The following is a 64684-nucleotide window of genomic DNA, read 5'->3' on the forward strand; positions in this document are numbered from 1 at the left end:
AATACGAGGACCCCCAAGGGAAATACAAGGACCACAATGGAAATACAAGGACCCCCAAGGGAAATACAAAGACCCCAGTGGAAATACAAGGACCGCAGTGTGAATACAAGGACCACAGTGGAAATACAAGGACCCCAGTGGAGATACAAGGACCCCAGTGGAAATACAAGGACCCCTGTGGAAATACAAGGACCAGAAATAACGCCCACAGGATAGGTATGGGATGCATAATGAACACATTGAACATTCCTAATGAAAATATAAAGACCACAACTGGGAATAAGTCACTTCGACTTTTTTTGGGGTTATCCTAGTTAATTTACACCATATATATAATAATTGTAGTTACGTGCACCTAAATAAAGTTATGAAGTATGAGAGGAGAAGTGGCAACAGTGTGAGTGTTATGGTGGCTCAGGCAAGATGGACTCTAACACACCCAAAAATGCATTTAATTCCTTCGTGGACGCTCTTGTTAATCTAGTGGATGCTCCTACAACATGGTTCAGAGGTTGGTAGTATTATTATGTTAATGTGACTTTGATTGACTTGGTTGATCGGTCAAGTGGTAGTTCCCTGGGCTGACATCTGTAGGAGCCGGGTTCTGGGGGCCAGGATAACCTGGGGTAGGGGAGGGTTAGCCAGCCAGGATAACCTGGGGTAGGGAGGGTTAGCTAGCCAGGATAACCCAGGGTAGGGAGGGTTAGCTAGCCAGGATAACCTGGGGTAGGGAGGGTTAGCTAGCCAGGATAACCTGGGGTAGGGAGGGTTAGCTAGCCAGGATAACCTGGGGTAGGGGAGGGTTAGCCACCCAGGATAACCTGGGGTAGGGGAGGGTTAGCTAGCCAGGATAACCTGGGGTAGGGAGGGTTAGCTAGCCAGGATAACCTGGGGTAGGGAGGGTTAGCGAGCCAGGATACTTGGGGTAGGGAGGGTTAGCCAGCCAGTATAACCTGGGGTAGGGAGGGTTAGCCAACCAGTATAACCTGGGGTAGGAAGGGTTAGCCAGCCAGGATAACCTGGGGTAGGGGAGGTTAGCCTGCCAGGATAACCTGGGGTAGGGGAGGTTAGCCAGCCAGGATAACCTGGGGTAGGGGAGGGTTAGTCAGCCAGGATAACCTGGGGTAGGGGAGGTTAGCCTGCCAGGATAACCTGGGGTAGGGGAGGTTAGCCTGCCAGGATAACCTAAGTAAGTTGGTGGTTCATCGTCTTATTTCCATTGTGGTCTTCAATCTTGTCCCACAGGATGCGACCCACACCAGTCACCTGTGCAAAGTAGGTATACAATACCAAAAAGATGAAAGTTAAGACACACATGCAACATCTGGTTATCTTTATTGTAGACATTTTGCCATCCAGTGGCTTTATCAGCACAGATTCTAGAATTTGTATTGATAAAGCCACTGGATGGCAAAACGTCTACAATAAAGATAACCAGATGTTGCGTATGTGTCTTAACTTTCACCCAGGTACCTACTTACTGCTAAATGAACAGGGACATCAGGTGTAAGGTGACTTTTTTTTGGGTTATCCTTGGTAATTTGTAGTATGTATGATAATTGTATTTGTGCCTAAATAAACTTATTTACACTTGTTATTTGCACTTATCAGAGCCAACAACAACATAACTATCTTTAACTACAATATCAGATCTTTAAGCAAGCATTATGATGACCTCCTAGCATTACTAAATTCCTTGCATGCCAATATGTCCATCATTACACTAACTGAAACCTGGCTAAAGCCTGATTCTACAATGTCTATGCCATTCCTGGTTACACAGCCATACACAACTGTAGGCCAGACCAACAAGGGGGTGGCACAGCTATATACTACTCAGACCAACTAGAATGTATCACTAATACTTGCACAAGGGATGAACATGGGGAATATATAATAGCTAAATTCAAATCCAAATACCTACAAAAACCTCTCACAGTGATAAACATTTATTTATTTATTTATTTATTTAAAAATTTGTGCACACATACAGAGGTACAAAAAATACAGAAAAGAGCAGTATGCCAAAGCCACTTATACTATGCATAGCATTACGGGCTGGCTTAAAATTAACTTAAGATGAACTAAGCAATGATGACATCGGTGATAAAACTTTAATGTAAACAGATTACTATAAAGCACAAGTGAGTATTACAAAGACAGGTCATATGGTTGTATGCATTGTTGTACATTCAGTAGAATGGAGTATTCTGTTAGGTAGTGTATTTAAAAAATAATAAAGTTAGATTGGGTTTTAGGTTTAACATTTATGTGATATAATTGTGAGAAACATTTAAGATATACAATTTATAAGGTTCAGTTATTCAGTATTTATTTGGTTTTGGGTGAGTAAGTGATCTTTGAGAAGAGACTTGAATTTATAAACAGGTAGTGTTTCTTTTATATTTACAGGTAATGAGTTCCAGATTTTAGGGCCTTTTATGTGCATTGAGTTTTTGCAAAGTGTGAGATGGACACGAGGAACATCAAAGAGTGATCTGTGCCTTGTGTTATGGTCATGTGTTCTGTTGAGGTTGGCAAGGAGATGTTTGAGGGGAGGGTTAATATCAGAGTTAAGTGTTCTATGTATGTAATAGGTGCAGTAATAAGTATGAATGTTTTGTATGGTGAATAGGTTTAGTGTATTGAATATTGGTGGAGTGTGCTGCCTATAGTGAGAATTTGTTATCATTCTAACTGCAGCCTTTTGTTGGGTAATTAGTGGTCTGAGATGGTTACTTGTTGTTGAGCCCCATGCACAAATTCCATAGGTGAGATAGGGGTAAATAAGAGAGTGATATAGGGCCAGGAGGGCTGACTGTGGAGCATAGTACCGTATCTTCGATAGTATGCCTACAGTCTTGGAAATTTTCTTAGAAATTTGTTGTATATGTGTATGAAATTTGAGTCTATTATCAAGGTGGATTCCTAAGAATTTTCCCTCTGTTAGCTTTGTGATAGGTGATCCGTTTATCATTATGTTAAGAGGGACATCTGTAGCTCTGTTACCAAACTGAATGAAGTAGGTTTTGTCAATGTTTAGTGTAAGTTTGTTAGTCCTCATCCAGGTAGATATTTTCTGTAATTCTGTATTTACAGTATTGGCTAGCGTGACTGGGCTCGGGTGGGAGAAGACGTATGTAGTGTCATCTGCAAATAGTGTGGGTTTGAGTAATTGCGAAGCATTTGGTAGGTCATTTATGTATAGGAGAAAGAGAAGAGGGCCAAGGACACTTCCCTGTGGGACACCAACTGTAATTGGTTGTGCAGAAGAGTTTGCCCCATTTGCATACACATATTGGCTTCTGTTGCTGAGGTATGACTTGAGGTAGTTGAGGGAGTGCCCTCTTATACCATAGTGTGACAATTTTACGTGGAGCAAGTCATGGTTAACTGTATCAAAAGCTTTACGTAAGTCAATGAAGATCCCCAGTGGGACTTCTTTTTTCTCTATTGCAGTGTATATATGTTCTAGCATGTGTATAATAGCATCATTAGTATTTTTATTTGGCCTGAATCCAAATTGGCAGGGGTTGAGTATGTTTTGGGAGATAAGGTAGGAGTAGATTCGTTTATGAATTAATTTTTCGAAGATTTTTGAGAGAGGGTGTAAGTTGGATATTGGCCTATAGTTATTCAACTCTGTTTGGTCTCCTCCTTTGTGGATCGGGGTGACCCTTGCTATTTTGAGTACTGTGGGGAAGGTGGAGGATTCAATGGATTTGTTAAAGAGTGTTGCAATGATTGGTGATAGCACTTGTGACACTTTTTTGTATATAAAGGGTGGTAAGGTATTTAAATCTCCTGCCTTGTTTTTTAGCGTGTTGATAATAAGGGAGACTTCGTATGGGTTAGTCGGAGCTAGGAACAGTGTGTTCGGGTAGTTGCCAGTGAGGTAGTCATTTGGTGGGGTATCTGAGCTTGGGATTTTATTGGCAAGGTTTTGTCCTATAGTGGAGAAGAAGTCATTGAGTCTGTTTGCTGTTTCTGTTGGTGGGAGTTGGGGTTCATCTGATTTTGCTAATTTTATTTCGCTATTTCGTGATATCTTTTTTGTTCCTAGAATTTCTGATAGGGTTTTCCAGGTCTTTTTTATATCACCTCGTAAGTTGGATAATCTGTTCTCATAATACAATTTTTTTGCCCTTCTTATCAGGCTGGTTAGGATTGACGAGTAACGTTTTGTTTGGTCTCTGGTTATGTGACCCATTCTGTACTGTTTTTCATATTGGTGTTTTGTATTTATGGATTTGAGAATGCTGGGTGTTAACCAGGGACTGTTCAGTCTCTTAGCTGTCATCTGTTTAGTTTTTTTAGGGCAGTGCTTGTTATAGAGGTATTGGGTCTTTTTTAGAAAATTATTAATACATTCGTCAATATCTGTATTGATTTCTAGCTCAGTGTGCCAGTCAATGTTTGCTACTGCTGTTGTGAAGTTATTAATGGCTGCCTCATTGTGAAGTCTGAAGGTGACTTTAGTAGTGTCTTGGGGTAATTTACCAAGAGTTGTTATGAGAAAAGTAGGGTAGTGGTCTGTGGTATTATCTGTAATTATGCCTGATTTTAAAGGGGATATGGTGTTGGTCCAGATGTGGTCAAGTAGGGAAACACTAGTCTCTGTAACTCTTGTAGGTTTTGTTACTGTTGGTAGCAACATACAGTTACTCATTGTGTTTGTGAATTCAGTAACGTGTGGGTCCTGGTCTTGCAGGAGATTTATATTGAAGTCACCTGAGAGTAGTAAGTGATCTTTGTTCATGCGTGCATCAGTTATCATACTTCCTAGGTTTTGACTAAATTGGCTAATGTTTGACTGTGGAACTCTGTAAATGTTTATCAATGTGAGAGGTTTTTGTAGGTATTTGGATTTGAATTTGGCTATTATATATTCCCCATGTTCATCCCTTGTGCAAGTATTAGTGATACATTCTAGTTGGTCTGAGTAGTATATGGCTGTGCCACCCCCTTGTTGGTCTGGCCTACAGTTGTGTATGGCTGTGTAACCAGGAATGGCATAGACTTCTGTACTATCAGGCTTTAGCCAGGTTTCAGTTAGTGTAATGATGGACATGTTGGCATGTAAGGAATTTAGTAATGCTATGAGGTCATCGTAATGCTTACTTAAAGATCTGATATTGTAGTTAAAGATAGTTATGTTGTTGTTGGCACTGAGAAGTGCCTTTGATTGTTCTGCAGTGTAGTAATTACAGTAACTGTTTGAATCATTTAAGTCGTTAAATAAGAGGTTGGTATCAGGATCAATGCTTGTAATCATAAGATTTGTAGTGAATCTATAGTTAGAATTAAGTATAAAACAAAGTAAATAGTCTTAAGCTAAAAAATAGCACCTGAATTATTTAACAAATGTAAAATAATGAGCTAAGGTAGTTTTGGAATATAATGGCAAAGTTGTGAATTATTCTACTTTAGCACCTGAGAATAGCACCTTGATTATTTTAACAATTGTGAATGTATAAACTAGGGTAGTTGTATAAAGCTAAAATAAAGGAGAAAATATATGAGGGACTAAAATTAAGTAATGGTAAACAAAGTTAAATGGACAGGTGGTCACTATGAAATAATATTGGTTAAGGAGTAAGATCTGATTTGTAATATTAAATAAATTGAGCAGTTTATTGCACAATAAAAGTAAAAAAAATGAGGTAGTTGGTACTAGCTAGCAAAAGATAGTTTTGGTACTTGCAAAAAAGTAATTGGAATATACACTAATTGCATACACAATAAAAAGTGACTAAAAAACAAGTAGTGATAAACAAAATTAAATGGACAGGTAAGAATAATGAATATTATTAATTTGGAGTAAGATTTGACTTGTAATTTAAAATTATGAGCAATTTATAGTGGTAAGAAAGAAGTATAGAGTATTGGAGGTATTTCATTAGCTAGTGATGAAAAATAATAAAAATAATAATGTACAATATAATAGTAACGTACACTATACAGGAAGGCCCCGCTTTACGGCGTTTCACTTTACGGCGTTCCGCTAATACGGACATTTCAAATTATGACCAAAACTCACTATACGGCTCCCCCCACCTGACTTTCTAATACGGTCACCGTGCCCCACCCTGTTTGTTTACATTCTCCATGAGCTCAGTAAGCACTAAGTCTCTCCATTTTGTCTGGAAACTCCAAAATTTCAAATGTTTTTAAAAGTTATTTCATATTTTATATATACTCTGATAATTATACTTATGTATACCTGTACCTAAATAAACTTACATACATCGAGTCATTTAAATGTCGTATATTACGTTAATATACACATTTTCATTAATCCATCCATGATATTTTTTTCAAAATTATATAATAAACACGATGCATAACATATAAATAAGATAAATACACCCCATAGTAGAATAAATAAACATAAATGTGAGATGTGAGCAGACGACTTCCACAAGTGACGCCATAATAACAATACTCACCGAGTCTCATTAAATGTCGTATATTACGGTAATATACACATTTTCATTAATCCATCCATGATATTTTTTTCAAAATTATATAATAAACACGATACATAACATAAAAAGATGATAAATACACCCCACAATAGAATAAATAAACATAAATATAAGATGTGGGAGCCACATAACTTGTACAAGTGACGCCAAGAATAACATTTTCTCTAATCTAACATAAGAGTAAATGTGTTACTGGGGGTAACTGTAGAAAATTATTCCTTTCGTATGTATGTAAGTAAGTTTATTCAGGTATACACAAATACAGTTACATAGATTATCATACATAACAACATACGTGTAGAGAACCTAGGATAACCCAAAAAAGTCAGTGTGACTTATTTCCATTGCCTTCACTCAGAGCTTCATTTCTTCTCAAAATGATGTTACATGAGAATGGGAGTGTTCTTCTTTATTAATTCTACTGTATCAATGTAGAGACAACCTGTACACAATGTAACTTGTACACAAACCAGACGTGTACACTTCGTTTGTTTACAAAACTTACCTTCGCCTGGTTTGTTTACATAACTGCGCCTGCCCCCTCTCATGTATTCATTCTTTCTCTCTCTCATTTATTCGTTTTATCTCATTTACTTACTCCTGACCCTACATTAAGACTACAAATATTTTAAGGTAAGTAATGAGTGAACTGTATATACATTTTATCGCTCTGGGATGCTTAAATATCATAGAATAGTATGTGTGGGTGGGGTGGCCTGGTGAGGCTATTACAATACATACCACACTTGATTTCTTACAATAAATACTACTTGTCTCACCCTAGATTAAGACTATAAATATTTTAAGGTAAGTAATGAGTGCACTATGTGTGTATTGTACTTTTTTATTGTTTTTTGATGCCTGGTTCTATTGCTAACTTAATATATGTTAGTGTAAACTTGTTATCTAGTGTTTGTATGCATTTTTAAGTGGAAAAAAAGGGTGTTCCACTTTACGGCGGTTTCCGCTTTACGGCGGTAGCCTGGAACCTAACCCGCCGTATAAGTGGGGCCTTCCTGTATGCACCACACGTATATATGTATTAAGGGCACTTATCTAATCTGTTACAAAAATGTCAGCTTTTCTAAGGAAGGTAGAGAAATCGTGTTCCACAATCAAACATTAGCCAATTTAGTCAAAACCTAGGAAGTATGATAACTGATGCACGCATGAACAAAGATCACTTACTACTCTCAGGTGACTTCAATATAAATCTCCTGCAAGACCAGGACCCACACGTTACTGAATTCACAAACACAATGAGTAACTGCATGTTGCTACCAACAGTAACAACACCTACAAGAGTTACAGAGACTAGTGTTTCCCTACTTGACCACATCTGGACCAACACCATATCCCCTTTAAAATCAGGCATAATTACAGATAATACCACAGACCACTACCCTACTTTCCTCATAACAACTCTTGGTAAAATACCCCAAGACACTACTAAAGTCACCTTCAGACTTCACAATGAGGCAGCCATTAATAACTTCACAACAGCAGTAACAAACATTGACTGGCACACTGAGCTAGAAATCTATACAGATATTGACGAATGTTTTAATAATTTTCTAAAAAATACCCAATACCTTTATAACAAGCACTGCCCTAAAAAAACTAAACAGATGACAGCTAAGAGACTGAACAGTCCCTGGCTAATTAGTTAGTTTAATATGTTTATTATGCACCCCATACCCATCCTGTGGGCGGTTTACAGAGGTACATAATTGGTCCAGGGACTGGACTCCAAAGTTTTGATAGCTGAGCAAGTTACAAAGGTAATGAACTAGATCTGGTCATAATCATGACCAAGTTACAAAGGTAATGAGCTCCAGGTAGAGCTGGTCACACTCATGAATAATTGCAAAGGTAATGAATCATAAACACATTAATCATGAGAATTTACAAAGGTAATGAGCTCCAGGTAGAGCTGGTCACAATCATGACAAGTTTCAAAGGTAATGAATGATAAACATGTTATGACATGATTACAATCATAGACAAATTACAGAGTAATGAGCAGTTAACAAACATAGTAGGGAATTCATCCATTGCCCCAACAACAGATGTTGCTAGGTGCCTGTCTCTCCTCGGCAGACAGCCATTGCAAACAGCAGCAAGTTGCCCAGGGATCTGCTGCTTGCACGAGCACCATCGACCCTCCCCAAGAGGCCCAAGAAGCCAGTGACTCCGTTAGCAGCCCGACGGAGAGCTGCCCTAGGGACATGTCAGCGTCCTGGTGGACGCCAAGTTGACTGAAGATCCCAGGCCCTCGTGTGCACGGATGTTGAAGCTTGAGGAACTGAGTACACACTGCCTGTGGCACACCTGGCAGCTGCCTCGCGGTCGAACTCCACGATGCTGTCCCTGTAGTGGAAGTTCCTGTGAGCCCGGCACTCCCTGCAGTGCCATCGCTGACATCATGGGTTGGGGGAGAAGTACCCTCTACAGATGGGGTGGTGCTGGGAGTTGGGTGGGTGAGGCGGGGGAGTCGGGCAGGTGTGAGGCGTTGTGAGAGGGTCACTGTTTACTACACACGCCCTCCCCCTCCCCCCAGCGGAGAGGGGGGGGAGGCGCTGACTGGTCCTGACTCTACAACATCAAACCCCATTAAAACTGCACAACACTTCAACTATTTATGCTGAAACGATGCACTGGGATGTCCGTTCGCTGCTCTGGTATCTTCTCAAAGCATTCACACTGAGTTCTGTTAAGTAGGGACCTGGTCAGCCTCTTTGACCAGGAGCTATCCTTGAAAATCCCGCAGCTAGCCCGCTACACTACCTGCCGCGTCGGCCATGCCAACGGATCTGGCTAACACCCAGCATTCTCAAATCCATAAATACAAAACACCGATATGAAAAACAGTACAGAATGGGTCACATAACCAGAGACCAAACAAAACGTTACTCGTCAATCCTAACCAGCCTGATAAGAAGGGCAAAAAAATTGTATTATGAGAACAGATTATCCAACTTACAAGGTGATATAAAAAAGACCTGGAAGACCCTATCAGAAATTCTGGGAACAAAAAAGATATCACGAAATAGCGAAATAAAATTAGCAAAATCAGATGAACCCCAACTCCCACCAACAGAAACAGCAAACAGACTCAATGATTTCTTCTCCACTATAGGTCAAAACCTTGCCAATAATATCCCAAGCTCAGATACCCCACCAAATGACTACCTCACTGGCAACTACCCGAACACACTGTTCCTAGCTCCGACTAACCCATACGAAGTCTCCCTTATTATCAATGCACTGAAAAACAAGGCAGGAGATTTAAATACCTTACCACCCTTTATATACAAAAAAGCATCACAAGTACTATCACCAATCATTGCAACACTCTTTAATAAATCCATTGAATCCTCCACCTTCCCTACAGTTCTCAAAATAGCAAGGGTCACCCCGATCCATAAAGGAGGAGACCAAACAGAGTTGAATAACTATAGGCCAATATCCAATTTACACCCTCTCTCAAAAATCTTCGAAAAATTAATTCATAAACGAATCTACTCCTACCTCATCTCCCATAACATTCTCAACCCCTGCCAATTTGGATTCAGGCCTAATAAAAATACTAATGATGCTATTATACACATGCTAGAACATATATACACTGCAATAGAGAAAAAAGAAGTCCCACTGGGGATCTTCATTGACTTACGTAAAGCTTTTGATACAGTTGACCATGACTTGCTCCACGTAAAATTGTCACACTATGGTATTAGAGGGCACTCCCTCAACTACCTCAAGTCTTACCTCAGCAACAAAAGCCAATATGTGTACGCAAATGGGGAAAACTCTTCCGCACAACCAATTACAGTTGGTGTCCCACAGGGAAGTGTCCTTGGCCCTCTTCTCTTTCTCCTATACATAAATGACCTACCAAATGCTTCGCAATTACTCAAACCCACACTTTTTGCAGATGACACCACATACGTCTTCTCTCACCTGAGCCCAGTCACGCTAGCCAATACTGTAAACACCGAATTACAGAAAATATCTACCTGGATGAGGACTAACAAACTTACACTAAACATTGACAAAACCTACTTCATTCAGTTTGGTAGCAGAGCTACAGATGTACCTCTTAACATAACGATAAACGGATCACCCATCACAAAGCTAACAGAGGGAAAATTCTTAGGAATCCACCTCGATAATAGACTCAAATTTCATACACATATACAACAAATTTCTAAGAAAATTTCCAAGACTGTAGGCATACGTACTATCGAAGATACGGTACTATGTTCCACAGTCAGCCCTCCTGGCCCTTTATCACTCTCTTATTTACCCCTATCTCACCTATGGAATTTGTCCATGGGGCTCAACAACAACTAACCATCTCAGACCACTAATTACCCAACAAAAGGCTGCAGTTAGAATGATAACAAATTCTCACTACAGGCAGCACACTCCACCAATATTCAAAACACTCAACCTACTCACCATACAAAACATCCATACTTATTATTGCACTTATTACATACATAGAACACTTAACTCTGATATTAACCCTCCCCTCAAACATCTCCTTGTCAACCTCAACAGAACACATGACCATAATACAAGGCACAGATCACTCTTTGATGTTCCTCATGTCCATCTCACACTATGCAAAAACTCAATGCACATAAAAGGCCCTAAAATCTGGAATTCATTACCTCTAAATATAAAAGAAACACTACCTGTCTATAAATTCAAGTCTCTTCTCAAAGTTCACTTACTCACTCAAAACCAAATAAATACTGAATAACTGAACCATATAAATTGTATATCCTAAATGTTACTCACAATTATATCACACAAATGTTAAACCTAACTTTGTTATTTTTTTTAAATACACTACCTAACACAATACTCCATTCTACTGAATGAACAGCAATGCATGCAACCATATGACCTGTCTTTGTAATACTCATTTGTATTTTATAGTTATCTGTTTACAATAATGTCTTATCACTGATTTCATCATTGCTTAGTTAATCTTTAGTTAATTTTAAGCCAGCCCGTAATGCTATGCATATAAGTGGCTTTGGCATGCTGCTCTTACCTGTATTTTTTGTACCTCTGTTTGTATGCTAAAATTTCTAAATAAATAAATAAATAAATTGTAAACACTTGGTCTACACATCCTCTTCCCTTCAAGAACCCCAATGTAAATAAGTCACTTTCTTTTTTTTCTTTTTTTTTGGGGGGGACTACCCTAGGTAATCTACACACATGCTATTATGTATGATGATTTATGTAACTGTATTTGTGTGTACCTGTACCTGAAGAAACTTATTTTCTAAATCCTCCTTGTTCCTCTGCAATCCTACTTTCTCTTTTTTAGTAAGTTTATTTAGGCACAGGTCCACATAAGTAAAATTAACATACATAGTAACATGTGTGTAAATTACTTTGGATAACCCCTTTTAACTCTTTCAATAATTCTACTGTACATTTTATTCAGCAGGCTTATGTTCCTATAATTCTTACTTTTTTTCTCATGCAGAGTACTGTAATTATACATTCTCTCTGCTAATCCTTAAGCAATTTCTTTTTTCATTCATGCATTTAATAAATTCACTGATCACTTAATGACTGTAGTCAGGTCTGCATTCAGCATCTGACTTAATCTTGACTGAAACTTATTCTTTGAAAAGTTGTAGCAGAGCTCATAGGCATAATACAAGAAAGAAATGCCACTATGATACTCCCTGAAATTTGGAACACACTGCCAAGAGATTTCCAAGGTTCCCTATCTGCCATTCACCTCCAAGATATTGTTAAAAAGCACTTCCTTACCTTATTGGGATTCGAGTTTCCAGCTGTTATTCATCCTCTTGTTCTTATTTCTACTATTTGTCTTTCATATATTGTGCCATATGTTACAATCCCTTCACTTTAACATAGCTTGTATATTCTCATTGTCATCGTATTCATGTTCCATCATTTTTACATTGCTGTTTAATAAGAATTGTTCTTGCTTAGAATTATCATTGTCCTTAATAATATTCATACATAACTTAACTCTTTACAAATTGTGAATTATTGTTTTTTTTTATTCTTCAGTGAATATTCTTGTAACCTGTATGTTAACCTTGGTAGTTTTTAACTCATAACTATGTTGTACCACACCCATTAGAAAAACTGTGTAGTTATAATTTTAGTCTTGGTTTTTCCCAAAATGCTGTGAATACTATGGGCTTTTAAATTATTGTTTATGTTTACACATTGATTTGAAATAGTTATTATTATTATCTGTCCCAACAACCTTATCCCCTTTAATTCTTCTCTTTTATTCACTTCTGGCTTCTACCAGATCTTATTACTCTTTTGCACTGCATTTTTAAATTCTTATCATGTACCCCATTATTGGTTAATCCTGCAACTTTTGTGAATTCATATTCCTGCCTGTTTGATTTACTTTTGCCTTGTGCTAATAATTGCTCCTGGTGTCTGCGTTAGCTAATGAAATACTGTATTTTATCAGTCATCCAGAGTTCAGTGCTTTTTTCTTTATTTATGCTGTTATTACACAACATAATAAAATTTGTATGTTGTACATATTTGTAGAATTGATGAAGGAAAAAAAAGTGAGTTGTGCATTGAGGTATTGTGGAGACAAAAAAAAGTTATCCATGGAAGCGAAGAAGGGAATATGTAAGAGTATAGTGGTACCATCACTCTTATATGGGTGTGAAGCACGGGTTATAAATGCTGCAGCAAGGAGGCAGCTGAGGCAGTGGCGATGTCGTATCTAAGGCCAATGTGTGGTGCAAATATTATGCAGAGAATTTGTAGTATGGAAATTAGGAGGAGGTGTGGAGTTACTAAAAGTATTAGTCAGAGGGCTGAAGAGGGGTTGTTGAGGTAGTTCGGTCATTTAGAGAGAATGGAACAAAGTAGAATGACTTGGAGAGCGTATAAATCTGTAGGGGAAGGAAGGCGGGGTAGGGGTCTTCCTTGAAAAGGTTGGAGGGAGGGGGTAAAGGAGATTTTGTGGGCAAGGGACTTGGACTTCCAGCAAGCGTGCATGAGTGTGTTAGATAGGAATTAATGGAGTTGAATGGTTTTTTGGACCTGACGAGCTGTTGGGGTGTGAGTAGGGTAATATTTTGTGAAGGGATTCAGGGAAACCGGTTAGCTGGACTCAAGTCTTGGAAATGGGAAGTACAATGCCTGCACCTTAAAGGAGGGGTTTGGGATATTGGCAGTTTGGAGGGACATCTAAACTGTCATATCTGTGCGCCTCTGCAAAGACAGTGATATGTATGAGTGATGGTGAAAGTGTTGAATGATAATGAAAGTTTTTTCTTTCTTTTTGGGCACCCTGCCTCAGTGGGAAATGGCCGATGTGTTAAAAAAAAAAATGTATCATTCAGTACATATTATGTAGACAATATAGATACATGTATATACAGTATGCAAATATATGTTGTAAAGATTTAATGTAGGATATCAGTACATGTAATGTAGTAAATCTAAAGCATTTATTTTTTTCATTAGTCACTTGTATATCTCACATAATTTAAAAAACTGCCTGATGTATCTACAAACATGTGTGTTATAAACTATACAAGTAAAACTTCATTCCATTTTTTAGGGTTTCTGTAATCTTAAATAATTATAGTACATATCTGTTTCAATAATTTTAAAAAATGTTGCTACAGTACAGTCCACTAGCATATTACAGGTCAGCCGTCACTAATCTTGCAATTAGTTATCCGGTTCCATCAGTAATCTGGCACTAATTTTGGATAGTATAATCTCAGATTTCATCATTATACTGACTCAGAAATTGTGCAGATGGTTCTAAATCCACAGCAGCAAGCCAGTGGAGGAGAAAGCAGTGATGAAAGTGAGGAAGAGGTAGCAGAAAGAGTCTCTATTGATAGGGTAATTAAGTGTATTCTAACCTAACCACTCTGTAATCCAGCAAACTCACTAATCTGGCACACTACAGGTCCCAGTGATGCCTGATTAGTGATGGCCGACCTGTACTTACACATGCATGTACCCTCGTATGTTACTTATTGTATGCTCATATGCACTCGTATATTACTTACACATGCTCATATACACTTCTGTATTGCTTACACATGTGCATATTTCACAATAATTGTGCATAATACATGTGTAGAATTGTTAATTATGTTTTTTTTAACAGAAACGATAGTAGCAAAAAATCGCCCTGAGTACTACTGGTATCACCGCCAGTTTCGCAGAGTCCCTACAATAGATGAATGCTATACTGATGACTATGTCTGTTATATTGAAGCAAATGAGCAGTTCAAACGTGACAAGTAAGTGAACAAATATATGTTAGCATTAGAGTAGGGGTTGAGGCAAGATGAAAATATAGTGAATTCTTGATTAATTGGGAAAGGGGTGTATATTGTTGCCTTTTGTCTATAGATTCTAAATTATGAAATTTACTTTTCATGATCATAACATAAATGAGCTTGAACAAAGTTTGGAATATGTGGACATGTTCTGTTGGTTTAGAAGACTACTGGGCACTTAAGAATACTGTAACCTGTAAAACAGTACAGCACCACATACCGTATAATACAGTACAATACACTCTTTATTTCTTTATTCAGTACAAATAATGTAGTTTTCATGTAATAAAACAATGGTAGAAACAAGAAAGCCACTAATTTTGCAATGCATTTTGGACAACTAATCATAAGACTTAAATGTACTTAAGAGCTAGACACAGACTATTAACTAGGATTTCTTATGCAGTTAACTACAGTCATATGTACAATGATGAAGGTAACTAATGACAAATGGTCAATTACAAAAGAATTACATATTATTTCAAACTGATTCAGTGAGATGAAGATACAGCAAGTTACTTAGTTAAAATAGAAATGCAATGGGACAAGATATGTTACCATTTATATATGGGAGTGGAACGAAGGCTGGAAGAACAGGGACAGAATTGGATGAAATCTGGTTTTATTAGTTACGCTAAGGAGATGAGGTGTTTTTTAACAATGTAGGTATTGTAAATAAAAATGAATCAGAAAGTACTGTACACTAGTATTGGATATATACAGTGTATATATCCAATACATACTTTGAATTTTCTTGATCAGAATTCTTCCAAATATCCAAAATGATTTTTTATTTTTCTTATCTGAATAAAAGAGATGTCCAGTTTTTTTTTTTTTACAAGTTGGACATCTCTGTGCATGTACGTATTCATTTATTAAATAAATAAATAACAAAAAGGCACAATACCGTGACTGGAACGATACACAAATAACCCGCACATTAAAGAAAGAAGCTTACGACGACGTTTCGGTCCGACTTGGACCATTGACAAAGTCACACTAACAGAGGTGGAGCAGGACGGCTATATATAGGCAGGAAGAGGTGGAGGTAGTAGTAGTAGTAGTAGTAGTACAAGAATTGTATATAATACCGACAAGATGAAATTAAGACACATGCACAACACCCGGGCATCACCATCGTAGACGTTTCGCCATCCAGCCAGCCACTGGATGGCGAAACGTCCACAACAAAGACAACCAGACGCCGCACATGTGTCTTAATATCATCAGTAGTTGTAGTAGTAGTAGAAGAAGAAGAGGTAGTAGTAGTGGTAGTGGTAGAAGTGGGAAATAAGGATGACGAGCCAGTCAAAAACAAAGGAAGGGGAGCACTGCAAGAGAGCTAGATGCCCACAGAGGGAGAGCAAGCGCACAGAGGTGCGTGAAAGGGGAAGTGGTGAAATAAAATAAATGAAGGAACAGAAACACGAGACAGGAGAGAGAGAGACAACCCAGAGGAGAAAAGGAAAGAGGAAAGGGGAAGAGGAAGAAGAAAAAGAAAGAAAAAATGAGGATTCAGGTTAAGTCACGGGTGTTCTGAAGTTTGGAGCATTTTACAATGTAGTGGGAGAGGAAGGCATCTACAGAGACAAAGCCAGGGCTAAGGTTCATACAAGGAAAGTTGTGTATTAGAGATGATTCAACTAGACGGCGACTATTCGAGTTGGAAGTAGGGAAGACAGTTTTAGCAGAAGACCAGTCAATAGGATGGCTATGATCTCTGACGTGACAGAAAAGAGCATTGTTAGTGTCGGCAAGCCTAACACTATTTTTGTGCTCCCTAAGTCCGTCAGAAAGAGATCGACCAGTTTCTCCGAAGTATTGAAGAGGACAGGAGGAGCAAGAAATAGAGTAGACACCAGGAACATCTGTAGAGGGAGGAGAGGTATGAACGAGATTAGTGCGAAGAGTGTTAGTCTGGCGGAAGGTAAGCTTGATGTCTAAGTAGTAGTAGTTGAAGATGCCTTCTTTACTTTCCGTCAACGTCAACGTGCTCTCTTTGCGGCTCTACCACAGGATCTCTGTAACCTTCTCTCTACCATTGCCTTTGACACTGCTCGCCTGAATGCACAAGTTCATTCTTCCAAACTACAAAATAAACTTCAACGTCTCATCTCAGCTAGCCCTTGGTCTAAATTCTCCCTCACTGACTGTGTTACTAATCTGTCTTCTGTCTCACTCTCTCAATATGAGCTTGAACTTCTTGGTTTTGGTCTTTCCTTTGCCACTTCGCCTACTCCTCGCGCTGGTATTTCCCTGATTAGCTCTTTTGATTCCTTTCGTCAATCTCGCTTCCATAATCTTCCTGACTTGTCCACTTTTCGTGGTGCTCTCCTTCCTGCTCTTGTTAGTCTGTTTTCCAAGACTCACCACCTTCCACGCCGTTACCAACTTGCCCTTTCTTCTCTTAAATCCAACACTAACCTTGTCATACTATCTTCTGACAAAGGTAATTCGGTAGTTATCCTTGATCGCGAGGATTACCTCAGTAAAGCTGATGTCTTGCTCTCTGACTCACGCACCTACACTCCTCTCGTTTCCAACCCTCTTGATCGCATCAAGAGAACTTTCAACAAAAAACTAAGGACTCTCTCCGACCTCTGTCCTCCTGACTTTGACCTTGTTCAACGGTTTCGTGTCATCTGTCCCTCTCTTCCCTATTTCTATGGCCTTCCCAAAACTCATAAACCTGATATTCCTCTTCGTCCTATCATATCCTCTAGAGGTTCTGTCTCTTATTCTCTTGCTTCTTGGCTGGCCAAAACCCTCACTCCCTTTCTTGGTACTTTTTCTCCTGCCCACCTCAGTCACTCTCAAGACTTCATTGAACGGGTTCGCTCTCTCCCAGCCTGTAAGATGCTTACTCTTGACGTTGAGTCCCTCTTCACCAATGTCCCTCTTGATGATGTCCTTGATTTCCTTAGAGAGAAGGCCCATGAAGGGTTTCTTCATCTCCCTATCCCCACTGATGTCTCTCTTGATCTGATCCGCCTCTGTGTGGACTCTAACTCCTTTTCCTTCCAAGGGAAATATTATTCTCAAACCTTCGGTGTCGCTATGGGCTCTCCTCTCTCTCCTGTCCTTGCTAATCTTTACATGGAATACTTCGAGACTGTTCTTCTTCCTACCCTTGATGTGCAACCTTCACTCTGGCTCCGCTATGTGGATGACATCTTTGCTCTGTGGCCTCATGACTCCAGTCTCTTCCAACCTTTTCTTGAAGCTCTTAATAATCTTGCCCCTTCCATTAAGTTTAAAGCTGAATGGGAATCTAATTCCTTGCTTCCTTTCCTTGATGTCCATGTCCACCGCTCAGATACAGGTTTTTCCTTTTCCGTTTACCGTAAACCTATGCACAGTGGCATGTACATTCACTACTTTTCATATCATGCTTCCCCTGTCAAGAAAAGTGTTCTTATCTCCCTCTTTCTCCGTGCCCTCCGCATCTGTGATACTCAGTTCCTTCCAGCAGAAATTTCCACTCTTCATAATTCGTTCTCCCGTCTTGGCTACCCTTCCCATTTCATAGACTCTGCCCTCTCACGTGCTAAACGCAATTTCTTCTCTCCCAAACTCTCTACTCATGGGAACTCTTCTATCCTCTGCCTTCCCTACATTTCCGGTCTTTCTAATCTCAACAATTCTCTCTGTCCCTTAGACATCAAGCTTACCTTCCGCCAGACTAACACTCTTCGCACTAATCTCGTTCATACCTCTCCTCCCTCTACAGATGTTCCTGGTGTCTACTCTATTTCTTGCTCCTCCTGTCCTCTTCAATACTTCGGAGAAACTGGTCGATCTCTTTCTGACGGACTTAGGGAGCACAAAAATAGTGTTAGGCTTGCCGACACTAACAATGCTCTTTTCTGTCACGTCAGAGATCATAGCCATCCTATTGACTGGTCTTCTGCTAAAACTGTCTTCCCTACTTCCAACTCGAATAGTCGCCGTCTAGTTGAATCATCTCTAATACACAACTTTCCTTGTATGAACCTTAGCCCTGGCTTTGTCTCTGTAGATGCCTTCCTCTCCCACTACATTGTAAAATGCTCCAAACTTCAGAACACCCGTGACTTAACCTGAATCCTCATTTTTTCTTTCTTTTTCTTCTTCCTCTTCCCCTTTCCTCTTTCCTTTTCTCCTCTGGGTTGTCTTTCTCTCTCCTGTCTCATGTTTCTATTCCTTCTTCATTTATTTTATTTCACCACTTCCCCTTTCACGCACCTCTGTGCGCTTGCTCTCCCTCTGTGGGCATCTAGCTCTCTTGCAGTGCTCCCCTTCCTTTGTTTTTGACTTGCTCGTCATCCTTATTTCCCACTTCTACCACTACCACTACTACTACCTCTTCTTCTACTACTACTACTACAACTACTGATGATATTAAGACACATGTGTGGCGTCTGGTTGTCTTTGTTGTGGACGTTTCACCATCCAGTGGCTGGCTGGATGGCGAAACGTCTACGATGGTGATGCCCGGGTGTTGTGCATGTGTCTTAATTTCATCTTGTTGGTATTATATACAATTCTTGTACTGCTGCTGCTGCTGCTGCTGCTGCTGCCGCCGCCGCCGCCGCCGCCGCCGCCGCCGCCGCCGCCCTCGCCGCCGCCTCCGCCGCCGCCGCCTCCGCCGCCGCCGCCGCCCTCGCCGCCGCCCTCGCCGCCGCCCTCGCCGCCGCCCTCGCCGCCGCCCTCGCCGCCCTCGCCGCCGCCGCCGCCCTCGCCGCCGCCGCCGCCCTCGTCGCCGCCGCCGCCGCTGCCGCCGCTCTCGCCGCCCTCGCCGCCGCCGCCGCCCTCGCCGCCGCCGCCGCCGCCGCCGCCGCCGCCGCCGCCGCCGCCGCCGCCGCCGCCGCCGCCGCCGCCGCCGTCGCCGCCGCCGCCGCCGTCGTCGTCGTCGTCGTCGTCGTCGTCGTCGTCGTCGTCGTCGTCGTCGTCGTCGTCGTCGTCGTCGTCGTTGTTGTTGTTACTGCCACCTCCACCTCTTCCTGCCTATATATAGCTGTCCTGCTCCACCTCTGTTAGTGTGACTTTGTCAATGGTCCAAGTCGGGCCGAAACGTCGTCGTAAGCTTCTCTCTTTTATGTGCGGGTTATTTGTGTACAGCAGGGCCCCGCTTTACGGCGTTCCGCTAATACGGACATTTCAAATTATGACCAAAACTCGCTATACAGCTCCCCCCACCTGTCTTTCTAATACGGTCACAGCTGCCCACCGAGTTTGTTTACATTCTCCCTGAGCACATCTCCTTATTATGTCTGGAAACTTTCCAAAATTTCAAGTGTTTTAAAGTTATTGTATATTTTATATGTATTGTACTTGATAATTAAACTTGTGTACACCTGTACTTAAATAAACTTACACACTGTGCTGGCATGTAGGTACACATTAAAATCACTAAGTCTCTCTACTCTTGATGCAATAATAATAATAATAATAATAATCTCTTGGGCGCATTAATGTCGCATATTACGTTAATATAGACATTTCCCTTAATCTATCTATGATATTTTTTTCAAAATTATATAAGAAACACATTATGTAACACACAAACATGATACATGCACCCACAGTATAAAAATTTATACAAATATATATGAGATGTTTACCAAACGGTTTGTAGAAGTGTCGGAAGAATTACGTTTTCTCTAGCCCGTCACCTGTTACTAGGGATAACTGTAGAAAAATCCTTTCGTATGCCTTCACTTTATAGCTATAATTCTGTACTAACTTGTACACAGTGTAAGAGTATTTGTTTCGTGATTTAATTATTATAATAATAATAAAAATATTATAAGGTAAAAGTTTCACAAACTCTTACAAATGTACAAGAATGAACTAAAACTGGACACGTATTAATACCGTCTATTTCGCCTGACCGAGTGATCGTCCACAACCTGTTCAGTTTGTTTGTTTACGCTGTCTGAGCTCGGTGTATCATTAAATGTTGTATATTACGTTAATATACACATTTCATTAATCCATCCGTGATATTTTTTTTCAAAATTATATAATAAACACGATACATAACATATGTGTAGAGAACCTAGGATAACCCAAAAAAGTCAGAGTGATTTCTTCCATTGCCTTCACTCAGAGCATCATTTCTTCTCAAAATGATGTTACATGAGAATGGGAGTGTTCTTCTTTATTTATTCTACCGTATCAATGTAGAGACAACCTGTACACAATGTAACTTGTACACAAACCAGACGTGTACACTGTTTACAAAACTTACCTTCGCCTGGTTTGTTTACATAACTCTGCGCCTGTCCTCTCTCATGCACTCATTCTTTCTCTCTGGTATGGTAGCCCGGCTGACTACCATACATACCACACTTGATTTTTTACAATAAATACTACTCATCTCACCCTATATTTTAAGGTAAGTAATGAGTGAACTGTATATACATTTTATCGCTCTGGGATGCTTAAATATCGTAGAATATATGTGTGGGTGGGTTGGCCTGGTATGGTAGCCCGGCTGACTACCATACATACCACACTTGATTTTTTACAATAAATACTACTCATCTCACCCTATATTTTAAGGTAAGTAATGAGTGAACTGTATATATATTTTATCGCTCTGGGATGCTTAAATATCATAGAATAGTATGTGTGGGTGGGGTGGCCTGGTATGGTAGCCTGGCTGACTACCATACATACCACACTTGATTTCTTACAATAAATACTACTTGTCTCACCCTAGATTAAGACTATAAATATTTTAAGGTAAGTAATGAGTGCACTGTGTGTGTATTGTACTTTTTTATTGTTTTTTTGATGCCTGGTTCTATTGCTAACATAACATATGTTAGTGTAAACTTGTTATCTAGTGTTTGTATGCATTTGTAAGTGGAAAAAAAGGGTGTTCCACTTTACGGTGGTTTCCGCTTTACGGCGGTAGCCTGGAACCTAACCCGCCGTATAAGTGGGGCCCTCCTGTATTCATGTATTATTACAAATAAGTGAGGAATCACTGTAGGTGCTTCATCAACTCTGACCAAGAGGCAGATTATTTTAGTGCTGGTTTATGCTTATTTATATGCTGTTCTATGCTATTAATAATAATAATAACAAAATGCAGAGCATTTTGGGCAAACTTAGGAAGACTAACTTAAGACTAATAAGGCAATAATGGTATGAGTAATTATGTACATAAAGTCACTTAGGAGTTTATAATGTATACAAGAGAAGTTAATATTCTATTAGTTCATTACCTGGAGTTTACCTGGAGAAGGTTTCGGCGGTCAATGCCCCGGCGGCTCAGTCTTAGACCAGGCCTCGTGATTGATCAGGGTCTGATCAACCAGGCTGTTGCTGCCAGCCGCATGCAAACTGATGCACGAACCACAGCCCAGTTGGTCATGTACTGACTTTAGGTGCCTGTCCAATGCCTTCTTGAAGACAGCCAGGGGTCTATTGGTAATCCCCCTTATGTATGCTGGAAGGCAGTTGAACAGTCTTGGGCCCTAGACACTTATTGTGTTATCTCTGTGTACTTGTGGCGCCCCTGCTTTTCATTGGAGGAATGTTACATCTGTCGAGTCTTTGCTTTCATAGGGAGTGATTTTCGTGTGCAAGTTTGACACTAATCCCTCTAGGATTTTCCAAGTGTATATTATCATGAATCTCTTGCCTGCACTCCAGGGAATACAGATCAAGGGCCTTCAACCATTCTCAGTAATTTAGGTGCCTTATCATACTTACGTGTGCCGTGAAACTTCTTTGTACACTCTCCAGGTCAGCAATTTTGCCTGCCTTGAAGGGGGCAGTTAGTGTACACCAGTATTCCAGCCTAGAGAGAACAAGTGATTTGAAGAGAATCATCATGGGCTGGCATCCCTAGTTTTGAAGGGTCTCATTATCCATCCTATCATTTTCCTAGCAGATGCAGTAGATACATTGTTGTGGTCTTTGAAGGCGAGATCCTCTGACACTATCACTCCCAGGTCCTTCACATTACTTTTTTGCTCTATTGTATGGTTAGAATTTATTGTATACCCTGATACAGTTTTAATTTCCTCAAGTTTTCCATATCTGAGTAGTTGAAATTTCTCTTCATTGAACTTAATTGTTTTGAGTGGCCCATTTGAATATTTTGTTTGTCCACTTGGAGTCTTGTGGTGTCTTCAATGAAGGTCACTGTCATGGCAATTCGGATGTCATCCGCAAAGGAAGACACAGAGCTATGGCTTACATCTCTGTCTATGCCAGATATGAAGATGAGGAATAGAATGGGAGCGAGTACAGTGTACTGTGCCTTGTGGAACAGAGCTTTTCACCGTAGCTGCCTCAGACTTTACTCTGTATACGATTACTCTTTGTGTTCTATACGATTTTAATGAGTTTCATAGAGAGGAATTACAGGCTTGATTATTAACCTAAACCGGACACACCCTTCCTCTAACCAACCTATTCTTCCTCTATCCACACTTCCCATCTCACCCCTTCTTGGGGTCTTACCTAGAATCATAGCATAGCATAGCATTGCCCTCGGACATCTCCACTGCCTCCAGCCTTATCCTCGCTGCAACATTCATCACCCATGCTTCACACCCATATAAGAGCGTTGGTAAAACTATACTCTCATACATTCCTCTCTTTGCCTCCAAGGACAAAGTTCTTTGTCTCCACAGACTCCTAAGTGCACCGCTCACCCTTTTCCCCTCATGAGTTCTATGATTCACCTCATCTTTCATAGACCCATCCGCTGACACGTCCACTCCCAAATATCTGAATACATTCACCTCCTCCATACTCTCTCCCTCCAATCTGATATCTAATCTTTCATCACCTAATCTTTTTGTTATCCTCATAACCTTACTCTTTTCTGTATTCACTTTTAATTTTCTTCTTTTGCATACCCTACCAAATTCATCCACCAACCTCTGCAACTTCTCTTCAGAATCTCCCAAGGGCACAGTGTCATCAGCAAAGAGCAACTGTGACAACTCCCACTTTGTGTGATTCTTTATCTTTTAACTCCACACCTCTTGCCAAGACCATCGCATTTACTTCTCTTACAACCCCATCTATAAATATATTAAACAACCACGGTGACATCACACATCCTTGTCTAAGGCCTACTTTTACTGGGAAATAATCTCCCTCTTTCCTACATACTCTAACTTGAGCCTCACTATCCTCGTAAAAACTCTTCACTGCTTTCTGTAACCTACCTCCTACACCATACACCTGCAACATCTGCCACATTGCCCCCCTATCCACCATGTCATACGCCTTTTCCATATCCATAAATGCCACAAAAACCTCTTTAGCCTTATCTAAATACTGTTCACTTATATGATTCACTGTAAACACCTGGTCCACACACCTCCTACCTTTCCTAAAGCCGCCTTGTTTATCTGCTATCCTATTCTCCGTCTTACTCTTAATTCTTTCAATAATAACTTTACCATACACTTTACCAGGTATACTCAACAGACTTATCCCCCTATAATTTTTGCACTCTCTTTTGGCCCCTTTGCCTTTATACAGAGGAACTATGCATGCTCTCTGCCAATCCCTAGGTACCTTACCCTCTTCCATACATTTATTAAATAATTGCACCAACCACTCCAAAACTATATCCCCACCTGCTTTTAACATTTCTATCCTTATCCCATCAATCCCGGCTGCCTTACCCCCTTTCATTTTACCTACTGCCTCACGAACTTCCCCCACACTCACAACTGGCTCTTCCTCACTCCTACAAGATGTTATTCCTCCTTGCCCTATACACGAAATCACAGCTTCCCTATCTTCATCAACATTTAACAATTCCTCAAAATATTCCCTCCATCTTCCCAATACCTCTAACTCTCCATTTAATAACTCTCCTCTCCTATTTTTAACTGACAAATCCATTTGTTCTCTAGGCTTCCTTAACTTGTTAATCTCACTCCAAAACTTTTTCTTATTTTCAACAAAATTTGTTGATAACATCTCACCCACTCTCTCATTTGCTCTCTTTTTACATTGCTTCACCACTCTCTTAACCTCTCTCTTTTTCTCCATATACTCTTCCCTCCTTGCATCACTTCTACTTTGTAAAAACTTCTCATATGCTAACTTTTTCTCCCTTACTACTCTCTTTACATCATCATTCCACCAATCGCTCCTCTTCCCTCCCGCACCCACTTTCCTGTGACCACAAACTTCTGCTGAACGCTCTAACACTACATTTTTAAACCTAGCCCATACCTCTTCGACCCCATTGCCTATGCTCTCATTAGCCCATCTATCCTCCAATAGCTGTTTATATCTTACCCTAACTTCCTCCTCTTTTAGTTTATAAACCTTCACCTCTCTCTTCCCTGATGCTTCTATTCTCCTTGTATCCCATCTACCTTTTACTCTCAGTGTAGCTACAACTAAAAAGTGATCTGATATATCTGTGGCCCCTCTATAAACATGTACATCCTGAAGTCTACTCAACAATCTTTTATCTACCAATACATAATCCAACAAACTACTGTCATTTTGCCCTACATCATATCTTGTATACTTATTTATCCTATTTTTCTTAAAATATGTATTACCTATAACTAAACCCCTTTCTATACAAAGTTCAATCAAAGGGCTCCCATTATCATTTACACCTGGCACCCCAAACTTACCTACCACACCCTCTCTAAAAGTTTCTCCTACTTTAGCATTCAGGTCCCCTACCACAATTACTCTCTCACTTGGTTCAAAGGTTCCTATACATTCACTTAACATCTCCCAAAATCTCTCTCTCTCTCTCCTCTACATTCCTCTCTTCTCCAGGTGCATACACGCTTATTATGACCCACTTTTCGCATCCAACCTTTACTTTAATCCACATAATTCTTGAATTTACACATTCATATTCTCTTTTCTCCTTCCATAACTGATCCTTCAACATTACTGCTACCCCTTCCTTAGCTCTAACTCTCTCAGATACTCCAGATTTAATCCCATTTATTTCCCCCCACCGAAACTCCCCTACCCCCTTCAGCTTTGTTTCGCTTAGGGCCAGGACATCCAACTTCTTTTCATTCATAACATCAGCAATCATCTGTTTCTTGTCATCCGCACTACATCCATGCACATTCAAGCATCCCAGTTTTATAAAGTTTTTCAAAATAAAACAATAAAATAGTCATTACAAAAATGTGATGTTGATATTCCGTAGTAAGGTTCGACTTACGTAGTCGGTCATAGGTTGGATGGTACATGTATTTATTGATTATAATGTTTTACCTATGTTCGTGATATTGAGCAAATGCATGTATAGTTTTTATATATTTGTGATGGGTTAGGGAAATAAGGTGTTTTTTAACAGTAGTTTTGAAAATGCTGGTGACTCAGTGGTTCTGGAGATTTCTGGCAGAGAGTTCCAGATTTTCGGCCCTTTTATGTACATTGGATTTTTGAAGAGATTTAGCCAGATATGAGGAATTTCATAGAGATTTTTGTCCCTAGTATTATGTCTGTGTGTCCTGTTGCAACTGTCAAGAAAATGCTTCAGGTTGGGATTTATATTAGAATTTATTGTTCTGTAAATGTAGGTTGCACAGTAGTATGAGTGAATGTTTTGTATAGTAGTTTAGGTCTTTGAAGAGGTGGGGGTGGGGGGGGGGTGTTGTCAAGCAGTGGATTGTGTGATCATTCGCATTGCAGTTTTTTGTTGGGTTATTATTGGCTTTAGGTAATTTGCCGTTCTGGAACCCCAGGCACAAATAGCATAGGTGAGGTAGGGTTAGGTCATTGAATAGTATATTGTTAGGTAAGACACATATGCAACAATTAGGTATCTTTATTTCAAAACGTTTCGCCTACACAGTAGGCTTCTTCAGTCAAGTACAGAAAAGTTGATAGAAGCAGAAGAGACTTGAAGACGATGTAATCAGTCCATCACCCTTGAAGTTTTGAGGTGGTCAGTCCCTCAGTCAGAAGAGTATTGTTCCATAGTCTGAAACAATATGGAGTTGAAGTGATAGGATGGAGCCTTATATAGCGCCAGGAGGTGAGACGTAGGTCACTAGAAGATGTAAGAACGTAGACGTTGGGAGGTCAGGTCCCTTTCAAATCCAGCCATTCTCACTAGTAGAGGTTGTTGAAGTTGATTTCAGGTCTGTACCAAGATACCCTTGTGTTGCAGTGTCTGACAGAGTGAACATTAAAATGGCATAAAATACCGACAGGTTGTTAGGTAAGACACATATGCAACTGTTGCATGTGTGTCTTACCTAACAACCTGTCGGTATTTTATACCATTTTAATGTTCGAATAGTATATTGTATGTAGTGCTGGTTGTGGTACATAGTAATGTTTCTTTGAGAGGATTCCAACTGTTTTAGATACTTTTTTTTATGTTTTGGATATGGGTGTTGAATTTCAAGTTGCTGTCAAGGTGCAGATCCAGAAATTTTCCCTCATTATGTTAAACATAATGTTTAGTTGGACCTCAATTTCTCTGTTCTCAAACATAATGTAGAAGGTTTTGTCTGTATTAAGTGTAAGTTTATTGGCAGTCATACAGGTTGATATTTTTACAAGCTCTTCATTAACAGTAGTGTGTGGTGAGGTAAGATTATGGTGGGACTTGAGTCCTGGAGATGGGAAGTACAGTGCCTGCACTCTGAAGGAGGGGTGTTAATGTTGCAGTTTAAGAACTGTAGTGTAAAGCACCCTTCTGGCAAGACAGTGATGGAGTGATTGATGGTGAAAGTTTTTCTTTTTCGGGCCACCCTGCCTTGGTGGGAATTGGCCAGTGTGTTAATAATAAAAATAATAATTACAAAAGTCATATTGCCAGCAAACAGAATGTCTAATTTGTTGTGATACATTTGTGTAATTCAAATTTTATACAATTTAACTTGGAAAAAAAAAACAAGATTCTCTCTTAAAAATAATCTCTTAAAAAAAAAAATAACACTTGAATATGAGAAATCAACTGAGCACATTGTGAAGAAAATCACACAGCTATTTTGCAGTGTAGGGACTGTGCACCAAACCTTCCTTCCTATCATACTTTCCCTTCCCCTCCCCAAAAGCCACACTGAAATACTTAGAAATAATTTATTTGCTGGAAACTGTTCAGTAAAAACATTGGATAATTTATACCTACAAGTTTGGATTCTCACAAACTTGGAAATTTGACTGAATGCCATTACCAATTTGGTTGGAATCCAGTTTAAATTGGTACCAATTAATGTGCCAAACCAAAATCATATTTTGCTATGCTGAAAGGGCAAGAGCATTGATAAATATGTTTATATAGTACTTGTATTATATTAAACTTCAAGAGCACTAGATTTAAATATTAAAATTTTGTGTTATTTTTCAAATTAGATTGAAATCAGATTTAATCTGTTTATGGCATGGAAAAAATGACAGCGAATATGACACCTCACCATGTCCCTCACTATGTACATATGTCGAGCAGATCGTAAGTCGGATGGTAGGTGTATATTGTTCACTCTCTGGGGATACTTTTTGTTGGCAGTAATCTAGTTATGGTCATAGTAACATTATAATGAACAGGTATTTGAGCATGCAGAATTAGTAGAGTGTAGCTTTATTTATGTTTAAAATTTACAATATTTAAATTTTACAGAATGGTCGATAATGAGGTGCTAAATATCTTGCGTCAACGCCAGGAGGACTGTGTGTTATTTGAGGGGCATGACCACGTGCGCAAGTGTGCTAAACTCAGGGAAGAGTATGAAAAAGCTGCTGAGAATTGGTTCATCAAATGTAAGGATAGATGGAAATTTTTTAAAGAATTTGTTTAATATATTATGACTCACATGGGTTTAGATTGTCCATTTCCTACCAAGGCGGAGTGACCCAAAGAAAAAACACATTCACCATTACCCATTCTTTCCAGATGTGTATTGAAATCACAATTCAGCTTACTTTTCTAGTACAACATTGCCACCCCTCCTGAGTGCAGGCACTACCCTTCTCACCTTCAGGACTCAAGTCTGCCTAACTTGTTTTCCTTAATCCCTTCCCTTCATAAACATTATCTTGCTGACACTCCAACAGTGTGGCCATGAAAAACCACTTATCTCTTCTTATCACTTCTTTCTAACACCTTCACACAAGTCTGCTGGATGCTCAAGCCCCTAAAAATTAAAACCTTTTTTAGTTTTCTTCCTCAACCATCCCTGGGCTGATACCTACCCCTTCTATCTTCCATCCCATATTTATACACACTTTTCATCATCCTATCCTCTTTACATGCCTAAATTACCTCAACCCATCCTCAGCCCTCTAACTCATTCCCTTGGCAACTCCACATTGCTTTTTAATTTATACACTGAATTCTCTGCATGATATTCACACCGCACCTCATTCTCTAACACGACGTCTCCTTGTCTCTAGCCTTCTCAGTGCAGCATTCAAAACTCATGCATAACACCCATATGAGTGTTGGTTCCGCTATACTCTGGTGTATGTACAGTGGACCCTCGACCAACGGTTTTAATCCGTTCCAGAGAGCTAGCCTTTAGTCAAATTAGCCATTAGTTGAATTAATTTTCCCCATAAGAAATAATGGAAATAGAATTAATCCGTTCCAGACACCCAAAAGTATTAAACAAAATCATTTTTTTTTACATGAAATACTACAGTGGACCCCCGCCATACGATATTAATCCATTCCTGAGAGCTCATCGTAAGCCAAAATTATCCTGAGGCGAATTAATTTCCCCATGAGAAATAATGGAAATCAAATTAATCCGTGCAAGACACCCCAAAGTATGAAAAAAAATTTTTTTACCACATGAAATATTAATTTTAATACACACAAACTGAAGAAGACATGCACAATTACTACTCTACTTACCTTTAATGAAGATCTGGTGATGATTGATGGGATGGGAGGAGGGGAGAGTGTGGAAGTTATTGTTTAGAAGGGGAATCACCTTCCATTAGGACTTGAGGTAGCAAGTCCTTTTCTGGGGTTACTTCCCTTCTTCTTTTAATGCCACTAGGACCAGCTTGAAAGGCACTGGACCTTTGTCGCACAACAAATCTGTCCATAGAGGTCTGTACCTCCTGTTTCTTTAAGATTTGCCTAAAATGGGCCACAACATTGTCATTGTAATAGTCACCAGCATGGCTTGCAATAGCTGTGTTAGGGTGATTTTCATCCATAAAGGTTTGTGCTTCAACCCACTTTGCACACATTTCCTTAATCTTTGAACTAGGCACAATGGATTCCACAACTGCATAGGCTTCTCAGGGTTAGCCCCAAACCCTTCAAAATCTTTCTTAATTTCCATACTAATTCTCACCCTTTTTACCACAGGGTTGGCACTAGAAGCTTTCTTGGGGCCCATGGTGACTTATTTTGCAGTTACAAGCACAAAAAACACTGGGATAAGGTGAAATGTACCAAATGTATGTGTGGATGCGACTGCACTGGCTGGCTTGTAAACACTGGCACCCACGGGGCAGCTGAGGCCACACGTGGGACACGTCCCAGACGAATCACATAAGGCGAGTTTTTTATCGTGAGGCGAGGCAAAATTTTTGTGTTCAAATGCTTCGTATGGTGGATTTTACGTAACGCGATGCGTTTGTAAGGCGGGGGTCCACTGCATACATTTCCCTACACGAAACGAATGCTACATGCAAAATAAACAAAAATTAAATGCCACTTACCTTTATTGTGGAGTTGTTGATGAGTGATGTGCCAGCAGCAGGGGATATTCAGGTTTTCTATTGTTTGGAAGGGGAATCCTCTTCCATAAAGATTTCAGGTACCAAGTCTTTTGGTGGGGCTACCTCCCTTCTTGGTTTTTTAATGCCACTAGGACCAGCTTGAGTCACTGGACCTCTGTTGCACAAAATATCTGTCCAGAGAGCTCTGTTTCTCACGTGCCCTGAGGATTTCCCTAAAATTGGACACAAGTGTCATTGTACATGTTGCCAATACGGCTTGCAACAGCTGTGACAGGATAAAATTCATCCATAAATTCTTGCACCTTTGTAAACATTGTACACATTTCCTTAATCCTGAGCTGTGATCTGTTGCTGTTGCACATCAAGCTCTTGCAGGTCTGCAGTGGTTAGTTCTTCATTTTGTTCTGCACCAACTCTTCCACATCCTTGCCACAAACCTCCAACCCCATGGATTTCCCCAATGACACAATAACTTCCACAAATGGCATAGGCTCCTGAGGGTTAGCCCCAAACCCTTCAAAATCTCTCTTGTACACATTGTGGCCACAGTTTCCTCCAAGCAGAGTTCAAAGTCCTGCAAGTCACTCCCTCCTAAGCCATACCTATAAGGTTTATGCAACTGAGGATATTGAAGTGATCTTTCCAAAATTGTCTTAGGGTCAATTCAGTGTCTGAGGTCACTTCAAAGCACTTTTGAAACACTGCTTTTGTGTAGAGTTTTTTGAAGTTTGAAATGACCTGCTGTTCCATGGGCTGGAGGAGAGGAGTTGTATTAGGAGGCAAAAACTTCACTTTAACGAAACCAGACTACCCTGCAATTTGCTCTTGCAAGTCGTGAGGATGAGCAGGAGCATTGTCCATTACCGGGAGGCACTTGAGTGACAATTTCTTTTCCAGGAGGTAATTTTTCACAGTGGAGCCAAACACACCATAAAACCAGTCCATGAACATTTCCCAAGTGACCCATGCCTTACTGTTTGACCTCCACAGCACACACAAATTACCCTTGATACTGTTTTTCCTGAGCACACTGGGAGTTTCAGAGTGATACACCAATAAAGGCTTCACTTTGCAATCACGACTAGCATTACTACATAACATTAATGTCAGCCTGACTTTCATAGGCTTATGTCCTGGGAGTGCCTTTTCCTTCTGAGTAATGTAGGTCCTGTTTGGCATTTTCTTCCAAAACAGGCTTGTTTCGTCACAATTAAACACTTGTTCAGGTTTTAAGTTTTCAGTCTCTATGTACTCCTTAAAGTCCTGCACATATTTTTCAGCTGCTTTTTTGTCTGAACTGGCAGCCTCACCATGCCTTACCACACTGTGTATGCCACTACGATTCTTAAATCTCTCAAACCAGCCTTTGCTGACCTTAAATTCATCAATATCATCACTATTATAAGGCATTTTCTTAATGAGATCATCATGCAACTACCTTGCCTTTTCACATGTTATTGACTGAGAGAGACTATCTCCTAATACGTAATTGTTTTTCGTTTATCCACACCAACAACAGTCTTTCCACCTCTTCAATTATTTGCAATCTCCATTTTGAAAGCATACTTGCACCTTTCGCAACAACAGTTTCCTTGATCGCCTTTCTGTTCGCCAAGATAGTAGTGATGGTTGAATGGGGTTTCTTATATAGCCTTTCCAACTCGGACATATGCACTCCACTTTCATATTTTTCAATGGTCTCTTTCTTCATTTCCATAGTAATTCTCACCCTTTTTACCACAGGCTTGGCACTAGAAGCTTTCTTGGGGCCCATGGTGGCGTATTTAGCAGTTTTTTTTTTTTTTTTTTTTTTTTTTTTTTTTTTTTTTTTTTAAACACTGGAATAATTCAAAATACAGTATATCGCAGGTATACGTGGAATCAACTGCAACGGCTTGTAAACAATGCCACACTGAGTCTTGGAGTGGCTGGACCTGCTCAGGCCGTGCTCCGGCTTCATGGACATGTTTAGGATGAAAGCCGTTAGATGAGTTTTTCGCCGTTGGTAGTCATTTTTTTTATGCCAAAGAGTGTCGTTAGACGAATTTGCCGTTAGTCGATGCCGCTGTTGGTTGGGAGTCCACTGTACTGTATTTTTCTTTTTTTTATCCCCCATGGATAAACTTTCTACAGTTGCCTCAACACACCACCCACTTTTTTCCCCCTCATCTATTAAGTGGCTCACCTTGTCTTTCATAGACCTAACTGCTGACGTGTCCACTCTCAAATATCTAAATACAACCACTTCCTCCAATCAGATATTCACTGTCATTGCATCATTGCCTAGACTTCATTTGTTACCCTCGTTCTTTGCTCTTTTCTATGTTTACTTTCAATTTCATTCTTTTTATATCCCTTAACAAATTCATCTACCAGCCTTTGCAACTTGTCTGTGGAATATCCTAAAAGAACTGTCATCAGCAAAAATTAACTGTGATAACACTCTTGTATCAAATCTAACATCTTTTAGTCCTACACCCTTTCCCAAGACCATAGCATTCACTTCTTTTACAACCTGCACTCTGAAGGAGGATTGGGGATATTTGCAGTTTGGAGGGGCATCTGAAATGTAGTATTGGCATGCCTCAGGCAAGACAGGGATGGAGTGAATGATGATTAAAGCATTTCTTTTTTGGGTCACCCTATCTCAGTGAGAGGTAGGGTGACCTGAAACTGCCTGTACTAGCAGTTTGAGCTAGTTTGCTACACACACTTGTACATCTACCAAACAAACCACATGCAGCTTTGTAGATAAAACAAGAGATCTTTTAAACTACCACACAGTACTGTATTATTGAAGGGAGTTTGTTGATGGGTAAATAGAATCATTTCCAATGCTTGCATTTTTTGCAATTACTGTAACCCGTTAATACAGTAATGTGTTTTTGCTAGAAATTATTGAGAAAGTTGTTACACACAAAAGATGTTAAATGCCAAAGAAAGATGTTTTCTTTTGCATTGTAAAAATATGCTAGTTTCCTCAATTAAGTATGAATGTTTTGTGAACTAGACTCTTACATGTTGAGATTGGGTAGGACCTGTTTATGTATCTTTTGAGTTTAATATTTTTTTTGTGCAAAATACCTCATGGTTATCAACCAGATATATTTACTTATACTTCATACACTTGTGTAACATTCTCTGTTTCTTCTGCAGATGGTGACCTTGGTGCCTATGGCAATGTGAGAGATGCCTACATGAAGCAGAAACATCGCATGATATGGGAGCGTCGCCATGGACCAGTTGGTTCAGGCATGAAGGACCAATTGGATTAAGATTTAGCTTGTAGGTTCCAGCACTTAGTGCTAAGAATTTTTGTAGAGTTAAATAACAATACTAAAAATTAATTCTTATTAGTTGAAGGTGTTACTACTGAGTACAAAACTACGTACTCAGTCAGTGTTTGAACTTTTAAACAGTGTTAAGAATAAAATTTTGAGTATTGCTAGACTTGGTTGTGTGATGCCATCACATATTGTAAATAATATGTTTAAGATTTTACCTAGAACTTTGTTTTATAACCTTGCCAACTACAATGATGTCTATTGTAAGTATAAATTGCTTCCAAATATAATTATAATTGCATCCACTGTGGGAAGTCATTTTTTTTTTATGGTGAGGGGCATGCAGTCACCATAGATGCTATGGGGCTCGCCATGTTGGATGAGGTTTCAGGAAAATTAATTTGCTAATGCTTCGGCACATTTCATAGTTCAGGACCTCCTAGTGGCAGCATTCATTAATAACCATATTGTTTTGCATCACTAGATTCATATAGTCATCTCATGAAAAGGTGCTTAGTGCCACTCTGCAAGGATTATTTCATTCAGACTAAATATTTCACAATCAGTTGTTCTGTTCATCAGAGTGCACACACTTTCAACCGCTGCCTTCATGTTCCTGATTTATTTAACTTGTCTCTTCTCCTCTGATAGTCATGGAACGACACCCTATTTCTCTCTGTGAGGCTTGTTGGGTCCCTATTATGGTTCTTCACCTTCTTATGGATTGCCTGGTTTACCAGCGAGCTCACAGGATTTACCTCCAACACTGCGGCCGCCCTACTGCTCTTACCTTATCTTCCCTCCTTGCAGACGACCCTGCCTTTGACTTTCAATCACATTTTGAGTTTTTGTCAGCAACTGCTTTACTGTACGAACTTTGACACATAGCCCTTAGCGTCCCTTCCAGTCCTTTTCTCCCCTCACCTCTGATCCCCTCTTCACCTAGCTGTTTATAGCCCCGGCTCTATTTTCTGCCCCGCAGCACTGCACGACCCTTGTTGGTTTAGTGCTTTTTTTGATTATAATAATACTAATCCTCTGATAGTCCCACCTTTAATACAGTCTTATGTGACTTCTTAATAAACATTGATTTGCTGCATGAATTGTGACTTTCTCTTTTCTCCATTCTTTCTGCCAGTGCCCTTCCCTTGACACTTTTACCTCTTTTTTTTCCCTCTACCATCTCTTTCACCTTTGTCATACACCATTGACTGATCCTTATGGGTTTATTACTTTTGACATACAATGGCTATGTCTCTACAGAGGAGGCAAACTAAAACTTTCCTCTATGCTCACCAAGCATGAGAGAGATATGCATACTACTCATATCTGCTTGCCTGGCAATTGAAACTGGATTTGCAGCCCTAAGGTGGGCAGCAACCACCTTTTGGTGAGTAAGAAGCAGTAAAAAGAAATCTTCAGTAATGGCTTCACTGCATTGGTCTGCTGGGCAGTTTTGGCTAGGGTCAGGTGGACACGAGACTGAATTCTTATGGTCCTGTGGCTGCTAACAACCCCTATGGGTTTAGATCTTCCCCTAAATGTAAAAATGTGGCTGGTACTAGGCCATATGAAAGGTTTTTGTATATCTCCACTAAATGTTGCAGCTACTAGCGATTTTAGTGCCTTGTGCTGAGTGGGAGGATGCAGTCTGTTGTTATTTTTCCAGGTGAGGGATTCTTGGTGCCAGGGATTTGACTTTTACTCGTCTTCCTTTGATTAAATCTAGTTGCCTCTCATTCACTAAGGTGATGTATAACCTCTATGGATTTATACTTTCCCTTAACCCTTTGAGGGTCGACAGGCCCTCTCCGAGACTCGTTCTCAGGGTCGGCCAAATTTAAAAAAAAAAAAAAAATAATTTTTTCTTATGAAAAGATAGAGAATCTTTTCCCGATCATAATGACACCAAAAATATGAAATTTGATGGAAAACTTACGGAATTATGCTCTCGTGAAGTTAGCGGTCTCGGCAATGTTTACGGATCGGCGTTTTTGCCTACTTTGAGCCCCATTTTCGGCCAGTTCCACTGTACTAGTCGACAAAAAACATGATTATTTCGCTAGAACTCCATTTTTTCTATTGAGTGAGTGCAAGAAACCACCCATTTACCAATTTCAACTATCCAGTACAGTGGTCAGAATTTAGCAATTTTGCCAATTTCACACAAATTTCAAAAAATGCCAATTTCCGAATAGGGTCCAGAACAAACAAGAAATACATTCCTGGCACTAAAATGACATTTCATCTGTTCATTAGTCATGTCTCAAGGCCCCTCTTACATTCTTTTGCTTTCCACTTTGAATTTTTATTCTCACAAAAAATAGAAGAATCATATTGGCGCACTTGCAAAAGAATATTAGACTCGCCAGTTGACGTGTATTGGATGCTTGGCATGATTTGTTTACTTTTGAACTTTGGTAAAAATCGAACATTTCTGCTACTTTGAGCTCAATTTCAAGGTACTTTTCATTGTAAAACCAGTCAAAATCATCTCAATTTCTATGATATGCCTTCCATTCCATAAAATGAGACCAAGAAAACTAGAATACAACAATAAATACCATACGAAAATACAGTGCAAAGTCGCTGTTTTATTCCAAAAAAACGGTCAGTTTTTTTTTTTCTCATGCACTGTGTGCTGCAGGATTTTCTTTATACTGTGCACACTGACCACATAGATCCATTCTTTCATATGGAGGCCTACCAGCTTTCTCCCACTAGATTTGAGGGCGCTAGAATTTAGGCGTACTAGTACGTCAAAAACCCTGGGTCGTAAGCCGTACTAGTACGTCAAAAACCCTCTAAGGGTTAAATATCATAATTAATAATTGCTGCACTATTGCAGTATGAAAGGAAGAATGGGAGCATGTGGTGAAGTTATCACCTGACAAGGCTCCTATATAAAGTATTTCTGACATAAAGATCAGTGTACTGCTTTGGAAGTGGGTGATAAACTGGTTGCCACCTAGCTCTAGTCTCCCAGGCTCTACTGGTTTAGCACTTTTTTGATTATAATAATCTCGGGTCTATCTTTGTGTTAAGTCCTTGTGAGAATCTATAGCATTTCATAATTGCCAGCCCTATAATAAGATGATTGCTGGTTTTCAAACACTTGTTTAGATATAAGCTGTGGCAGCTTGTTTAGATGAGCCACATGATACGTACATGTTATGCTCTTTTTTTTTCAACATGCTGGCGGTCTTTCTGAGGCAGGGTGATCCAAAAATAAAGAAACACTTTGACCATTATTCACACATCATTCATCATGCTCATTTTATCACGTATTTATTATGACTGCATCCTATGACATTAGCTTTCCTATTACACTCCTTCAGGGAAGTTTGTTGATGCTGGGGAGGGGCTCTTGATCTAAGATTGGACCTATGTTCTCCTTGTATAGATCACTACTGGATGCTTCTCATACTCCATCCCATGTGCTGTATGACCCCTAAGGGTTTAGCACTCACCATGACTAATAATAATATTAATAATTAACTATTACAGCACTTTAATCACATCTTGTATAGTACTCTGCTTGTTGTTCAGTGTGAGGTAACGAGGTAACATTAGTTCATTACCCACCCAATATGTTAACTTGCTTCATCTGTAAATGAATGGAACATTTTTTCAGGCCTACTGTGAGCCTTTGCAGAGCCTATTCAATGCAAAATGCTGAGAGTCAATAGAGGAACTCTTCATTATCGTAGAGTAATCATTCAGATAGCTCTAACCCTTTCCTCCAGTGCTGTATGACCCTTGTGGATTTAGCACTTAGTTTTGATTATAATAATGCTCTAATCCTTCGAATTAGTTGAGTGAGGAGTCGAGATATGAAGCAGTGTAGCTCTAGACCTGGTAGTGTTTCGCAATCGCTCATAAGTAAAAATAATGACTGGATTCTCAAGAATTCATAAGAAAAGGATCAGATATGGCAAAAGTTGCACTTTGTAATATACTTGAAGCACATTCAAATCCTAGAGAACCAAAGGTGCCTGATCCTTGAACAGGATGTGTTCCCCCATGATTATAATAATAATAATAAACAGGATGTGCCTGTGAAAAGGCATTTTTTTTAATACAGTTGAATTCATAGGCCAGGAGCTGTCCTACCTCAGCAAATTTCAAAGCCCACTCCCCTCAAGGAAGGTTCCTTGATGCTAGTGAGGGGTTCTTGATTTAAGAAATTAGATCTGTTCTCCAGTTCCCAGAATTAAACTTCAATACCTTCCACATCCCCCCTCAGGTGCTGTATAATCCTACGGGTTTAGCGCTTCCCCTTGATTATAAAAATAATAATCAAAGCCTACTCTTAAGATATACCAATGCTGTATAGCCCTTGTGGCTTAGCGCTTCTTTTTGATTAGATGGAAGGAATATTTTGAGGAATTGTTAAATGTTGATGAAGATAGGGAAGCTGTGATTTCGTGTATAGGGCAAGGAGGAATAACATCTTGTAGGAGTGAGGAAGAGCCAGTTGTGAGTGTGGGGGAAGTTCGTGAGGCAGTAGGTAAAATGAAAGGGGGTAAGGCAGCCGGGATTGATGGGATAAAGATAGAAATGTTAAAAGCAGGTGGGGATATAGTTTTGGAGTGGTTGGTGCAATTATTTAATAAATGTATGGAAGAGGGTAAGGTACCTAGGGATTGGCAGAGAGCATGCATAGTTCCTTTGTATAAAGGCAAAGGGGATAAAAGAGAGTGCAAAAATTATAGGGGGATAAGTCTGTTGAGTGTACCTGGTAAAGTGTATGGTAGAGTTATAATTGAAAGAATTAAGAGTAAGACGGAGAATAGGATAGCAGATGAACAAGGAGGCTTTAGGAAAGGTAGGGGGTGTGTGGACCAGGTGTTTACAGTGAAACATATAAGTGAACAGTATTTAGATAAGGCTAAAGAGGTCTTTGTGGCATTTATGGATTTGGAAAAGGCGTATGACAGGGTGGATAGGGGGGCAATGTGGCAGATGTTGCAAGTGTATGGTGTAGGAGGTAGGTTACTGAAAGCAGTGAAGAGTTTTTACGAGGATAGTGAGGCTCAAGTTAGAGTATGTAGGAAAGAGGGAAATTTTTTCCCAGTAAAAGTAGGCCTTAGACAAGGATGTGTGATGTCACCGTGGTTGTTTAATATATTTATAGATGGGGTTGTAAGAGAAGTAAATGCGAGGGTCTTGGCAAGAGGCGTGGAGTTAAAAGATAAAGAATCACACACAAAGTGGGAGTTGTCACAGCTGCTCTTTGCTGATGACACTGTGCTCTTGGGAGATTCTGAAGAGAAGTTGCAGAGATTGGTGGATGAATTTGGTAGGGTGTGCAAAAGAAGAAAATTAAAGGTGAATACAGGAAAGAGTAAGGTTATGAGGATAACAAAAAGATTAGGTGATGAAAGATTGAATATCAGATTGGAGGGAGAGAGTATGGAGGAGGTGAACGTATTCAGATATTTGGGAGTGGACGTGTCAGCGGATGGGTCTATGAAAGATGAGGTGAATCATAGAATTGATGAGGGAAAAAGAGTGAGTGGTGCACTTAGGAGTCTGTGGAGACAAAGAACTTTGTCCTTGGAGGCAAAGAGGGGAATGTATGAGAGTATAGTTTTACCAACGCTCTTATATGGGTGTGAAGCGTGGGTGATGAATGTTGCAGCGAGGAGAAGGCTGGAGGCAGTGGAGATGTCATGTCTGAGGGCAATGTGTGGTGTGAATATAATGCAGAGAATTAGTAGTTTGGAAGTTAGGAGGAGGTGCGGGATTACCAAAACTGTTGTCCAGAGGGCTGAGGAAGGGTTGTTGAGGTGGTTCGGACATGTAGAGAGAATGGAGCGAAACAGAATGACTTCAAGAGTGTATCAGTCTGTAGTGGAAGGAAGGCGGGGTAGGGGTCGGCCTAGGAAGGGTTGGAGGGAGGGGGTAAAGGAGGTTTTGTGTGCGAGGGGCTTGGACTTCCAGCAGGCATGCGTGAGCGTGTTTGATAGGAGTGAATGGAGACAAATGGTTTTTAATACTTGACGTGCTGTTGGAGTGTGAGCAAAGTAACATTTATGAAGGGATTCAGGGAAACCGGCAGGCCGGACTTGAGTTCTGGAGATGGGAAGTACAGTGCCTGCACTCTGAAGGAGGGGTGTTAATGTTGCAGTTTAAAAACTGTAGTGTAAAGCACCCTTCTGGCAAGACAGTGATGGAGTGAATGATGGTGAAAGTTTTTCTTTTTCGGGCCACCCTGCCTTGGTGGGAATCGGCCGGTGTGATAATAAAAAAAATAAAATAAATAAGATATATCAACACTCGTGGGATGTGACCCACAGCAGTGCACTAACCCATACCTGGAGTTTACCTGGAGAGAGTTCCGGGGGTCAACGCCCCCACGGCCTGGTCTGTGACCAGGCGGCCTGGTGGATCAGAGCTTGATCAACCAGGCTGTTACTGCTGGCTGCATGCAATCCAACATACGAGCCACAGCCCGGCTGGTCAGGTACCGACTTTAGGTGTTTGTCCAGTGCCTGCTTGAAGACAGCCAGGGGTCTATTGGTAATCCCCCTTATGTATGCTGGGAGGCAGTTGAACAGTCTTCGGCCCCTGACACTTATTGTATTGTCTCTTAACGTGCTAGTGACACCCCTACTTTTCATTGGGGGGATGTTGCATCGTCTGCCGAGTCTTTTGCTTTCATTGTGAGTGATTTTCGTGTGCAAGTTCGGTACTAGTCCCTCTAGGATTTTCCAGGTGTATATAATCATGTATCTCTCCCGCCTGCATTCCAGGGAGTACAGGTTCAGGAACTTCAAGCGCTCCCAGTAATTGAGGTGTTTTATCTCCACTATGCGCACCCTGAAGGTTCTCTGTACATTTTCTAGGTCAGCAGTTTCACCTGCCTTGAAAGGTGCTGTTAGTGTGTAGCAATATTCCAGCCTAGATAGAACAAGCGACCTGAAGAGTGTCATCATGGGCTTGGCATCCCTAGTTTTGAAGGTTCTCATTATCCATCCTGTCATTTTTCTAGCAGCTGCAATTGATACAATATTATGGTCCTTGAAGGTGAGATCCTCCGACATGATCACTCCCAGGTCTTTGACGTTGGTGTTTCGCTCTATTTTGTGGAAGGAATTTGTTTTGTACTCTGATGATGTTTTAATTTCCTCATGTTTACCATATCGGAGTAATTGAAATTTCTCATCGTTGAACTTCATATTGTTTTCTGCAGCCCACTGAAAGATTTGGTTGATGTCCGCCTGGAGCCTTGCAGTGTCTGCAGTGGAAGACACTGTCATGCAGATTCGGGTGTCATCTGCAAAGGAAGACATGGTGCTGTGGCTGACATCCTTGTCTATGTCAGATATGAGGATGAGAAACAAGATGGGAGCGAGTACTGTGCCTTGTGGAACAGAGCTTTTCACCGTAGCCGCCTCAGACTTTACTCTGTTGACTACTTCTCTTTGCGTTCTGTTTGTGAGGAAATTATAGATCCATCTAACAACTTTTCTTGTTATTCCTTTAGCACGCATTTTGTGCGCTATTACACCATGGTCACACTTGTCGAAGGCTTTTGCAAAGTCTGTATATATTACATATGCATTCTTTTTGTCTTCTAGTGCATCTAGGACCTTGTCGTAGTGATCCAGCAGCTGAGACAGACAGGAGCAACCTGTTCTAAACCCATGTTGCCCTGGGTTGTGTAATTGGTGGGTATCTAGATGGGTGGCGATCTTGCTTCTTAGGACCCTTTCAGAGATTTTTATGATATTGTATGTTAGTGCTATCAGTCTGTAGTTCTTTGCTATTGCTCTACTGCCCCCTTTGTGGAGTGGGGCTATGTCTGTTGTTTTTAGTAACTGTGGGACAACCCCCGTGTCCATGCTCCCTCTCCATAGGATGGTAAAAGCTCGTGATAGGGGCTTCTTGCAGTTCTTGATGAACACGGAGTTCCATGAGTCTGGCCCTGGGGCAGAGTGCAAGGGCATGTCATTTATCGCCTGTTCGAAGTCATTTGGCGTCAGGATAACATCGGATAGGCTTGTGTTAACCAAATTCTGTGGCTCTCTCATAAAAAATTCATTTTGATCTTCAACTCTCAGTCTGGTTAGCGGCTTGCTAAAAACTGAGTCATATTGGGACTTGAGTAGCTCACTCATTTCCTTGCTGTCAACTGTGTAGGACCCATCTTGTTTAAGTAGGGGCCCAATACTGGACGTTGTTCTCGACTTTGATTTGGCATAAGAAAAGAAATACTTTGCTTCCACCTTTACTGAGAATCAAACCTCAGACTCGGTGCAGTGTAAGATGAGAATGCTATTAACAGTTATAAAGTGTTCAGTTATCACCACAACAACATCGAGTTCATACTTCTAGACTCCTCAAGGGAGGTTCCTTGACCCTGGTGAGGGGCTCTTGAGCTAGGGAATTGGATCTGTGCTCCAGTTCCCTGAATGAAGCCTGAATACCATCCCCCCCACATGCGCTGTATAATCCTACGGGTTTAGCGCTCCCCCATGATTATAATACATATCATACTAATAGCTACAGAACATCACAGTTCATAAAAGAGATGATATACCCAGGCTCACTGTTTTTATTTATTTATTTATTTATTAATTTGAACACGATACAGTGAAGTACAAAGTTATTACAGTGCAACATGCCAAAGCCCCTTGTATGCAGAGCATTATGAGCAGGCTTAAAATTAACTTAAGATTAACTAAGCAATGATATAGTCAGTGGTAAATACATTATTGTAAACAGATAACAGTTTAGCACAAATGAGTATTACAAAGACAGGTCATATGGTCATTTACTGTGTTTCTGAGCATTCAGTAGATTGGAGTATTCTGTTAGGTAATGTAATTAAAAAATAAAGTTTGATTGGGTCACAGGTTAGACATTTATGAGATACAATAATGAGAAACATTTACGAGATACAATTTATGAGATACAATTATTCAGTATTTATATAGTTGTGGGTAAGTGATTTTTGAGAAGAGACTTGAATTTATAAACAGACAGTGTTTCTTTTATATTCACAGGTAATGAATTCCAGATTTTAGGGCCTTTTATGTGCATTGAGTTTTTGCATAGCGTGAGATGGCCTTGAGGAACATCAAAGAGTGATCTGTGCCTTGTGTTATTGCTGTGTGTTCTGTTGAGGTTGGTAAGGAGATGTTTGAGGGGAGGGTTTATATCAGAGTTAAGTGTTCTATGAATGTAGTAGGAGCAGTAATAAGTATTGATGTTTTGAATGGTGAGTACATAAGAACATAGGAAAGAAGGAACACTGCAACAGGCCTACTGACCCATGCGGAGCTGGTCCATGTCCCCCCCATGGATTAGACCAATGACACCCCCCCCCCTAGGGAAAACTGAAGCCATTCTCTTTGGAACGAAACATAAACTGAGAAGGGTAAATAATTTTAATGTTCAGTGTAATGGGGAGTCCATCACTTTGGTTTCATCAGTAAAATATCTGGGCATCCCCTTTGACCCATGCATGTCAGGAGAATTGATAGGGAACAGTGTAGTAAAGAAAGCGAATGCCAGACTGAAGTTCCTGTATAGACAAGCACAGTGTCTACCTACTGAGGCTCGCAGGACCCTATGTCTAGCCCTTATACAATGCCATATGGATTACGCTTGCTCTTCATGGTACTCTGCCTTGACAAAAAAACTGAAAGATAGACTGCAAATCACCCAGAACAAAATCGTAAGATTCATCCTGGGGCTGGGACCAAGAGAACATGTAGGCCAGGATGAATTACAGCAGTTGGATATGCTGAATGTTGAAGACAGAGTAAAACAACTGAAGCTAAATCATGTTTATAAAATTGCTCACGAACAGTGTCCAGAATATCTTGCTGTCAATTTTGTCAAGGTTGGGAACCAAAGCAATCATAGTACTAGGGGGAGAGAGCACAACTTTGTAGTATCCACAGTCAGTGGCCAGGCGTCAAACACCTTTTATTGTACAGCAATAAAGGAATGGAACAGACTACCCGCACATGCCAAAGCCAGTCATAGCATGAACCAGTTCAAGAAGACTGCCAAAAAGTGTCTGATGAATGAAGCTACAGAAAGGGAGGGGAATGATTTTCTATTTTTTAGCTAAAATACGTGTAAATTTTACCTTATCCCTAGTAATGACCCTCGTATTGTAGATAGTCTTAATGACCCTCGTGTAGTAGATAGTCTTTTTAGTATGATAATAAGATGTTATCTTCATTGTAGAATAATAAGAAAATATTATAACCTTTATATTATAATAATAAGGTAAAAAGACCCCAATGGAAATAAGTCACTCTGTCTGACTTTTTTGGGTTATCCTAGGTTCTCTACACATATGCTGCTATGTATGATAATTCTATGTAACTGTATTTGTGTATACCTGAATAAATTTACTTACTTACTTACTTACCCCCGGATTAGCCCAATGACCCATCCAGTCTGATCATCTCCACTCAAGGATGGAGCACTGCACCAGACCCAGCAGCACCAGCTAGTCAGGTCCAACTCACACCCACCCACACCCACTCGTGTATTTATCTAACCTATTTTTAAAAGTACACAACGTTTTAGCCTGAATAACTGTACTCGGGAGTTTGTTCCACTCATCCACAACTCTATTACCAAACCAGTGCTTTCCTATATCCTTTCTGAATCTGAATTTTTCCAACTTGAAACCATTGCTGCGAGTCCTGTCTTGGCTGGAAATTTTCAGCACGCTATTTACATCCCCTTTATTTATTCCTGTTTTCCATTTATACACCTCGATCATATCCCCCCTAATTCTACGTCTTTCGAGAGAGTGCAGATTCAGGGCCCACAGTCTATCCTCATAGGGAAGATTTCTGATACATGGGATCATCTTTGTCATCCTCCTCTGTACGTTTTCCAGAGCATTTATATCCATTCTGTAATACGGTGACCAGAACTGAGCAGCATAGTCTAAATGAGGCCTAACCAAGGATATATAGAGTAGGTTTAGAGTTTTGAATATTGGTGGAGTGTGCTGCCTGTAGTGGGAATTTGTTATCATTCTGACTGCAGCCTTTTGTTGGGTAATTAATGGTCTGAGATGGTTTATTGTTGTTGAGCCCCATGCACAAATTCCATAGGTGAGATAGGGGTAAATAAGTGAGTGATATAGGGCCAGGAGGGCTGACTGTGGAACATAGTACCGTATCTTCGATAGCATGCCTACGGTCTTGGAAATTTTTTTGGAAATTTGTTGTATATGTGTTTGAAATTTGAGTCTATTATCAAGGTGGATTCCTAAGAATTTTCCCTCTGTGAGTTTTGTGATAGGTGATCCGTTTATCTTTATGTTAAGAGGGACGTCTGTAGCTCTGTTACCAAACTGAATGAAGTAGGTTTTGTCAATGTTTAGAGTAAGTTTGTTAGTACTCATCCAGGTAGATATTTTCTGCAATTCGGTATTTACAGTATTGGCTAGCGTGACTGGGCTCGGGTGAGAGAAGACGTATGTAGTGTTATCTGCAAATAGTGTGGGTTTGAATAGTTGCGATGCATTTGGTAGGTCATTCATGTATATGAGAAAGAGAAGAGGGCCAAGGACACTTCCCTGTGGGACACCAACTGCAATTGGCTGTGTGGAAGAGTTTGCCCCTTTTGTGTACACATATTGGCTTCTGTTACTGAGGTAAGACTTTAGGTAGTTGAGGGAGTGCCCTCTTATACCATAGTGCGACAATTTTATATGGAGCAAGTCATGGTCAACTGTATCAAAAGCTTTACGTAAGTCTATGATCCCCAGTGGGACTTCTTTTTTCTCTATTGCAGTGTATGTGTTCTAGCATGTGTATAATAGCATCATTAGTATTTTTATTAGGCCTGAACCCAAATTGACAGGGGCTGAGTATGTTGTGGAAGATGAGGTAGGAATAGATTCACTTATGAATTAATTTTTCGAAGATTTTAGAGAGAGGGTGTAAGTTGGATATTGGCCTATAGTTATTCAAGTCTGTTTGGTCTTCTCCTTTATGGATCGGGGTGACCCTTGCTATTTTGAGAACTGTAGGGAAGGTAGAGGATTCTATGGATTTGTTAAAGAGTGTTGCAATGATTGGTGATAGTACTTGTGATGCTTTTTTGTATATAAAGGGTGGTAAGGTATTTAAATCTCCTGTCTTGTTTTTCAGTGTGTTGATAATAAGGGAGACTTCAGTTGGGTTAGTCGGAGCTAGGAACAGTGTGTTCGGGTAGTTGCCAGTGAGGTAGTCATTGGGTGGGGTATCTGAGCTTGGGATTTTATTGGCAAGGTTTTTTCCTATAGTGGAGAAAAAATTATTGAGTCTGTTCGCTGTTTCAGTTGGTGGGAGTTGGGGTTCATCTGGTTTTGTTAATTCAATTTCGCTATTTCGTGATATCTTTTTTTTTCTTAGAATTGCTGATAGTTTGCGTGGGGCTTGGACTTCCAGCAGGCATGTGTGAGCATGTTTGATAGGAGTGAATGGAGACAAATGGTTTTTAATACTTGACGTGCTGTTCGAGTGTGAGCAAAGTAACATTTATGAAGGGATTCAGGGAAACCGGCAGGCCAGACTTGAGTCCTGGAGATGGGAAGTACAGTGCCTGCACTCTGAAGGAGGGGTGTTAATGTTGCAGTTTAAAATCTGTAGTGTAAAGCACCCTTCTGGCAAGACAGTGATGGAGTGAATGATGGTGAAAGTTTTTCTTTTTCGGGCCACCCTGCCTTGGTGGGATTCGGCCAGTGTGTTAATAATAATAAAAAAAAATTGCTGATAGGGTTTTCCAGGTCTTTTTTATATCACCTCGTAAGTTGGATAATCTGTTCTCACAATACAGTTTTTTAACCCTTCTTATCAGGCTGGTTAGGATTGACGAGTAACGTTTTGTTTGGTCTCTGGTTATGTGACCCATTCTGTACTGTTTTTCGTATAGGTGCTTTGTATTTATGGATTTGAGGATGCTGGGTGTTAGCCAGGGACTGTTCAGTCTCTTAGCTGTCATCTGTTTAGTTTTTTGGGGCAGTGCTTGTTATAGAGGTATTGGGTCTTTTCTGGAAAATTATTAATACATTTGTCAATATCTGTGTAGATATCTAGCTCAGTGTGCCAGTCAATGTTTGTTACTGCTGCTGTGAAGTTATTAATGGCTGCCTCATTGTGAAGTCTGAAAGTGACTTTAGTAGTGTCTTGGGGTAATTTGCCAAGGTTTGTGATGAGGAAGGTAGGGTAGTGATCTGTAGTATTATCTGTGATTATGCCTGATTTTAAAGGGGATATGGTGTTGGTCCAGATGTGGTCAAGTAGGGAAACACTAGTCTCTGTAACTCTTGTAGGTTTTGTTACTGTTGGTAGCAACATGCAGTTACTCATTGTGTTTGTGAATTCAGTAACGTGTGGGTCCTGGTCTTGCAGGAGATTTATATTGAAGTCACCTGAGAGTAGTAAGTGGTCTTTGTTCATGCGTGCATCAGTTATCATACTTCCTAGGTTTTGACTAAATTGGCTAATGTTTGATTGCGGAATTCTGTAGATGTTTATCACTGTGAGAGGTTTTTGTAGGTATTTGGATTTGAATTTAGCTATTATATATTCCCCATGTTCATCCCTTGTGCAAGTATTAGTGATACATTTTAGTTGGTCTGAGTAGTATATAGCTGTGCCACCCCCTTGTTGGTCTGGCCTACAGTTGTGTATGGCTGTGTAACCAGGAATGGTATAGACATCTGTAGTATCAGGCTTTAGCCAGGTTTCAGTTAGTGTAATGATGGACATATTGGCATGTAAGGAATTTAGTAATGCTAGGAGGTCATCATAATGCTTGCTTAAAGTTCTGATATTGATATGTTGTTGTTGGCACTGAGAAGTGCCTTTGATTGTTCTGCTGTGTAGTAATTACAGTAACTGTTTGAATCATTTAAGTCATTAAATAAGAGGTTGGTATCAGGATCAATGCTTGTAATCATAAGATTTATAGTGAATCTATAGTTAGAATTAAGTATAAGACAAAGTAAATATTCTAAAGTGCTGTATATTCCCTACAGGTTTAGCGCTCCCCATAATAGTAATCACTGTTTAAGGTTGAGAATGGACAGGACACTTGCACTAGTGTCTTTGATTAATATCGTCTAGGCTGGAATATTGCTGCACTCTAACAGCACCTTTCAAGGCAGGTGAAATTGCCGACCTAGAAAATGTACAGAGAACTTTCACGGCGCGCATAACGGAGATAAAACACCTCAATTACTGGGAGCGCTTGAGGTTTCTAAACCTGTATTCCCTGGAACGCAGGAGGGAGAGATACATGATTATATACACCTGGAAAATCCTAGAGGGACTAGTACCGAACTTGCACACGAAAATCACTCACTACGAAAGCAAAAGACTTGGCAGACGATGCACCATCCCCCCAATGAAAAGCAGGGGTGTCACTAGCACGTTAAGAGACCATACAATAAGTGTCAGGAGCCCAAGACTGTTCAACTGCCTCCCAGCATACATAAGGGGGATTACCAACAGACCCCTGGCAGTCTTCAAGCTGGCACTGGACAAGCACCTAAAGTCAGTTCCGGATCAGCCGGGCTGTGGCTCGTACGTTGGTTTGCGTGCAGCCAGCAGCAACAGCCTGGTTGATCAGGCGCTGATCCACCAGGAGGCCTGGTCACAGACCGGGCCGCGGGGGCGTTGACCCCCGAAACTCTCTCCAGGTAAACTCCAGGTATATAGTGTTCTGTTAACTAGACGAATGTATCCTTTAGTTCAGCCTCAGATTATTATTAAATAAACAGAAGTCACAGGGACGAAATAAATCCTAGTAGACGGGAGGCAGACTTGATCCAAGGAAGGGCAACTCCATTTCCCTAGATCAAGAGCCCTTCACCAGCATCAAGGTACCTCCCCCTGGATGAGACTATAGTTATGGAGAAGCGCTAATCACAGACGGGGTTATACAGACCCCTGTGAATGGAAAAAATAATCAGGTTTGATCCAAGGAAGGGGAGGAGAGTTCCAGTTTCATGCAAGTTAGTTAGTTTAATATGTTTATTATGCACCCCATACCCATCCTGTGGGCGGTAGTCAAAAGATTACAGAGGTACATAATTGGTCCAGGGACTGGACCCCAAAGTTATGATAGCTGAACTAGTCACAAAGGTAATGAACTCCAGGTAGATCTGGTCACTAATCATGGCAAAAAAAAAACTACTGAGCATCAGAATTCATTACCTTTGTAACTTGTGAGCTCATTACCTTTGTACCTAGTTCAGCTATCAAAACTTTGGGGGCCCAGTCCCTGGACCCATTACGTACCTCTGTAATCTGTAAATACCTTTGTAACTTGTCATGATTGTGACCAGACTTACCTGGAGTTCATTACCTTTGTAAATTGTGAGTTCATTACCTTTGTAAATTGTGAGTTCATTACCTCTGTAACTTGCTCAGCTATCAAAACTTTGGAGTCCAGTCCCTGGACCAATTATGTACCTCTGTAATCTTTTGACTACCGTCCACAGGATGGGTATGGCGTGCATAATAAACATATTAAACTAAACTAAACGACTGTGGGCAGGTGACGTCACAAGTTATGTCCGCCATATTGCCGGTCACCTGACAAAATAGGCTCAGCACCTTCAACGAATACATCATAATTAAAATAAAATAATAAAATAAAATATCAAATAAAATGTTTATTTCTAATGACCAGATAACGAAGTTACGATCCTTAGATTTACATATCCCAGAGTTACAGTTCGGTACGCTGTATGACCCTTGTGGGTTTAGCGCTTAGTTAGAATAATAAAAATAATATAGTTTGGGTTCTAATATATAAAAATTGACAAGAATGGATGTTTAGTGGAAATAATGTTGTAGGAGCCAGACTCAGGCTTGGTTATAGGTCCTTCTCCCCTCAAGGAAGGTTCCTTGATGTTGGTGAGGGGCTCTTGATTTAGGGAATTGGATCTGTGCTCCAGTTCCCCGAATTAAGCCTGAATGCCTTCCACATCCCCCCCAGGCGCTGTATAATCCTCCGGGTTTAGCGCTTCCCCCTTGATTATAATAATAATATAGGTCCTTCTGGCAGTGTGACACCCCTCAAGGAAGGTTCCTTGATGTTGGTGAGGGGCTCTTGATTTAGGGAATTGGATCTGTGCTCCAGTTCCCCGAATTAAGCCTGAATGCCTTCCACATCCCCTTCCCCCAGGCGCTGTATGATCCTCCGGGTTTAGCGCTTCCCCCTTGATTATAATAATAATAATAATGGCAGTGTGACAGACTCACACATTGACAAATAATAAAATTTCTAATTTCCCCTTACAAAACATATTACAACCTAGGATTTCAAATGGCCTGTTATCCCAGGTGTAATGGGAGCAAATAAACACAGTAGAAAAAGTTTAGACTTATATTATCCTTCACCAATTATAACAGCAATATGTACACTATGTACAGTGATAAATATAGTGCACTCCACGGAAAGCAAGGCAGAAATAGAAGCCACAAGATAGCAGACCGTGCTTCAACCAGCTCTAGAGTGGGAATGACAAGGGCAGACAGGAGAGCGGTATCCACATAACCTCTGCGATTGTCAATCCCACCTTCTTATTGGCTAGAACCTGGTCACTAGTTGAACGATGGGGCCCCATCATCAACTCTTAGCAACCTGGTTCGCTGGTTGGGGGAGATAGCCTGTAAATGAGGGTGTGTCCATGCGCCGAATAAAGGTTACGTACTCTTTGCATGCCACAAAACATAAGTAAATTGTGGATATATAACCAGATGTGCTCCGGTTAACCATTTTCAGGGTCTAGTTGCAAGGCCGTTTCTGTATTCTTATGTCTTGTTAAACCATCCACAGGATGGGTATGAGGTGCACAATAAACTAGCCACTACTATCCACAGGATGGGTATGAGGTACACAATAAACTAGCCACTACTATCCACAGGATGGGTATGAGGTACACAATAAACTAGCCACTATCATCCACAGGATGGGTATGAGGTACACAATAAACAAACCACTATCATCCACAGGATGGGTATGAGGTACACAATAAACTAGCCACTACTATCCACAGGATGGGTATGAGGTACACAATAAACTAGCCACTATCATCCACAGGATGGGTATGAGGTACACAATAAACTAGCCACTATCATCCACAGGATGGGTATGAGGTGCACAATAAACTAGCCACTATCATCCACAGGATGGGTATGAGATACACAATAAACTAGCCACTACTATCCACAGGATGGGTATGAGGTACACAATAAACTAGCCACTACCATCCACAGGATGGGTATGAGGTACACAATAAACTAGCCACTATCATCCACAGGATGGGTATGAGGTAAACAATAAACTAGCCACTACTATCCACAGGATGGGTATGAGGTACACAATAAACTAGCCACTACCATCCACAGGATGGGTATGAGGTACTCATTAAACTAGCCACTACCATCCACAAGATGGGTATGAGGTACACAATAAACTAGCCACTACCATCCACAGGATGGGTATGAGGTACACAATAAACTAGCCACTACCATCCACAGGATGGGTATGAGGTATACAATAAACTAGCCACTACCATGCACAAGATGGGTATGAGGTACACAATAAACTAGCCACTACCATCCACAGGATGGGTATGAGGTGCACAATAAACTAGCCACTACCATCCACAAGATGGGTATGAGGTACACAATAAACTAGCCACTACCATCCACAGGATGGGTATGAGGTACACAATAAACTAGCCACTATCATCCACATGATGGGTATAAGGTACACAATAAACTAGCCACTACTATCCACAGGATGGGTATGAGGTACACAATAAACTAGCCACTACCATCCACAGGATGGGTATGAGGTACACAATAAACTATCCAGTACCATCCACAAGATGGGTATGAGGTACACAATAAACTAGCCACTACCATCCACAGGATGGGTATGAGGTACACAATATACTAGACACTACCATCCACAGGATGGGTATGAGGTATACAATAAACTAGCCACTACCATCCACAAGATGGGTATGAGGTACACAATAAACTAGCCACTACCATCCACAGGATGGGTATGAGGTGCACAATAAACTAGCCACTACCATCCACAAGATGGGTATGAGGTACACAATAAACTAGCCACTACCATCCACAGGATGGGTATGAGGTACACAATAAACTAGCCACTACCATCCACAAGATGGGTATGAGGTACACTATAAACTAGCCACTACCATCCACAGGATGGGTATGAGGTATACAATAAACTAGCCACTACCATGCACAAGATGGGTATGAGGTACACAATAAACTAGCCACTACCATCCACAGGATGGGTATGAGGTGCACAATAAACTAGCCACTACCATCCACAAGATGGGTATGAGGTACACAATAAACTAGCCACTACCATCCACAAGATGGGTATGAGGTACACAATAAACTAGCCACTACCATCCACAGGATGGGTATGAGGTGCACAATAAACTAGCCACTCCATCTACAAGATGGGTATGAGGTACACAATAAACTAGCCACTACCATCCACAGGATGAATATGAGGTACACGATAAACTAGCCACTACCATCCACAGGATGGGTATGAGGTACACAATAAACTAGCCACTCCATCCACAAGATGGGTATGAGGTACACAATAAACTAGCCACTACCATCCACAAGATGGGTATGAGGTACACAATAAACTAGCCACTACCATCCACAAGATGGGTATGAGGTACACAATAAACTAGCCACTACCATCCACAAGATGGGTATGAAGTACACAATAAACTAGCCACTACCATCCACAAGATGGGTATGAGGTACACAATAAACTAGCCACTACCATCCACAAGATGGGTATGAGGTACACAATAAACTAGCCACTACCATTCACAAGATGGGTATGAGGTACACAATAAACTAGCCACTACCATCCACAAGATGGGTATGAGGTGCACAATAAACTAGCCACTACTGCGATAAAATCATTATTCACTATAAATCCACATATTACGCCAAGCATTTAGGGCCAACTGATCATAAATAAGATACTACATAATTCTACATAACAAGCAGCATTGTGTTCCGACACAGCTGGAGTAATTCATTCCTATCATCGCGTGATGAGACAGATCACTTGCACAATTGCAAAGAATTTATTGCACATGGATTTACATCAGATATATGATGTATATTTTATGGAGTTGCAGAATTAAAATGGAGAATAAGTAATAAGAATTGGAAATCAATTATATTCTCTAGTGTCCACAACATGTAAGATTTAATAGGTTCTTTATAGAGTGTAATTAAAGGTGTTTGCAGACCGATAATATTACGAACGGTGGCCTGGTGGCTAAAGCTCCAGCTCTCTCACACTGCAAGATCCGGGTTCGATTCCCGGCGAGGGTAGAAATATTGAGCGTGTTTCCTTTCATCGGTTGTCCCGTTCACCTAGCAAGTAGGTACCTGGGTATTAGGTGACTGGTGGGGGTCGCATCCTGGGGGGACAAGATTTAGGATCACAATGAAAATAAGACAGACGGTCCCTCAATGACACACTGACTTTCTTGGGTTATCTTGGGCAGCTAACCCTCCCTACTCTGGGTTATCCTGTGTGGCTAACCCTCCGGGGTTAAAATTCCGAACAAAATCTTATATTTTAAGGAACTCAGCAGGACAGAACAAGGGCAAGACAGGCTGGACACCTGGTCCAGCAACTGGCTTCTCGAATTCAACCCTGCCAAATGCAAAGTCATGAAGATCGGAGAAGGGCAAAGAAGACCGCAGACGGAGTATAGGCTAGGTGGACAAAGACTGCAAACCTCACTCAAGGAGAAAGATCTTGGGGTGAGTATAACACCGAACATGCCTCCGGAAGCACACATCAACCAGATAACTGCTGCAGCATATGGGCGCCTGGCAAACCTGAGAACAGAATTCCGATACCTAAGTAAGGAATCTTTCAAGACACTGTACACCGTGTACGTCAGGCCCATACTGGAGTATGCAGCACCAGTTTGGAACCCGCACCGGGTCAAGCAAATTAAGAAATTAGAGAAAGTGCAAAGGTTTGCGACAAGGTTAGTTCCAGAGCTAAGAAAGGTTGAGGGAAATCGGCCTGACGACACTAGAGGACAGGAGGGATGGGGAGACATGATAACGACATACAAAATACTGCGTGGAATAGACAAGGTGGACAGAGACAAGATGTTCCAGAGAGATGGGACACAGAAACAAGGGGTCACACTTGGAAGCTGAAGACTCAGATGAGTCACAGGGATGTTAGGAAGTATTTCTTCAGTCATAGAGTGGACAGAAAGTGGAACAGTCTGGCGAGCGATGTAGTGGAGGCAGGAACCATACATAGCTTTAAGACGAGGTATGATAAAGCTCATGGAGCAGAGAGAGAGAGAGAGAGAGAACCTAGTAGCGTTCAATGAAGAGGCGGGGCCAGGAGCTGAGTCTCGACCCCTGCAACTACAATTAGGCGAGTACAAACACAACAGGACAGAACAAGGGCAAGACAAACACAACAGGGGTAGATTTCTTTACCCACATATTCCTTCACCAATATCTACACTATGTACGATGTTAATGTATTGGGAAATGAGAATAATAACAGTGCAACCAGGAACAACTGAAGGGACAAGTGGACACGACCAGTGTCTGTGCAAGTCTGTCACTCAACCAGGTGGACAAGTGTGATATCACCTTAGCTGAAGCAGCCGGCTTCCAGGTGACAGTAAGTGCAGTGGTGGGGCCCCAGAACTGCTACACTCTGAACTGCCAGTTTACTGGTAGAGAGGGCATGACAAAAGTTTGTGTGACCAACGTAGAATAAAATGCAACATTCTCGACACAAGGAACTTTTGGTATTTTCAAGAAGAGAGTTCCATATTTCTGGGCCTTTTATTTGCATGAGTCGTACAGGAAGAATGTCGTAGAGATTATTTATTCCTTGAGTGGAGACGAATTCTGATCTGGAATTCAAGAATAACACTCAAGAGACCCAGGAGCTTTAACCCAGTGAACTCAGAAAATGTAGCAGCTGTAGTTTAGTATCCAAGAACTTTAGATCAACGCCCTCAAGAGCCCAGGAGCTGGAAATCAAATAACTAGGAATAAAATATTGACTCATTTTGAATCTTGGCTGGAGTTGTCCGTAGAGTTTCAGGGTGACACACACGTGTTAATGTAAGACACATGTGCAACACCTAGGTATCTTAGTTCATGTTAGTAAGACACATGTGCAACACCTAGGTATCTTAGTTCATGTTAGTAAGACACATGTGCAACACCTAGGTATCTTAGTTCATGTTAGTAAGACACATGTGCAACACCTAGGTATCTTTGTTCATGTTAGTAAGACACATGTGCAACACCTAGGTATCTTAGTTCATGTTAGTAAGACACATGTGCAACACCTAGGTATCTTTGTTCATGTTAGTAAGACACATGTGCAACACCTAGGTATCTTAGTTCATGTTAGTAAGACACATGTGCAACACCTAGGTATCTTAGTTCATGTTAGTAAGACACATGTGCAACACCTAGGTATCTTTGTTCATGTTAGTAAGACACATGTGCAACACCTAGGTATCTTTGTTCATGTTAGTAAGACACATGTGCAACACCTAGGTATCTTAGTTCATGTTAGTAAGACACATGTGCAACACCTAGGTATCTTTGTTCATGTTAGTAAGACACATGTGCAACACCTAGGTATCTTTGTTCATGTTAGTAAGACACATGTGCAACACCTAGGTATCTTAGTTCATGTTAGTAAGACACATGTGCAACACCTAGGTATCTTTGTTCATGTTAGTAAGACACATGTGCAACACCTAGGTATCTTTGTTCATGTTAGTAAGACACATGTGCAACACCTAGGTATCTTTGTTTATGATAGTAAGACACATGTGCAACACCTAGGTATCTTTGTTTATGATAGTAAGACACATGTGCAACACCTAGGTATCTTTGTTTATGATAGTAAGACACATGTGCAACACCTAGGTATCTTTGTTTATGATAGTAAGACACATGTGCAACACCTAGGTATCTTTGTTTATGATAGTAAGACACATGTGCAACACCTAGGTAAATTTGTTCATGTTAGTAAGACACATGTGCAACACCTAGGTGTCTTTGTTTATGATAGTAAGACACATGTGCAACACCTAGGTATCTTAGTTCATGTTAGTAAGACACATGTGCAACACCTAGGTATCTTTGTTCATGTTAGTAAGACACATGTGCAACACCTAGGTATCTTTGTTTATGTTAGTAAGACACATGTGCAACACCTAGGTATCTTTGTTTATGATAGTAAGACACATGTGCATCACCTAGGTATCTTTGTTCATGTTAGTAAGACACATGTGCAACACCTAGGTATCTTTGTTTATGATAGTAAGACACATGTGCATCACCTAGGTATCTTTGTTCATGTTAGTAAGACACATGTGCAACACCTAGGTATCTTTGTTCATGTTAGTAAGACACATGTGCATCACCTAGGTATCTTTGTTTATGATAGTAAGACACATGTGCATCACCTAGGTATCTTTGTTCATGTTAGTAAGACACATGTGCAACACCTAGGTATCTTTGTTCATGTTAGTAAGACACATGTGCATCACCTAGGTATCTTTGTTTATGATAGTAAGACACATGTGCATCACCTAGGTATCTTTGTTTATGATAGTAAGACACATGTGCATCACCTAGGTATCTTTGTTCATGTTAGTAAGACACATGTGCAACACCTAGGTATCTTTGTTTATGATAGTAAGACACATGTGCAACACCTAGGTATCTTTGTTCATGTTAGTAAGACACATGTGCAACACCTAGGTATCTTTGTTCATGTTAGTAAGACACATGTGCATCACCTAGGTATCTTTGTTCATGTTAGTAAGACACATGTGCAACACCTAGGTATCTTTGTTTATGATAGTAAGACACATGTGCAACACCTAGGTATCTTTGTTCATGTTAGTAAGACACATGTGCAACACCTAGGTATCTTTGTTTATGATAGTAAGACACATGTGCAACACCTAGGTATCTTTGTTCATGTTAGTAAGACACATGTGCAACACCTAGGTATCTTTGTTCATGTTAGTAAGACACATGTGCATCACCTAGGTATCTTTGTTCATGTTAGTAAGACACATGTGCAACACCTAGGTATCTTTGTTTATGATAGTAAGACACATGTGCAACACCTAGGTATCTTTGTTCATGTTAGTAAGACACATGTGCAACACCTAGGTATCTTTGTTTATGATAGTAAGACACATGTGCAACACCTAGGTATCTTTCTTTATGATAGTAAGACACATGTGCAACACCTAGGTATCTTTGTTTATGATAGTAAAACACATGTGCAACACCTAGGTATCTTTGTTTATGATAGTAAGACACATGTGCAACACCTAGGTATCTTTGTTTATGATAGTAAGACACATGTGCAACACCTAGGTATCTTTGTTCATGTTAGTAAGACACATGTGCAACACCTAGGTATCTTTGTTTATGATAGTAAGACACATGTGCAACACCTAGGTATCTTTGTTTATGGTAGTATGACACATGTGCAACACCGAGGTATCTTTGTTTATGATAGTAAGACACATGTGCAACACCTAGGTATCTTTTTTTATGATAGTAAGACACATGTGCAACACCTAGGTATCTTTGTTTATGATAGTAAGACACATATGCAACACCTAGGTATCTTTGTTTATGATAGTAAGACACATGTGCAACACCTAGGTATATTTGTTTATGATAGTAAGACACATGTGCAACACCTAGGTATCTTTGTTTATGATAGTAAGACACATGTGCAACACCTAGGTATCTTAGTTCATGTTAGTAAGACACATGTGCAACACCTAGGTGTCTTTGTTCATGTTAGTAAAACACATGTGCAACACCTAGGTATTTTTGTTTATGATAGTAAGACACATGTGCAACACCTAGGTATCTTTGATTATGAAAGTAAGACACATGTGCAACACCTAGGTATCTTTGTTTATGATAGTAAGACACATGTGCAACACCTAGGTATCTTTGTTTATGATAGTAAGACACATGTGCAACACCTAGGTGTCTTTGTTCATGTTAGTAAGACACATGTGCAACACCTAGGTATCTTTGTTTATGATAGTAAGACACATGTGCAACACCTAGGTATCTTTGTTTATGATAGTAAGACACATGTGCAACACCTAGGTATCTTTGTTTATGTTAGTAAGACACATGTGCAACACCTAGGTATCTTTGTTTATGTTAGTAAGACACATGTGCAACACCTAGGTATCTTTGTTTATGATAGTAAGACACATGTGCAACACCTAGGTATCTTTGTTTATGTTAGTAAGACACATGTGCAACACCTAGGTATCTTTGTTTATGATAGTAAGACACATGTGCAACACCTAGGTATCTTTCTTTATGATAGTAAGACACATGTGCAACACCTAGGTATCTTTGTTTATGATAGTAAGACACATGTGCAACACCTAGGTATCTTTGTTTATATTAGTAAGACACATGTGCAACACCTAGGTATCTTTGTTTATATTAGTAAGACACATGTGCAACACCTAGGTATCTTTGTTTATGTTAGTAAGACACATGTGCAACATCTAGGTATCTTTGTTTATGTTAGTAAGACACATGTGCAACACCTAGGTATCTTTGTTTATGTTAGTAAGACACATGTGCAACACCTAGGTATCTTTATCTTATCTTCCTCTCAAGTTCTACTTAATCAATGTGTTCATCACCTTTACATTCCACTGATGACGGCTGCTGCGCTGGTGCAAAGTTTCGTCAGTAAAGACACCTAGGTGTTGCACATGTGTCTCACTCATCACTTCAAAGATCAGTTTAAGTGCGGTTCACTCTGTGTTGATTATCATTGTTAGATGTTTGTTAAACTATCAGTAAACACTGATCCAGCACCACTAACTACAGTGAACACTGATCCAGTACCACTAACTACAGTGAACACTGATCCAGCACCACTAACTACAGTGAACACTGATCCAGCACCACTAACTACAGTGAACACTGATCCAACACCACTAGCTACAGTGAACACTGATCCAGCACCACTAACTACAGTGAACACTGATCCAACACCACTAGCTACAGTGAACACTGATCCAGCACCACTAACTACAGTGAACACTGATCCAGCACCACTAACTACAGTGAACACTGATCCAACACCACTAGCTACAGTGAACACTGATCCAGCACCACTAACTACAATGAACACTGATCCAACACCACTAACTACAGTGAACACTGATCCAACACCACTAGCTACAGTGAACACTGATCCAGCACCACTAACTACAATGAACACTGATCCAACACCACTAGCTACAGTGAACACTGATCCAGCACCACTAACTACAGTGAACACTGATCCAGCACCACTAACTACAGTGAACACTGATCCAGCACCACTAACTACAGTGAACACTGATCCAACACCACTAGCTACAGTGAACACTGATCCAGCACCACTAACTACAATGAACACTGATCCAACACCACTAGCTACAGTGAACACTGATCCAGCACCACTAACTACAGTGAACACTGATCCAGCACCACTAACTACAGTGAACACTGATCCAGCACCACTAACTACAGTGAACACTGATCCAACACCACTAGCTACAGTGAACACTGATCCAGCACTACTAACTACAATGAACACTGATCCAACACCACTAGCTACAGTGAACACTGATCCAGCACCACTAACTACAGTGAACACTGATCCAGCACCACTAACTACAATGAACACTGATCCAACACCACTAGCTACAGTGAATACTGATCCAGCACCACTAACTACAGTGAACACTGATCCAGCACCACTAACTACAGCGAACACTGATCCAGCACCACTAACTACAGTGAACACTGATCCAGCACCACTAACTACATTGAACACTGATCCAGCACCACTAACTAGAGTAAACACTGATCCAGCACCACTAACTACAGTGAACACTGATCCAGCACCACTAACTACAGTGAACACTGATCCAGCACCACTAACTACAGTGAACACTGATCCAGCACCACTAACTAGAGTAAACACTGATCCAGCACCACTAACTACAGTGAACACTGATCCAGCACCACTAACTACAGTGAACACTGATCCAGCACCACTAACTACAGTGAACACTGATCCAGCACCACTAACTACAGTGAACACTGATCCAGCACCACTAACTACAGTGAACACTGATCCAGCACCACTAACTACAGTGAACACTGATCCAGCACCACTAACTAGAGTAAACACTGATCCACCACCACTAACTACAGTGAACACTGATCCAGCACCACTAACTACAGTGAACACTGATCCAGCACCACTAACTACAGTGAACACTGATCCAGCACCACTAACTACAGTGAACACTGATCCAGCACCACTAACTACAGTGAACACTGATCCAGCACCACTAACTACAGTGAACACTGATCCAGCACCACTAACTACAGTGAACACTGATCCAGCACCACTAAGTACAGTGAACACTGATCCAGCACCACTAACTAGAGTAAACACTGATCCAGCACCACTAACTACAGTAAACACTTATCCAGCACCACTAACTAGAGTGAACACTGATACAGCACCACTAACTACAGTGAACACTGATCCAACACCACTAGCTACAGTGAACACTGATCCAGCACCACTAACTACAGTGAACACTGATCCAGCACCACTAACTACAGTGAACACTGATCCAGCACCACTAACTACAGTGAACACTGATCCAGCACCACTAACTAGAGTAAACACTGATCCAGCACCACTAACTACAGTAAACACTTATCCAGCACCACTAACTAGAGTGAACACTGATACAGCACCACTAACTACAGTGAACACTGATCCAACAACACTAACTACAGTGAACACTGATCCAGCACCACTAACTAGAGTGAACACTGATCCAGCACCACTAACTACAGTAAACACTGATCCAACAACACTAACTACAGTAAACACTGATCCAACAACACTAACTACGGTAAACACTGATTCAACAACACTAACTACAGTAAATACTGATCCAACAACACTAACTACAGTGAACACTGATCCAACAACACTAACTACAGTAAACACTGATCCAGCACCACTAACTACAGTAAACACTGATCCAACAACACTAACTACAGTTGGTTTAGAAAGACACGTAAGCAAACACTATAACATATTTATTAGAAAACGTTTCGGTCCTGGGACCTTGATCACTTCTAACGTACAGAGGTAGAAAGACATTATATATAGGCGGAGAATGAGGTGTGACGCACGTGACCTGAGGAATGTCATAGGAACATAAGAATGGAGGAACACTGTAGAAGGCCTACTGGCCCATGCGAGGCAGGTCCTACAGTAAACACTGATCCAACACCACTCACTACAGTGAACACTGATCCAATACCACTAACTACAGTGAGCACTGCTCCAACAACACTAACTACAGTAAATACTGATCCAACACCACTAACTACAGTGAACACTGATCCAGTGCCACTAACTACAGTGAACACTGATTCAACAACACTAACTACAGTAAATACTGATCCAACAACACTAACTACAATAAACACTGATCCAACACCACTAACTACAGTGAACACTGATCCATTGCCACTAACTACAGTGAACACTGATTCAACAACACTAACTACAGTAAACACTGATCCAACAACACTAACTACGGTAAATACTGATCCAACAACACTAACTACAGTAAACACTGATCCAACAACACTAACTACAGTAAACACTGATCCAGCAACACTAACTACAGTAAACACTGATCCAACACCACTAACTACAGTGAACACTGATCTAACAACACTGATCCAACACCACTAACTACAGTGAACACTGATTCAACAACACTAACTACAGTAAATACTGATCCAACAACACTAACTACAGTAAATACTGATCCAACAACACTAACTACAATAAACACTGATCCAGCAACACTAACTACAGTGAAGACTGGTCCAACAACACTAACTACAGTAAATACTGATCCATCAACACTAACTACAATAAACACTGATCCAGCAACACTAACTACAGTGAACACTGATCCAACAACACTAACTACAGTGAACACTGATCCAACAACACTAACTACAGTGAACACTGATCCAACAACACTAACTACAATAAACACTGATCCAGCAACACTAACTACAGTGAACACTGATCCAACAACACTAACTACAGTGAACACTGATCCAACAACACTAACTACAGTGAACACTGATCCAACAACACTAACTACAGTGAACACTGATCCAACAACACTAACTACGGTAAACACTGATCCAACACCACAAACTACAGTAAACACTGATCCAACAACACTAACTACAGTAAACACTGATCCAACAACACTAACTACAGTAAACACTGATCCAACAACACTAACTACAGTAAACACTGATCCAACAACACTAACTACAGTAAACACTGATCCAACAACACTAACTACAGTAAACACTGATCCAACAACACTAACTACAGTAAACACTGATCCAACAACACTAACTACAGTAAACACTGATCCAACAACACTAACTACAGTAAACACTGATCCAACAACACTAACTACAGTAAACACTGATCCAACAACACTAACTACAGTAAACACTGATCCAACAACACTAACTACAGTAAACACTGATCCAACAACACTAACTACAGTGAACACTGATCCAACAACACTAACTACAGTAAACACTGATCCAACAACACTAACTACGGTAAACACTGATCCAACACCACTAACTACAGTGAACACTGATCCAACAACACTAACTACAATAAACACCGGTGGTCTGGTGGCTAAAGCTCTCGCTTCACACACGGAGGGCCCGGGTTCGATTCCCGGCGGGTGGAAAAATTTCGACACGTTTCCTTACACCTGTTGTCCTGTTCACCTAGCAGCAAATAGGTACCTGGGTGTTAGTCGACCGGTGTGGGTCGCATCCTGGGGGACAAGATTAAGGACCCCAATGGAAATAAGTTAGACAGTCCTCGATGACGCACTGACTTTCTTGGGTAATCCTGAGTGGCTAACCCTCCGGAGTTAAAAATCCGAACGAAATCTTATGTTATCTAACTACACTAAACACTGATCCAACAACACTAACTACAGTGAACACTGATCCAACAACACTAACTACAGTAAGCACTGATCCAACACCACAAACTACAGTAAACACTGATCCAACACCACAAACTACAGTAAACACTGATCCAACAACACTAACTACAGTAAACACTGATCCAACACCACTAACTACAGTGAACACTGATCCAACAACACTAACTACAGTAAACACTGATCCAACACCACTAACTACGGTAAACACTGATCCAACACCACTAACTACAGTGAACACTGATCCAACAACACTAACTACACTAAACACTGATCCAACAACACTAAGTACAGTGAACACTGATCCAACAACACTAACTACAGTGAACACTGATCCAACACCACTAACTGCTGATCCATGATTGTCTGATTGTCACCTTTTTCAGGTACAGTTTACCTGGACAGGGTTTCAGGGGGTCAACGCCCCGGTGGCCCGGTCTGTGACCAGGCCTTATGGTGGATCAGGGTCTGATCAACCATTCTGTTACTTCTGGCCGCACGCAACCTGACGTACAAACCACAGCCCGGCTGGTCAGGTACTAACTGTAGGTGTTTGTCCAGTGCCAGCTTGAAGACTGCCAGGGGTCTGTTGGTAATCCCCCTTATGTATGCTGGGAGGCAGTTGAACAGTCTCGGGCCCCTGACACTTATTGTATGGTCTCTTAACGTGCTAGTGACACCCCTGCTTTTCATTGGGGGGATGTTGCATCGTCTGCCAAGTCTTTTGCTTTCACTGGGAGTGATTTTCGTGTGCAAGTTCGGTACTAGTGCCTCTAGGATTTTCCAGGTGTATATAATCATGTATCTCTCCCTCCTGCGTTCCAGGGAATACAGGTTTAGGAACCTCAAGCGCTCCCAGTAATTGAGGTGTTTTATCTCCGTTATGCGCGCCGTGAAGGTTCTCTGTACATTTTCTAGGTCGGCAATTTCACCTGCCTTGAAAGGTGCTGTTAGTGTGCAGCAATATTCCAGCCTAGATAGAACAAGTGACCTGAAGAGTGTCATCATGGGCTTGGCCTCCCTAGTTTTGAAGGTTCTCATTATCCATCCTGTCATTTTTCTAGCAGATGCGATTGATACAATGTTATGGTCCTTGAAGGTGAGATCCTCCGACATGATCACTCCCAGGTCTTTTACATTAGTTTATCACTCTATTGTGTGGTTGGAATTTGTTTTATACTCCGTTTTCCATATCCGAGTAATTGAAATTTCTCATCACTGAAATTCAAAGTTTTCTGCGGCCCATTTGAAGATTTGTTTGATGTCTGCTTGGAGTCTTGCAGTGTCTTCAATGGAGGACACTGTTATGCAAATTCGGGATGGGAAAGAGTACTGTGCCTTGTGGAACAGTTTTCACAGTAGCCGCCTCAGACTTTACTCTGTTTACTACTACTCTTTGTGTTCTATTTGTGTTGCTGCAGTTGATCCCCAAGCACAAATAGCATAGGTGAGGTATGGATAAATAAGTGAGTGGTATAGTGTGAGAAGGGCATTTTGCCACTCTGTTATTCTTCGCCTTCGCCTGAATAGGGAGCGCCTTTCTCTTTCTAGTTTACATCGAAGGTCACAGAGTTAATTTGTTCTAGATATAGGATATCTTAATATATCTTCCCAGCTTATATCATTTAGGACTTAGTTTACTTGGTCCCACTTTATGTTCTT

The 64684-nt window shown here is 40.6% G+C and overlaps 1 protein-coding gene across 1 annotated transcript; it reads left to right on the forward strand.

Annotated features, from left to right (window-relative positions):
• The first annotated feature begins 350 nt into the window (after positions 1–350).
• On the forward strand, positions 351–33997 carry ND-PDSW (NADH dehydrogenase (ubiquinone) PDSW subunit). Its single transcript, XM_053780627.2, has 4 exons — positions 351–511; positions 14659–14794; positions 28419–28558; positions 33653–33997. Exons 1-4 carry the CDS (start codon positions 424–426, stop codon positions 33769–33771), a joined length of 483 nt encoding a protein of 160 aa, XP_053636602.1. The 5' UTR covers positions 351–423; the 3' UTR covers positions 33772–33997.
• Positions 33998–64684: the final 30687 nt, after the last annotated feature.

This window comes from Cherax quadricarinatus, chromosome 26 (assembly GCF_038502225.1).
Source record: "Cherax quadricarinatus isolate ZL_2023a chromosome 26, ASM3850222v1, whole genome shotgun sequence".
Classification (NCBI taxonomy): Eukaryota; Metazoa; Arthropoda; class Malacostraca; order Decapoda; family Parastacidae; genus Cherax; species Cherax quadricarinatus.

What these genes read in the sequence shown, in the direction of transcription:
- ND-PDSW (XM_053780627.2), top strand. Translation starts at nt 424, where the DNA reads ATGGACTCTAACACACCCAAAAATGCATTTAATTCCTTCGTGGACGCT. An exon ending in GAGCAGTTCAAACGTGACAA is followed by an intron (nt 14,795 to 28,418) that starts GTAAGTGAACAA and finishes TAAATTTTACAG; the next exon opens with AATGGTCGATAATGAGGTGC. An exon ending in TGAGAATTGGTTCATCAAAT is followed by an intron (nt 28,559 to 33,652) that starts GTAAGGATAGAT and finishes TTTCTTCTGCAG; the next exon opens with ATGGTGACCTTGGTGCCTAT.